This window comes from Rhinolophus sinicus, linkage group LG02 (assembly GCF_036562045.2).
Source record: "Rhinolophus sinicus isolate RSC01 linkage group LG02, ASM3656204v1, whole genome shotgun sequence".
Classification (NCBI taxonomy): Eukaryota; Metazoa; Chordata; class Mammalia; order Chiroptera; family Rhinolophidae; genus Rhinolophus; species Rhinolophus sinicus.
The window spans coordinates 30,820,524-30,892,612 of NC_133752.1; positions in this window are offsets into that span (position 1 = coordinate 30,820,524).

Sequence of the window (72,089 nt, forward strand, 5' to 3'; positions counted from 1 at the left end):
CAGTGAAAGTCTTGACTTACAATTGAAGGTCCCAGTGAGAACTGGTGGTCTTAACTTAACAAGTCTGATAGTTATTTTTCCATTACTCTGTTAGTAACTCCTTTATTTTAACCAAAGTTTGAGTCCATATCCAATGATAATTGACATTCACAGCATAATACTGAGTCACTGCAAAATCCTAATCAGTCATCAAAAATGAATAACTTACATTCAGTAGAGTTTTCTGTTATGTATTTATAATATTGTACATGTTTATATAGAATTGTATTTATAATTTTCTAACTCTTAACAAATATTAGTTCCTTTATGTCTGTATGGTCCCTTTTGATTTCTCATAATAATCAGTTGATCATAAAAGCCCAATCCCTACATTTAGGTTTAACAATAGAGTTTATTAAATAGTTTGTTCTTAAGTAGAATAGGAGTTTTAGTGAGTCATACCCTCATTCTATGCCATTTTACTTTCCTCAAGTAAGCTTTTCTCAATTTTATTTAAAACCTTCTTTATTTATATTGAGGTCTGTCAGAACAGATATGAAACCTGTCAGATGGTCTTAAGGGATTATCAAATTATAACTTAGCTGAAAAATGACAATTTTAGCAGATCAGTGTTCCCCTGGAGGCTGAAAAATATGTATCAACTACACTAAGAAGAAGGATGTTTATTTGAAACATATCCAAACAATCTGAACCCTCTGGGTGGAAATTGTGAAAAAAAGGGATTTCCCATAGATTTCTAACTCTCGTCTTTCTCACTTTTAGGTATTCTAGGAATATAAAATCGAATAGCCCATATTGTTTTACTGCCTGGGGTAGAAGCACAGCAACAAATGATGTAAATGAAGGAAAGGGAAAGAAAGAGATAGCGGAACTCTACTAGAAATAATCTGAATTTGAATGATACTTACATTCAAGAGAGAAAGCAAAGAATTCTGTACCTTAACTGAATTATATTTGGTATCATTTATGATGTATAATAAAATTTAAATAGATAGAATTAAACTTTAAATTAATAGATGATAAAATAAAAGCAGGCATAAAGTACCCAGTATCACCTTCATCCTTTAGCCATTTGCATTGGTCAATAGTAAATATATATTTCATTCAATGAGTTTATCTCTAAGTGTAGCTACACGAGAAATGATTTGCTTTAAAATAGCATATTTTATGTTCAAAATTTCTCTCAAAGTCCAAGTTGAACAAAAGCTTAGCTCTTATAAGATAGGACATAGCTTACGATGGAATAACTAGTGAAGTGAGATTTTGAATAGCAGTTTTCCACTTACTGATTTGGGATTTTAGGAAAGTTGAATCACATTTCTGGATTTATTATTTCCCTCCCTTTAAAATAACAGGCTTGGAATGGATCATTCATCTTTAAGATCACTTCTAATACCTGCCCTTAAACAAATTCAAACCCTAAAATTTACAGTTACCTAATGCATCGTTTTCTCTATCTCATTGTTCTGCTTTCTCTCTCCTTCCCTGTGTTTTTTATTTATAGTTGCTTGCATGTTTGATTCCTCTATTAGAGACAGAAAAAAAGAATTAAACTTATGAGTCCTCTTTTCCCTATTAATTTTCAATGTACTTGAGAGTAGAGATTGTCTTTTGTTTCTTCTGTGAATAATGTCTATTTGTTTTTCTGCATAGGAGGGTCCCCAGCCCTATTTTTAACTGGCTGAGCAACGTCTTTACAATTTTCCCCATGGAAAATTGTAAATAGAATAAACAAATACATATGTAAGATCATTGAATATCCATTGTTTAGTTTGTATGTGTGATGAGCACCTGAGGTCATATATCCAGATTCAAAATCTTGGAGCGTTCAAGGCTATTATCTTTTGCTTCTTAGAGGTTTTCCATAAAACTCTACAAACCACTCCTTTCAGATTTCCATTGTGAGCTGAGAGAAGTGCTCATGGTAAAAACAAAAACAAAAACAAAACAAAACAAATAATGATATAAATATGATCTCACTGGAACCTTGGGGCTGACAGCCTGGATAACTGTTTTCCTTATGCAAGCCCTCGCCTGGCATGGGTGTTTTCCCTGGGGTCACTGAAGGACCGAGCTGTGATTAACGAGGATTGCCACTAGAGGTCAGTGCTGACCATTCACGGAGACCGTGAAGCCAATGTAATGGCGTTCGGAACTTCAAGTTCAGTGTAAGAAGAGTATCTGAAGTTTCCTTGTGCCATTGGTTGAGATTAAATGGATGCTGGATCCATTATGCGTCATGTATTATATGCAGGCCTTATTAAAACTAATTTTTAACTTGGCTGATAATTATATTGAAGAATATTATTCAGGATTCCTTCTCATTCCCAGATAAAAATCAACTATTTTAGAAACTAACAAATTCCTGCTTTTTGGGATGTCTCAGTAGGTTCTCAGTTTTCCTACTCTCTGCTCTTTTGAAATGTCATGATCAGCATCGATGTATAAGGGAACGTAAATATAGATGACAGGGCAGTGGTTCTTGAGGTACATCGATAAGATTCCAATATCCTATTCCTACACAACCTAAAACCCGTCTCCACTTTTCTGATCTGGAGGTCTGTCATTCTATTATTAAGCATTAGTCCTTTGGAACCTGACCACTTTCCTACAGCTCTTCTTTTGACAATTATTTGTTATTTTCATATCACATGACAAGAACTGTGCCTTGATCTTGACCTTCAAGAATTTACTTATTTTCAATATTTTCCAAGACAGGCCATGCTGGGGCATGGTTTCCAGCTTATATTTACTTGACAGAGATCATTTGGCTTTTTTATTTTATCTCAATGACCTATTGTTCATTGACTGTAAAAGTAGAAAGGACTTTTACAGTCCTACGTATATAAAGAGTATCTTGTGTATATTATCTCACTTAATGCTTCTGACAAGCCCTGAGGTAGAGACTGCTTGTTACCTACCTTTTACAGATGAGGAGATTGAGGTTCAGAGTTTGAATAACGTGCTCAAAACTACACAGTTTATAAGAGAAAGGGCCAAGATTTGAATCCAAGTCTACTTTTCTCCAAAGCTCATATTTTTTCTTAAGTATCAAATTGCCTACTGTGGTGTACATAATAAAATTATTATTGCCTACTACCCCTAGCCCTCCCACTCTCTATCCCTCCTGGGCACCTTTGCATTCAATATGTTCAGGAGCTGATTGATGACTTCTAATGTTTACTATTCTAGCTTGCTATCCTAATGAGAAAGTGTCCTGACCCCAATACATTCATTAGCATAGTTTAGTGTCAGTTACAGAAAGTCTGTTATGGAGTCAGGATGTCTGGTGATTGCAGAGATCCTCCTAGTCTCCTTACAGTTAACTGAAACTCTAAAAGCCAAAGGACTGTACTATTAGCCCTACCATAATAAAATCCGATAGACTGGGTGGCTGAAACAATAGGAATTTATTTCTCACAGTTTTGCAGGTTGGGAAGTCCAAGATCCAAGGTGCCAGCGTACTAGTTGGTTTCTAGTGAGGGCTCTCTTCCTGGCTTTCAGATGGCTGCCTTCTTGCTGTGTCCTCAAGGATAGAGAGAGAGAGGAAGGAACCTCCCTGGTGTCTCTTCTTATAAGGGCACAAATACCATCAAGACAGCGTCACCCTCATGACCTCCTTTAAAAAAATCATCTCCCAAAGGCCTCCATCTCCACATAGCATCACTTTGGGGGTTAGGGCTTCAACATATGAATTTTGGGGCAATACAATTCAGTCCATAGTAACCCTGAATATTAAATACCAGCTATTTTTCCTTATGCAAAATACGAGGAGGGAAACTTTGGAAGGGGAAATGTTGGGCAAGCATTTCACTTTTGTTCTCATGCTCCATAATTTGGTGGGAATGGTAGTGATATAGAAATTATAGTTCACTAGTCACTGAGATCCTTAAGAACAGAGACTGGGCCCTTCATTTATACACAACCGCAAACTCTACATTATCTGGCAAGAGCACGTTGAAGGAGGCAGTGATCCTCTGCACAACAGCTCCACCAAACCTGCCTTTCTGCTATGGTTCAGGGCTGTGAGGATTATATCTAGGCGTCCTGCAGTTCTCAATTCTTCAGGTGTCCTTTTTTAAAAAAATTTTTAAGGGACAGCTTTTATTCATTCATTCAGTAAATATGTACTAAACATCTACGTTCTGTTGGCAACGTGCTCAAAGGGGAACAATGGTAAACAAAACAGACATGATCTCTGCCTCAGTTAGTAGAGGAGAAAAAGAAAAAACGAATAATCATAAAATAAAATGATTACCACTGTGACCCATACTATGATCTGAAAAACCCATGTAGATTGAAAGTCAGGGAAGTCTTCCCTAAGGAAATTTTTAAATTTTTAAAAAATTAAGTTTATTGGGGGTAACAATGATCAACAAAAACTACATAGGTTTCTCTACTTAGTTATGATGACCAAAGTCACAATAGTGAAACTGGACAGGACTAACACATGCATCTTCTCTGATTCACTAGAACTGGTGTGTGTTGCTGCATCAAGGAGCAAGGACATAAAAGTGCTGGCTGTAAAGCTCATGTGATATATATTTTTTATTATTAAAATTTATTGGGGTGACAATGGTCAAAACAACATAGATTTCAAGTGTACAATTCTGTAGTAGGTCATCTATCTATCACATTGTATGTTCACCACCCAGAGTCAGTTCTCCTTCCATCATCATGTATTTGACCCCCTTTACCTTCTTCTCCAACCCCCTCTCACCTCCTCTCTGGTAACCACGGTTGTCTGTGTCTATGAGTTTTTGTTTGTTTGTCTTGTTCGTTTGTTGTTTTCAGTTTTATATCTCACATATGAGTGAAGTTATATGGTTCTCAATTTTTTTCTGACTTATTTCACTTAGCATGATAATCTTAAGATCCATCCATGTTGTTGCAAATGGCAGTATTCTATCTTTTCCTATGGCTGAGTAATATTCCATTTCATATATGTGTACCACCTCTTCTTTATCCAATTATCTATTGAAGGCCACTTTGGTTGTTTCATGTCTTGGCCACAGTGAATAATGCTGCAATGAACATAGGAGGACAAATATCTTTACAGATAAATGTTTACAGATTTTTGGGTAGATACTCAGAAGAGAAATTGCTGAGTCACATGGTAATTCTATTCTTAATTTTTTGAGGAGCCACCATACTGTTTTCCATAGTGGCTGTACCAATTTACATTCCCACTAGCAGTGTATGAGGGTTCCGTTTTCTCCACAGCATCTCCACCACTTGTTATTACTTGTCTTATTGTTTATAGCCATTCTAACAGGTGTGAAGTGGTATCTCATTGTGGTTTTGATTTGCATTTTCCTAATAGCTAATGAAGTTGAGCATTTTTTCATATATCTGTTGGCCATTTGTATGTCTTTTTGGGAAAAGTGTCTGTTTAGGTTCTCTGCCCATTTTATAATTGGATTGTTTGTTTTTTTGTTGTTGAGTTTTATGAGTTCTTTATATATTTTGGATGCCCTGTTTCCCCAAAGATGAAACCAAGCCAGATAATCAGCTCTAATGCGTATTTTGGAGCAAAAATTAATGTAAGACCTGGTATTATATCATATTATACCCGGTCTTATAGTAAAATAAGACTGGGTCTTATATTAATTTTTGCTCCAAAAGGGTCATTAGAGCTGATTGTCCTGCTAGGTCTTATTTTCGGGGAAACACATTATTAGCCCTTTATCAGAGGTGTCGTTCACACATATCTCCTCCCATTTGGTTAGTTGCCTTTTTGTTTTGTTGATGGTTTCTTTTACTGTGCAGAAGCTTCTTAGTTTGATATAGTCCTATTTATCTGTTTTTGCCTTTACTTCTCTTGACTTTGAGGTCAAGTTCATAAAATCCTCTCTGAACCCAAGGTCCATAAGTTTAGTACCTATGTTTTCTTCTATGCAGTTTATTGTTTCAGGTCTTATGTTTAGGTCTTTGATCCATCTTGAGTTAATTTTGGTACATAGTGACCGATAGCAGTCTAGTTTCATTCTTTTGCACGTGGCTTTAAACCAAGTATATTGAGTTGTAATTTATATACAGTAAATTCACATTTTTAAGTGTAAAATTCACATTTTAAGTGATAGGTTTTGACAGATGTATACAGTCATGTATACATCTATCAAAACCATAATAAACAGTAGAATATTTCTTTCCCTTGTGCTCTCCTTTTTGTAATCAATCCTTTTCTTCTAAAACTAGGCCGTAACGATCACTAATTTAATTCCTGAATACAGTTTTGCTTTTTCCAGAATGTCATATAAATAAAACCACATAGTATCTTCCCTTTGGATCTGGCTTCTTTGATGAGATTCTTCCGTATTTTTGCATGTATAAGTAATTTATTTCTTTATTTTGCCAAATAATATTCCATTATAGAGATATGCCATAATTTGTTAATTCACCAGTTAATGATATTTCAGTTGTTTCCATTTTTTGACTATTTTAAATAAAGTTATTATATACATTATGTATTGAATGTTTATGTTTCCCCCCTGTATGTTGAAGCACTAACCCCCAAGGTGACCACATTTGGAGGTAGGGTCTGTGTAAAAGGTGATCAAGGTTAAATGAGGTCATACTTTTGGTGCCTTTATAAGGAGAAGAGATATGAGAGCTGTCTGTCTCTTTCCCTGAGCACACACTGAGATTCAGAACACATTGCGTTATGGATGAAAAGGCTTTCTGATAATCAACTGTAAGATGCCAATGAAAATTTTTCATTTGGAGTCCCTTGGATTTAAGTGTTTTCACTAGGAGAATGTGAAAAAATGACTTTCAATAGGATGCATAACAAGTTATTAGAAGTCGTAATACATGGTCAGATTACGTCAATACACACTGTAAAAGTAAACTATTAGATAAAAGACAAAATGACTGAGAAAACTTCTCAGTAGTTACCATGGCATTAGGGAAAATGTTTTTATTGTGAGTTAAGTACTTAGAGACAGGAAACAAAGGGCAAAAATAAATAAGCACTTTTCTAACTGGAGGATGGTAATGGGGAAATCATCTAGAGATTACTTTTTTGTTTTATTATTATTAACATGTTAGTAAATTGTCTGGGTAATAAAATCTCCAACTGAAGCTGCTATCAAGGTATTTGGACTATAAGATGTCAGGCTCATGGAAATAAATTTAAAGATAAATTCACTGTTATGTGAATGTAAAAAACTGACAGATGAGCTTTAATGTGTATATGTAGGTAAGAGATCTTTTTGAAGAAAAAGAAAAAGAAGGAGTGTAGAACTGATGGCTTCAAGGTTTCAATTATAACCCAAGAAAGTGACTTAAGAATAATTGCAGACTGATCCCAAAGGCCCCAACCCAATGGCCGCCATAAAGAAAACTGGAAACAAATCAGAAAACATCATCCTACAATAGTATTAGAACTGGAATACTATGTATTCTCCAGGTCACCACTCCTCAGACTAAATAGAGCTGGAAGAATCCCAGAAAACACTCAGTAAAATCATCAAGGGGTTCCCATATGAACCTCGATTCATGAAATTAAGATGCTTTATGCAAGAAACATGAAAGCTAAGAGGGGATATGATCAAAGCCTAAAAGTTGTCAAGTCTATGGCTAGGTAGAACACAGGCTTGTTTACAAAATCACAGAATATAAGAACTAAAAGCCCTGGTGCTTGACATATTGTATGTAATATAGTTTTTAAAGTATTACTTTGTAGCTAAGGCAGTGCATTTAGTGAGTATGTTTTCTTTAATTGTAAGGCTGCATGAGTATTTTCTGGGACTATGGTTATTGATGATTGGTAGAGCCACAGAGAGGACTAAGACTGTTTAGGTAAACTCTGACCTTTAAGAAATTAAGTATATTACATTTTCCCAGTAAAGCCATAATATATATATATATATATATATATATATATATATATATATATATATGAACATTTAAAAATATAAGTTAAAATATAAATTAAAAAATAAGTAATTACCCATACTCTGATTAAGGAAATACAAAGGAAATGTAACACTTTATTTTTGCTCATTATTTTCTCTATGCATATTTTTGTGTGTATCTGTGTTCATACTATACATACAATTTTTATGGAAATTTAGAAAAATAAAATTCTTTGTTATTACAAAATTTTAATGTATTTTGTGTCCATAAAATTAATTGTGTGGACCTATTATAACTTACATAATCATTCCTCTATTTCTGAGCATCTAGGTTGTTGCCAAACCAAGCTGAACTTTTCCAAAATGACATTTAAACAGTGATGATTCTTCAAAAGTAATCCCTCCAAGACATGTCAAAAGCATTATAGAAGAGTGTCAAATATGGGGACATGAAGTTATTGCAAGGTGCCTTAGAATCTGACCTTAGAATCTATATTTACCTCAATCATTACCTACAGACTAAATAAATAAATAGCATATGCTGCAGAGATTTGTCATACGATTTTTAATTTTATTGGCATGCTGCTGTGATTAATAAAATAGACACTTGTTTATAAGTAACGTGGAATGCAGAGTAGCTTTTTGTTATGCATTGTGTCAAAAGTACAATCACTAGCATGAGAGGAATTCTTAATATTTTTAATCAAAAGGAGATTTTCATGCTTATAAAGATTAGATAAATTGCTCCATAGTCATCTCTTGAGTGTAAATACCAGAGCTAGTGATAGTTTTGCTAAAAGTTTCATTGAAAGCTGTCAGTATAATTTCTTCAGTATAGTTTGGGACAATTTATTTTCTCTCAAAGTACTTTATTTTAAGATCATAAAAGAGGGAAAATAAATAAATCTACCACTTCAATAAATACTTTCTTTTAGAAAAACATAAAGATGAATAACACATACCTTTCTTCAATATAATTGTAATCTAATTAGGGAATAAAAATATGCACAGAAATATAAGTAAGATTTCTATAGTAAGTGTAACAGGAAGAGAAGAGACAAGAACTGAAAAGCTTCATGAAGGAGATAGGCTGCAACTTGGAGGTTGAAAGATGGGTGGAATTCATGCAGCTAAATGAGAAGATTGGAAGTCTAATGGGAGGGCAGGGTAAGCAAACCCTTGATGGTGGTAATACCAAGGCATATCCAGGGATGTGAACTATGACTTTGACTACAGTAGGGAAATCCATTTTGGAGGACAGTAGAAAATGGAGATGGAACTAGAGATGTAAGATGAATGAAAGATTTAAACTTTATCCCCATGTATAATGGGACCCTTGGAAGAGTTATTTAATAGTAAAATGACATAATAAGTTTGATATTCTTACATGATTTAATATAGTAGTAATGTGCATAATGGATTGGAGTGAAGAGAGATTGAAAGCAAGAATACCAGACGCAGTACAGAGATGGGGCAAAAGTGAGGCAAGGTCTTTATCCAGGCAGGTGAATGCAATATTGTAGCTTTTATTTCCTGACAAGAATAGGACCACCCAGAAACCATTCTATTATAAATTAATTATAAAACATTAATTATATAGCATTCTTTGGGCACCAGTAAAGTCACTGGGATTTCTCACAGCACTGTAGTCTCAGGATAGTAAACTGCTTACAGGGGGTCTGTGTTCTTTCACTGTGAGTTTTTCAAGAGACCAGTCAGAGCCTGCAAGCTTCTTATGACCTAGCCTCAAAAGTCACGGAGCATCACTTCTATCCAATTAATCAAAAGTGAGTCACAAGGCTAGCCAAAATTCAAAGGGGGTTGCTGCACAGGGGCATGGGTATAGAAATTCATCCAGAGACTCCACACCTATTCCGTGATTAGGGTCCAGTTGCTGTTCCCTGGGCATGATTCTGTATCAATAAGTGATCTATAAGGGAAGTGGAAGTGGAACAAGGGACTTATCAGAGGAAACAGACATTATGCAATTGTGGCAGCTGGTGAAGAAATTTCTGTAAAGCTGCTGCCCGTCTCTCTGTGTACTGGTGGTCTGAAGTTGTTGTAGGTCAGCTGTTGGAAAGAAAGCCTGAATCCAAAGCAGAGGAAAATGAAGACAAACTAGAACATGAAAGGACATACTGGACCCGTGAGGACAAAATTCTGTCTTTCATTTCCTCCAACCTTGATACTGGTGCAGGTTTTTTGCAGAAGAAGCAATGAGACAGAGCCTCAGAGAAGCAGAAGGAGATCCAGTGGGAGCTGGGATGGGGGCTGTAGGCCCAGCTGCTTCTCCTTCCCAGCAAGGCGAGCCAGCCGGTTAGCAACACTGTTCATGAACTCCAGGGCCACCTTCTGCTCATATCGAGCTTCAGAGAGTCACGTGTGCATCTTCACTTTAGCCTTCCAAATCTCACACAAACTTCTCTTTTGGCCATCTCTAACCAGATACATACAGGGAAGGGGATTCTGGGAAACTTAGTTCTGTTGACGTTAGTACAAACCATCATAAAGTTCTTCTGTTCTCCAATAATACAAAACACGTCCTGCAGCTGCTGTGAACATCTATGCATTGCACTAGTGGAGTGAATTTTAGAGATGTAATTGTTTTTTGGCAACAACAACAAAAAAGCCTTCTTTGGCGATAGTTACCTAAGAGAGGGTCTGTTCATTGCTTAGATATTTACTAAGCAATTGCTTACATTTACTTTGATTACTTTGTTTTTCTCATAGCAGCTGGGATTACACATTTTGCATAAATCACCTCATCAGAGTTAACTGATCTATTTCTACTTTAATGTAGGTTCAGATGAAAAATATTTTCAAAAATATTGCTGTGGTTCGTGCTACACTGAATGTATTTTGGTTGAGAATGTTCTGTTATGAGGAAGCAAGTTGAGTACTGTTTTACTGATCAAAAAGACGTAGCTGCAAGAGTGTTATAATTCCTAGTGTTATTATAATTAATCTCTCTAAGCAAGAAAAAGTAAGTGAATCAATAATTATCAGATCCTTGCTCCTATAAGCAGATCTAAGGAGGAAACAAGTCCAGAAATAAGCTCAGAATTTTGATAGCCTGGGAGGAGATGGAGCAGGGAGGGATAGGCCCTGACAGATGTGGAAGGGGTGGGGGATGGGGTTGTCCCTTGGTTGCAAGGCTGAGTGGCTGCAGTTCATATATAACATCCTTTCCATTTGGATGTTAGTGACCTAGAAATCCAACCTGATCCCTGGATTTTCACAAGAGCAGAGCCTCAGCATCAGGGCTATCAAATTTTGGTCCTTCATGAGCGCTTTTCATGGCAACTGTTGTAGAAGATGACAAATCTTTGTAGAACAAAGATTGGGAAAGTGGGGAGGGGAGGGGAGAGAATAATGTTTGCGTCACTTTTTATTTTGTCCATAGTACCCATTTCACATTTTTTACGTACCTGATGTTGAGTGCTCATTTTGATCTGTTCTTGTATGTGGGTTAGAAAGTCTCAGATACGGTCTTCCCTTTCTCTTTAATTCCTCCACCCAACTCAGAGGTATTTGGAAAAAGACTACACTGAAAGGCCTTCTTATTGAGTGTTGATTTGTTACTCTAGGGGGACATTATAGGTTTCAATTGTTACCATGAGACAATGTTCTGGATTCAATTGTTACTCTGAGAGAACATTCCAGATTTGAGCACTGGAAACTTTCTTCAAGACTGTGTTGACTTTCATAACGATGTCACGGTTCTTTCATTGAGAAAAACATGGAATAATGAGAAAACAGGCATAACAGAAAAAGCACAGGAAATTGGGTCTTGGCTCTGTTAACAGCTGTATGACTTTTACTAATTCTGGGGCTTGGTTTCCTTACTTGAAAAGCCAGTTGCACTAACTACATCTGTGGAAGTAGATTCAGTGAGAAGATGACAATAAACTAAAGGAAATAGGGTGTTGTTGGTTCCTTTGAAGCATACTCATGTTTTACTTCTATCTAATGCATCGTTGGTTGAGGATCAGACTCTTTAGTGAGGGGAGTTCTCTTCTACACTCCCCATGTTCGCATTCTTATTCATCACTTAAGCCTAACACTATTGATACCTCCATCACTGCCCCATATTCTTCCTTCTCGAATTCTACACGCAGGAAAGAAGGAAAACCAAGTGAACAGCAAAATACAATTGTAAAATCATGTAGAGAATTGTAATGATGGTAACATTCTAAGGTTCTAGGGAGGATTATATACTATTTTAATCTCTTTCAAACATTCCAAACTTACTTCCAATGTACACAGTACTCAGAGACTGTACTTCAAATGGATATATAAATGGCTTATAAAGATTACTGTACGTGGAAGTCATCCTTTCTAAATGCAATGTAACCATTCTTTCTAAAGGCAATTAAAGTTGTTTTCTTTTTTGTGATTTCAAGAGAGTATTCAAATTATCCTTTGTCTATCGGTCTTTTTTTTTTTTTGCCTAAAATCTTTAAATGATTAAAACTTAGGAAGATTATTTTAATCAGCATTTGGTGAATGCTATATATTTCATGAAGCATCTTTGCACTGTGAATAAACCCATTCAAGAATATCTTTATGGATTTTGTGGGCAGAGAACATTGTTGGTTGAAGGTTGGTAAGACTTAACATAGGGAAGGAAAATAAGGTTATTCAATTTATTACTATTCCCTGTACCTCCACCTTTATATTTGTAATGATGATAAAGAAAACTTAATATGAAACAGAAAAATATCCATCCTCATGAACATAAAATTTTTAGTGGTTTTTGATATGATATAGTGATACGTGGATAATTATTTAGAAACAGCAAAATAATTTTCAGTTCTTTTAGGTTGGCTTTTCCATAATCAAAACACCCAATGTTTTGCTCACTTAGGAGATCCCTCTTTAACCAAAAAAGTTTCTGTCAGATTCAAAAACAAAATCAAAAGTACCGGGGGATGACTAAATTCATTTCTGTTTGGCAGACACTTAAAACTGACTCTCTTTTAGGCCTGAATCTTATTTTCCATTTCACATTTTAGTCTTTGGCATCTTAATACTCTGTTATCTAAAAACAAGGCACATTCCTCCTTCTCCCAGAGTAAGAGAGTACTTCGCTCCAGAAATAAAAAGCAAGTAAGTGCTTCCAAATGTTTATATCCTCTTTCCTGCACTTGTTAAAACTTTCAACTAGGATGCCAGTCTGACTCCAGGCCACAAGAGTAGCTGGGCCATGCACAGAAAGTATGTCAACACCAATGTGCCCTGTCAGGAGGGACGTGTGTGGCCTGATGCTCCTCTCGCTGACGCAGGTGGGTCCCTACAGAACCTCTTTCTTCATCACTGGAGCTATGTATCAACTGTCCCCACCCAACATGAGCACGCACAGTGATGGCCTTGGGCCAATTCCATATGCCTGTGAAAATGCATTATTTACCTTGAAACTTTGTAGGATCTCTCAGGATCGAAAATTATTTTCTCTAGTGGTTAAGGACTTTTCTTCTTTTAATGTCAAACCTAATTCGTGCATCCAGTTCTCAAATAATCAGAGAACTGTTTTATCAAATGGGGATTTGTTTTGCAAAACTGTAAGCTCAACCATTGCAATAGTTTTGCTCCTTATAGTCTAATTTAACTCTGAGTTGAAGCTCCAGAACTTAAAATATATTTGGATTAGGAGCAGAACATGTAGCATCAGAATTTACTTTCTTTGAGTGATACTGACTGAATTCTGAATATTTGTGTTGAAAAAGCAATTTGATGATCATGAAATATTCATATGGATGTTCTCACAAGGAGTTGTAGTGATTTCTAACCATCTCAAAAAAATTGGGGTGGTATTTATAAAAGATTTTGAGGTCCAGTGGTCAAAATGATATTGTATATTAAGCAGGGAAGAATATCAGCTCTGAAAAAGAGGCCGTACATAAACAGAATGAAATAATGACTCAAGAGAATCAGAGTGAAATAACCTTATTTTTGTGGCTGAAATAAGGGTGGCGAGGCTAACATATGGTGGGAACAGGGACAGGTGTACTGAATATTCACCTGCTGATCTTTGTAGGGTCTCTGATACCAGTGCTGGTGTCACATTTGTGTGTGTGTGTGTGTGTGTGTACACGCACACATGTTGGGTAGTCTAGAGAAGAAAGCCAAAGCAAGAATAGATTTGGCATTAGGTAATGACTAATTCAGGTCAGCAGATAATTTTTCTGTGTGGCAATCTGTTGGCTTTTTGTGTTTTAAAGGCTGCTGTATTTCAGTGAAGGAGTTAGTAACTGGAAATGGATATCAGAGTAGGGGACAGGAGAAGTGATAAAAAGCTTTCAGGAAGAAGTGATTCTTGATTTGAATCTTAAAAGACTATTAAGATTAAATTTGATTAGAATGGGGAGGAAGAATATTTTAGGTTGAGGAAATGGCATTTGTGAACACATAAAACACATAGAGTAGAGGAGAGAGACTGATCATTTGGGCAATGGTAAATTGGTAGCAAAAGGGAATGGGGTATAATAGGAAATACAAAAAGACACAGACAGAGGTCAGATAATGAAACTCCTGAATGGTGTGCTCTAGCAACTTGAGTTTAACCTGAAAAGAATATAGAGCCACTTAAGCAGGAAGAGAGACGTAGTCATACCCTGATATCACTTTGGTGGAAGTGTGGCAGATTGATTAGAGAGGGTCAAGTTGGAAGTAGATAAATTAAATTATAATAATTTAAGTAGGAAGTTATGAGGCAACAATATTCTCCTAAATAAATGCAAAAAATTCTTGTCAAAAATTTTCCCGAGTAAATAGTAGAATAGTTAATTTTTGGTATTTTTTTGTCAGAGACATAGTTTGGTTTCTAATAGTGGTAGTATTTATATATATATGTATAAAATAATGATATAATATAGTATTTTATATATAGTATAAAATAATGATATAACAATAAATTATTAATGATTATATGATTATATATAACTGTATGTACACATGCATATATACATATTGAAAAAATACATATTTTCATATGTGCATTAGAAATGATTAGTAAATATACCAAATAATTATGGAATTAATATTATGAGTGCTTTTCTGACTTTTAGAAGTATAAGTATTTATATTAGTATTTTCTGTTGAAGTTTCAGAGAGTTTTTAATGCCATTCAAATTCATTGAAGATGCTCAAATATTCCAAGAGATATATTTTATTCTAATTCCTCTCAGATTCAAGTCTTTTGTTCAAATTGAAAAAGGTAAAACTTTCCATAATTTTAAAGAACAAAAATTAAATAAAACAAATATAATATAAGTTTATCTTCCTGTTTCCTTCAAATCTAAGAAATAAGGTTGATGGGGATTATTTGAACACAAGACAGTATTCCAATACCACTAATGTTGTTAAATGAAGCTTGACATTGAAATTAAAAAGGACCCCTTACAAAGTGAATATTTTTAGTTCTTGGAAGATGTAATTAAATTAGACTGTCTCATACAGTGTAAAGGATATTGGTTTTCTAACTGCAGTAGACTTTGTTTCTTTGAAATTAATTTACATTTGAGAGGATTCTTTTATTTGTTTTGTGAAAGGATAAATTCTAAAAACAGTTATGATTATTACATACATTTAAGGAAACCTCACATAGAAAGTGAAATTGTAGATTTTTGTCTACATTTAATAGGAGGAATCCTTTCCTAATAAAAAATATGTTTGAACTATCTAAATATTAATGTACTTCTAAATGAAATTGGGGCTTACCTGAACATTTTGACAACCAAGAGAAGAAACAAAGGGCAAAATCATTCAAGTGCCTGGACAGTACATACCACAGTCACTTTATCTGCTCGGCTCACGTATATATTACTTCTCATTTTATGAAACCACCATTACACATAACACCAGCATATGTTTACCATATGCTTTTTTAATCCTGAGTTTGTTTCCTGAAACATATAGTCAGTCCCTAACATACAATGTATTTAAAATATAGCAAATGGGTCATCTCCATACAAATTGTGCTAAAGTGTGACAAAACACATTAAGAGATACAGAAGAAAAGAAATATTTTTCACCCAATGAAAACTCCATTTCCCATAAATTATTCCTCCTATTTGTGTTTTTGGTATTTTACATTGAGGCATTGTTCTTTAAGATAGGAGAATTCAGCTTAGCAGTTTCCTGAAGATCTGCAGGAGATTATAAAAGACACCAAATAAGAAATGTAGTATCTATGCTTTACATTTTTTTTTCTGACATTATAAACACACAGGCATATCAGGAAAAAGTCAAGCTGAGAAGCTCGCAGAGAGATAATATTACAGTATACAATACTGAACCAAATAACGTAAATAAATTTGCAGTATATCTCTGTGGGCCTCACTCTTTTTTTTTTTTTTTCTTGAAACCACACTTCAAGTGGGCTGTATCAAATCACATGGATCCAATCACCATGGAATTATTTTTGTACTTGCTTCCCGGAGGAGCTGCAGAGACATTGGTTTTTGTACATGTTAGTGTCAAGGTTTTCCAAATTTGGCCTCTTTTGGAATGCAACACCAAAGGCTAAATCCAATAGCCACTGATATAGCAGAATGTCTATATGGCAAACGACTTCTAAGAATCAACCAGTGGCTTCCTAGTTTTAAACTCTAGCCAAATACACATGTGTTCAAAATTTAACTTGTATTTAGGCAAACAGTGTTTATAAAAAGATCATAAACAGGTAATCAAAACCTCTCTTATTTTCAGCCTTAGAGACTGAAAGCCTTAGTGGAGGAAAGGAATGAAATAAGACAAGTAAGAGAAAATGGGGAAAATAGGAGGAACAGGAAAGTAAAGAAGAAAGAGGTGAGACTTCTTACTAACAAAGGTCTCAAGAGTTGAACTAGAGTTTATCTAACCCTGGTCAAAGGGTCCAAAAAAAGGGAGACCCCAAATGAGAAGTAACTTACTGGTGGAAGGAGGCCATAAAAATATTCTGTCCAGTACAATTTGATATTTTCAATGAAAGAATGTCCCTTTAGAATCTTCCTCTGTGTCTATTTGGTAACATTTTCTTCACCTGTGTCTATGCATTAAAATATAAATAGCTGAGCCACACAGTAGCGCCTTGACAAAATATTTTATGCATTTATTTGCTCTTATTTTGATTGGTGAACTCATTATTTTATGTTATAGGTTTTGAAAAATGTTAATATGTTCCAGGCTCCCAATTTCTTTTAAAACTGTGTTTTGTGTCATGATATCTCCAAATAGTTTACTTAGTGTGTGAATTCAGTTATTTTAGAAATGGCATGTCCTTAATTTAGCAGGTGATGTATTTTTTTCAGGCATTGTGGGTTAGTTGCCTGAAGACTCACGCTTTCCTTTATAGTTATTATTTTTCTCCCAGGCCTTTTTCTTGGTTTGAAAACTTTATTATGTTTATCCAGTATAGAGAAGTGTACTGGGCCCTATACCCTGCAAAGTTCAATTAAATTCTTTTGTAGTCAACAGAGTGCATTTACTATTGTACAGTAGTGAGGTAACTAAAATTATTTTCTCATGTTGTACATCACTACACTGGTGGCAGTTATTATTCAAATACCTTTTACTATATTTCAAAGAACTTTAAGATTTCTATGTCACTCAGTTTAGTAAGACAAAGAAAGCAATGCTCAGACAATCGCTTGAAGTTTCCTTTTCACTCTGGGTGATTTTTCTATCCAGTAAATTAAATTTGAGATCAATGCATCTTTTCCCTCAGATCACTAAGCAGCCTTTCCTCCCTCCCTCAAGCCCCTTTGAGATACATGGGAACACCTCCACAGCATTTTGGAACCTGAGACAACTCAGACTAATGGAGTGATACCTTAGGTCTTACAGCTCCTAAGTGGTGGGGCTGGGCTTGGAACGGCAGTCAGACAGAATTCCCTTGTTGAAATTGTAAAAAGACCATTTACCTTTCTGTTAGTTTTGCATGTCAATTCTGGTGACCACCGACATTCTAACTGCAAGAGTTTAAAAAGCTACCAGGATTTCTTCTCTATTTGTGTCATTTCGCATGATGTGACTTGCATATTTCTTTACATGCTTTCCACTTCTTTTTTCAGGCCATTCATAAAAGCGAGTATGCAGGAAAATGGTGAGACCTTGGGCATAATTGTGTCTATTTATAGTATATCTATTGTGTGATAGACTGTATTGTTTGTTTAAAATACATGGTGCTTACAGGGGCCCCTCCCTGGTGCTTGCACCTCTGGGAGAAGTGTTCTTCCCATCCAAGTGACATCAGTATTGACTTTGTGACTTAGTTTAGCAAATGGAATGTGAGCAGAATGGACACAACCCATTTCTGAGTAGAAGGTTTTAGAGCTGTTACAGGGCAATGCCATTTTCCTTTTCCTCATTCTGTAGAACGTTTCCCAGATTGAGGCCTCTTTTTCTGCCTGGATTTGGGAATCAAGATAAAACATGGGAAAGGGCCACAGCTAACTCACAGTCAGCATGTCATGTAGGTGAGAAATAAACTTTTGTTGTAAGTTTGGAGATTTGGAGATTGGATGTTATCATAACATAAAATACCAAATACTATATTGCATACAAATGAAGCCATTGATTTCACGCACAATGGATTTTGACATATTTTCCATGGATAATTTTGACATAAATATATTTCTAAATTAATTGGAATTTGTTAGACTAAATATTGTACCAACAGCTTAAGTTTTTTTTATATATTACTATTCATTGACTTAAAAAGAAGAAAGAAATATGAGCTGCTATTTTAATAATAATGTTATATCTTTACTGTCCCATTACAGCTGATAAAATCCTTTCATACATAGTACCTTATATTATATTCACAGCAATTCTGTGTAATTGGTATTTTCATCTCCATTTGATAAAGGGAAAATTGCTGAGATTTAGAGAGATGTAAAAAGTTTTCTCAAAATTCTTCATTAGAATGTGGAAAATGTGGAAAAAAAAGCTGAAAAAAAAAAAGGGTCTCCAATTCAGTGCTTCTGAATTGCTTTAGTGCCCTGACCCACTACTGTGTTTCCCTGAAAATAAGACCTAGCCGTACAATCAGCTCTAATGTGTCTTTTGAAGCAAAAATTAATATAAGACTTGGTCTTATTTTACTATAAGACCGGATATAATATAAAATATACTATACTGTACTGTACTGTACTATACTATACTACCGGGTCTTATATTAATTTTTGCTCCAAAAGATGCATTAGAGCTGATTGGCTGGCTGGGTCTTATTTTCGGGGAAACAGGGTATGTCACAGTTGTCACTATCAGGTATGGCCTTCCTGTATGATTAGTTTTCTCTTTGATAGTTTTTACAATTATTTAAGTTTGCAGATGGAATTTATAAACACTGTAGTTAAAGCCATTTTATAGTGACGTAAATGGGAAATTTCTGGAATTCTTCTTCCTGCATGAAAATCAACCATAATGGGGTCGGAGAGGTTAGAATAAAAAGAGTGATGTGAAATACATTTTTTAGTAGCTGTCCATAATACAATGATAGAGATGCCACGAACATTAAAAATTAGGAAGTATTAATATTTTGCCTTGTTCTGCTTTTATGCTTATCCATCTCTTAGTTATGATGACCAAAGTCACAATAGTGAAACGAGCCAGGGTTAAAACATACATCTTCTCTGATTCACTAGAGCTGGTGTGTGTTGCTGCATCAAGGAGCAAGGACATAAAAGTGCTGGCTGTAAATCTCATGTGATATATATTTTTTATTATTAAAATTTATTGGGGTGACAATGGTCAAAACTACATAGGTTTCAAGTGTATCTTTCTATAACACATCATCTGTATATTTCATGTGTTCACCACCCAGAATCAGTTCTCCTTCTATCACCGTAGATTTGATGTTGTTTACCCTCATCTACCAACCTCCTACCCCCTTACCTTCTGGTAAGCACTGAACTGTTGTCTGTGTCTATGCATTTTTGTTTCTTTATTTGTTTGTCTTGTTCCTTTGTTGCATTCAAGTTTATATCCCACATATGAGTGAAGTCATATGGTTCTCAACTTTTTCTGTCTGACTTATTTCAACAATACAGTCAACAAATTTTAAAGCAATACAGGACCAATTTTAAAAACAACATGCACACACGCATTCGTACACAGGTCTTTATGTAGTAGGAAGCAAGATGCATGTTTTAAAAAGCACACATATTTATTAGGCATATCAACTTGTAGGGCATACAACTTACTTCTAGAAAAGAAAGATTGTATCACCACCACGGCAGGTGACACACCCTCTTTACCCAGCAACAGTCAAATACACACAGAGAAAGGAAAGAATGAAACAGAAAGAGAGAGAACTAAAATCTCATGTGATATTAAGACAGCTACTGGTAGATGAGAGTGAGCCTTACTCTACATTTCTATAGCCAGTTTATTTTTGCCAAATGGTTTCTAATATAACAAAGTTCGCTAAAAATTTTAGTTCTCTTTCTCTGTTTTATTCTTTCCTTTCTCTTTCAGTGTGTGTATGATCGTTACTGGGTAAAGATCGTGTCACTTACCAAGGAGGTGATACGATCTTTCTTTTGTAGAAGTAAGTTGTGTGACCTAGAAGTTGATATACGTAATAAATATGCATGCTTTTTAAAACATGCATCTTGCTTTTTACATGTAAAGATCTGTGTATGAATGTATGTGTGTGTGTTATGTTTTTAAAATTGGCCCTGTATTACTTCAAATTTGTTGACTGTATTGTTGCTGTATATGGTTTTTATACACAAATATTATATAGAATTGTAAAAGTTGAATGATTTCAAACATTATGATGTTACCAAAATTGTTTTAAATGTGATAAAATTTTTTTAGCCAGACTGAAACTTAACTGAAGATATTTTCACCATTTTATTTATTTGTTATCATAGAACTTCCTCAGACTCAATATTCAAAATAGGGCAGAAAGATCACAGTGGTAACATGAGGTAAATAATGGGCAAATTTCATTTGTTAAAGTCATTCAAACCTGTATTTGATTATATGTTATATAGTAAGTTCAATAGACTGAAATTAATATACTGGAAAATGAGAGGCTGCAAACAATTAGCATATATTATCGTACTATATCCAAACATCCTGTTATTAAGCATTTCTTTTGAATGAGTAAATGCTTACCCTAATAAATACTCGTAGTATCAAACTCGCAACTTATAAGGAAGGCACAAGGTAAGTGTTTTGATGTGTTTCTCCTGGAGGTTGGAGGTGGGGAAGGAATGATTTGCTTAGGTAAACCCCACTGTATTTTATCTTGACACAGTAACACCAAATAAGATATGAGCTTTCTGAAAGACTGTTTCTTTTGTGAATGAAAGCTTCAGTAGACTCTAGCCTTAGGCTCCAGAACGTTCGATCGTTGTGGTTCTAGCAACGAACCACATCTAACAGGAAGTGCTTTCATCTTCCACTAAAGGAAATCATCATGTAATCAGTGATGGTGCATCGTGGCCAGTGCAAGGGACTACACGTGACATGCACATGCTTGAGGCTTGTGCAGTGCAGCGATGGGGGGTACATGAAATTGGGAGCATAGATGCAAACAAAATCTAATTTTAAAATTAGTTTTCTATTTGCTAATGCTAAGATTTTTGATTTCGCAGAAATTATGAAATCCGAATCATTATACCTCTCTTAGTTGTACTTTCAGATTCTTAACAACAAATATTTGTATTGTCTTAAACATTGTTTCTTTCAACCTCAAATCATACTGATTGCTTTTCCTTGTACAAAATATTGCAGAGTGCAATTTCAAGTCAACTTGCTTTATTTTGCTGCCTGATTGATTTTAAACATATAATTCATATTTCTTTTTTTTTTTTCCTGGTTTCTTATTTATTCTTTTTTCTGCACTTTTTTTTATTAGTTTCAGGTACACAAGACAAAGTAATACTTGGACGTTTATCATTTATATCCCCCTCACTGTGTGAACCCCCCTCTCCCCATCCACTATCCCTCTGACATCAGACAGAGCCATTACATTTCCACTGTCTCTATTCCTAATGCTGTGCTCCACTTCGTGTATATATATATATATATATATATATATAATTATAGTTGGCATTCATTATTGTTCAGCTCAGGTGTACAGTGCAGTGATCAGGCAACTACATCATCCCTGAGGTGGTCTCCCAAATGGGACAAGTGTCAATCGGATACCCTACAAAATCTTTACAACATTATTGATTACATTCCCCAAATTAATTTTCAAAACCCCGTGGCCATCTTGTGGTTACCGACTGTTTTCTAATCCCCTCACCTTCCCCTTTATCCCCACCCCCCTGCCCATCTAGCAACCCTCAGTTTTTCCTCTATATCTCCAAAACTGTTTCTGATTAGTTCATTTACTTATTCTTTTCTTTAGATTCCACATATAAGTGAGATCATATGGTATTTGTCTTTCTCTGTCTGACTTATTTCACTTAACATAATGTTCTCTAGGTCCATCCATGTTGTTGCAAATGGTAAGATTTCTTTCTTCTTTATGGCTGCATAATACTCCATTGTATAAATGTACCACAGTTTCTTAATCCAGTCATCTACCGATGGGCATTTTGGTTGTTTCCATGTCTTGGCTATTGTGTATAGTGCTGCAATAAACATAGGAGTGCATAAAGATTTTTGAATTAGAGTTTTGGATTTCTCCGGATAGATACCTAGGAGTGGAATTGCTGGATCATAAGGTAGTTCCATTTTCAGATTTTTGAGATACCTCCATACTGTTTTCCATAGTGGCTGCACCAATCTGCAATCCCACCAACAGTGCACAAGTGTTCCCTTTTCTCCACATCCTTGCCAGCACTTGTTGTTTGTTGATTTATTGATGATAGCCATTTTGACTGGGGTGAGGTGGTATCTCATTGTGGTTTTTATTTGCATTTCTCTGATGGTTAGTGAGGTTGAGCATTTTTTCATATGTCAGTTTGCCATCTGTATGTCCTTTTTAGAAAAATGTCTCTTCATGTCCTCTGCCCCTTTTTTAATTGGGTTGTTTGTTTTTTTGGAGTTGAGTTGAGTGTTTTTTTTAGTAAATTTGTGATATTAACCCCTTATCAGATATATCATTGGCAAATATGTTTTCCCATTCAGTAGGATCCCTTTTTATTTTATTGATGGTTTCCTTTGCTGTGAAAAAACTTTTTAGTTTGATGTAATCCCACATGTTTATTTTTTCTCTTACTTCCCTCGCGCGAGGAGATATATCAGTAAAAATCTTACTCCGGGTAATGTCTGTGAAGTTTCTTCCTATATTTTCTTCTATAAATTTTATGGTTTCAGATCTTACATTTAAGTCTTTAAGCCATTTTGAATTTATTTTTGTATATGGTGTAAGGAGGTGGTTCAGCTTCATTTTTTTGCATGTGTCTGTCCAGGTTTCCCAGCACCATTTATTGAATAGACTGTCTTTACCCCACCGTAAATTCTTGCTTCCATTGTCATAGATTAAATGACCATATAGGCATGGATTTATTTCTGGACTCTCTATTCTGTTCCATTGACCTATGTTTCTGTTTTTATGCCAGTACCATGCTGTTTTGATTACTGTAGCCTTGTAGAATAATTTGATGTCAGGTATCGTTGTACCTCCCACTTTGTTCTTATTTCTCAAGATTGCTGAGGCTATCCGGGATCTTTTATGGTTCCATATAAATCTTAGGATTATATGTTCTGTTTCTGTGAAAAACATTGTTGGTATTTTGATAGGAATTGCGTTGAATATGTATATTGCCTTAGGCAGTATGGATATTTTAACTATATTAATTCTTCCTATCCATGAACATGGTGTTTCTGTCTTTTGTATCTTCTTTCATTTCTTTCTTCAGTGTCTTATAATTTTCTGAGTACAGATCTTTTACTTCTTTGGTTAAATTTATTCCCAGGTATTTTATAGTCTTTGGAGCAATTGTAAATGGGATTGTTTTTTTAATTTCTCCTTATGATGTTTTATTATTGGTATATACAAATGCAACTGATTTCTGAATATTAATTTTGTATCCTGCTACTTTACTAAATTCATCTATCAGCTCTAATAGTTTCTTGGTGGAGTCTTTAGGGTTCTCTCTATATAGTATCATGTCATCTGCATATAATGACAATTTTACTTCCTCCTTACCGATTTGGATGCCTTTTATTTCTTTTTCTTGTCTGATTGCTGTGGCTAGAACTTCCAGCACTATGTTGAATAGAAGTGGAGAAAGTGGGCAACCTTGCCTTGTTCCTGATCTTAAGGGGAATGGTTTTAGCTTTTCCCCATTGAGTACGATGTTAGCTGTGGGTTTATCATAGATGGCCTTTATTATGTTGAGATATGATCCCTCTATTCTCACTTTCTTAAGGGTTTTTATCATAAATTGTTGCTGGATTTTATCAAATGCTATTTCTGCATCTATTGATATGATCATGTGATTTTTATTTTTCATTTTGTTAATGTGGTGTATCACATTAATTGATTTGCGGATGTTGAACCACGCTTGCATACCAGGGATGAATCCCACTTGATCATGGTGTATGCTCTTTTTAATGTATTGCTGAATTCTGTTTGCTAATATTTTGTTGAGGATTTTTGCATCATATTCATTAGCGATATCGGCCTGTAGTATTTTTTTGTGTGGTGTCTTTGTCTCATTTTGGTATCAGGGTGATAGTGGTTTCGTAAAAAGTGTTTGGGAGTCTTCACTCCTTCTGGAGTTTTTGGAAGAGCTTGAGGAGAATAGGTGATAATTCTTTTTTGAACGTTTTGTAAAATTTACCTGTAAAGCCATCTGGTCCAGGGCTTTTGTTTGTTGGGAGATTGTTGATTACTGATTCAGTTTCCCTGGTGGTAATCAGTCAATTCAGGTTTTCTGTTTCTTCTTGAGTTAGCCTTAGAAGGTTGTACTTTATTTCCCCTTCACTTTTGTAGGGTAATTACCCTGGATATAGAATTCTAGGTTGACTTTTCCCCCCCTTTCAACACTTTAAATATTTTGCTTCACTCTTGCGATATTGTCATTTATAAGAAATATATTTGGTTATTCACATTACCAAAGTATTTTTTTAATATATATTTGGCCTTCCTCTACAATCTCTTGCTCACAGCCTTCAAAATTCTTGTATTTTTTCAAGTGTTGAGAGTGATCAAGGTATCTTATGTTAATGAGATGATTATTGGAGAGTACCTAATGGTGGAGGCTGATTGCCAGGAGAACCAACCATCTGATTAGAAGGTTAGAATTTTCATTTCCACCCCCTGACCTCCAGGGAGAGGAGAGGCACTGGAGTTCAAGCTTCAGTTGTCAATAGCCAGTGATTTAATCAATTATGACTAAGTAATGAAGCCTCCATAAAAACCCAAAAGAATGGCATTCAGGGAGCTTCTGGGTTTGTGAACACATGGAAAGGCTGGGAGAGTGGTGTGTCTAGAGAGGATACAGAAGCTTTGCACCCTTCCCACATACCTTGCCCTACGCAACTTTTCTATTTGGCTGTTCCTGAGTTACATCCTTTTATAGTAAACCTGTGATCTAGTAAGTAATATGTTATTTTGTGTTCTGTCAGCCATTCTAGCAAATTAATTGAACCCAAGGAGCGGGTTGTGAGAACTTCTGATTTATAGCTTATTGGTCAGAAGTACAGATAACAACCTGGAATTTTGAATAGCATTCTGAGTTGGAGGAGGGCATTGGAACTGCCAATCTGTCATTCAGAAACCCAGGGAACAACCTGGGTTTTTGACTAGTGTCTGAAGTCTTATAGGACTGAACCCTTAACCTGTGGAATCTGATGTTATCTCTGGGTACATAGTGTTAGAATTCAGTTGAATTCTTGGACACACTTTTGGTGTCTAAGAATTTCTTGGTGTTGTGTATGCCCCCCCCCCCCCCCCCCACACACACATACATATGGCAATTGGATCCAGGATCCAAATTTAACTCTCTTCTGGCTTGCATGATTTTTGTTTTTTGTTTTAGAAAAATTCTCTGTAATTCTTATCTTTTCTCCTGCATATGTAAGGTGATTCTTTTTCCCCTCTAGGTCCTTTCAAGAGTTTTGCCATGTCTTTGGTTTTCTGCAGTGTGGATAAGATGTCTTGGTATAACCTATGACTACAGAAGCTTCAATTTCTTCTAGTGTCCTTGTTTTTGTTTTTGTACCCCTTGTTGTTGTTTTCCCTAAGAACTCTTTCTTAAATAGAGTTTGAGCCTTGCAGTTCTTTAAACTGTAATCCGCTATTATTGTATTGGAGCCCGTCGGTGTGTTGATAAGGAGTTGGGAAAGGGAGAGAGGTAGTGTTTTATAAGCTTATAGTGTTTTATAAGATTAAATCTCAGTCATTTAGTAGGGCTGTGTTTCTGCTCTGTGACCTCCACATGTTTTCGTTCCTTTTTCCCGCTTGTGTGAGTCAGAAAACCTAGAGAGAGCTGGAGTTGGGTAATAGTCCTTAAACTTATGTGAGGTAGGCTCTGGTAAAGTCTTTTTCACTTGAGAGTAAGCCTTTATTATGGAGAACACACTGGGCTTATTACAAACTGGTAATTTTACCCTCGCTCTGTCAAAGATAAGAGGTGATTTTTCTTGTCTCTACCACCATGAGAACATGGTAGAGTTCTTGGAATAAAAACCCAAGAAAGTGTATCTCTACCTCCACCAAGACTGCAACCTGTAGGATTTCCTCATACTTAAGGCAATCTACACTCTAATTCAAGCAATTCATGAAATTACCATTTAAGTTTTCCTACCGGTTTATGGGTTCAATGGCTTCTGTTCTAGCTAAGTTGATCTCAGCTATGTTTTTCTATATTTGTCTGTCTCTCTAGATTTTGGGTTAGATCTTTACCCTGTAGTATCAATTCTCTGATGTGTCCAGGAAGTCCTTAATTTTCAGTTTGTTCAGTTTTTTTCTTGTCAGGCTGAGAATGATTACTTCCAAACTGAAGTCATGTCAGAGCTGAAACAACAGATCAATATTTACATTTTTGATATATAAAATTGCTGAGTTTTTCAGTGGAAAATAATCCTCACTCATATAGCTGATACATAAAATTACAAAATCCATGAAGAAATTTTTGCCATGAGAAAAAGCACACTTACAATAAATGGGAATATTTGTATTTGAGGAGCCAGAGTGACTAGAATCCATTCTGAAAGGGACTTTAAAGCAAGTATATTTAAAAGTTTATAGGATAAAAGGAATTCAATAAAATTCATAAGAAAAGTAGACTTGAAATAATAAAAACTCAGTAGGTTAATTAAAGTATTTATTGGGTATAGGTAAAGAGAGAATTAGAAGATAAACCTAAAGAAGCTACTCAGAATGCATCTGAGATTACACACACACACACACACACACACACACACACACACACACAAGAGACAAAATACAATTGCAATTGAAGGAGGATAAAATTAGAAAAGCTCTAATATATGTCTAAAAGTAGTCCCTGAAAGAAAGAATAGAGAGAATGGGAGAGAGGAAAATATCCTAATGTTATGGTTCCAAGTTATTAAGAATTGCAAAAGGATTATGAGTCTCTGATTTTAAAAGCATATCAAGTACTTAGTAAGATAAATAAATGCAAAATCCTTTCTTGAAAACATCATAGAGATACTGCAAAATATTTGGGAATAGAATAAAAGTTTTAAAGGCTACTAGAGTGACAAGACAGATTACCTTCTAAATGAGTAACAATCACAGTGACAGATGTCTTAGAAACAAGGGATTCATATCTTTAATGTACTGAGGGGAATACCTGTGTATTCAGATTTAGGTACATCGCCCATACAACAACCAACAAAATGAAAGGCAACCCATGGAATGGGAGAAAATATTTGCAAATCATGTATCTGTTAAGGGGCTAATATCCAAAATACATAAAGAACTCATACAACTCAATAGAAAAAATTGATTTGAAAATGGGCAGAGGAACTGAGTAGACATTTTCCCAGTGAACACATACAAGTGTCCAACAGGTACATGAAAAAATGCTCAACATTTCTAATCATCAGGGAAATGCAAATCAAAACCACAGTTACATATCAATTCCCACCTGTTAGTATGGCTATTATAAAAAGACAAGAGATAAGTGTTGGTCAGAATGTGGCGTAAAGGTAATTCTTGTGCATTATTGATGGGATTGTAAATTGGTGCAGCCACTATGGAAAACAGTATAGAGGTTTCTCAAAAAATTAAAAATAGAACTACCACATGATCCAGCAATTCCACTTCTGGACATTTATCCAAAGGATACAAAATCACTATCTCAAAACGATATATGCACCCTCATATTCACTGCAGCATTATTTACCATGACCAAGACATGGAAACAAATTAGTGTCCATGAACGGATGAATGGATAAAGAAAATATGAATACTATTAAGCCATAAAAAAGGATATTCTGCCATTTGTGGGACATTAAGGGAATTATACTAAGTGAAGTAAGTCAGACAGCAAAGACAAATGCCGTATGATCTCACTTGTATGAGGAATCTGAAAAACAGGCAAAAAAAAAAAAAAAAATCCAGACTCATAGATACAGAGAACACATTAGTGGCAGCCAGAGGTGGGGAGACAATGGGGGGTGAGAGAATTGGATGCAAGGGGTCAAAAAGTACAAACTTCCAGTTATAAAATAAATGTCATGGGGAGGTAATGTACAACAAGACCACTATAGTTAACAACATTGTATTGCGTATTTGGAAGTTGCTTAGAGAGTAAATATTAAAAGGTCTCATCACAAGAAAAATAATTTGTATTTATGTGTGGTGATGGATATTAACTAAACTTACTGTGGTGATCAATCATATGTAAATCATATCTCAATTAAAAAAGGGTTTCCACATATAAGTGAGATAATACCAAAAAATGATGAAAATTTTTCACATCTTTCACAATTGTTTTTTAATGCTTTTACTATCTAATGGTAAGGAAGATGTGTAATAATTTAAAAGTAACCATACAGTAACACTTAAAACTGAGTTTGTGTTACATTAATACACCTGTACCTACGTACATTTGAAAGATGATGTGAGTCTCTATAACATAATATATCATATGCACTATGTGTAATGTATAACACATAATATGTTTAATGTATACAAAGATACATTTTATAATCAATCAATGGGCAAAGATTAATGCATGTACATACTCATGGACCATTTGCCACAATTATAATATTTTTAAAAAGTGCAACTTGATGGCCTCTCATGGCTTTATTTTGAAGTTTGTTTTGTACAGTTCTAGAAGTATATGTTTTTATATTGTATTTCAGCCATATTGGTCAACATACCTTCAAAGTATATTATTCTCCAGACTTTGCACATTCTAACAGATATGCCTGGATCCCAGCTGTTGCAGTTTGCTCTGATGGAGACTCGGGCTGCTGTAAGAGTTGGTGTAGTACTTCTGGAATGCAGGACACACTTTGGATTTCAGCGCAGCATGCATACAATTGGCTAAGGATCAGAGTTTTGGCTGCAGTGCATAGATCTGGGCCCTCTGAGAGCAATTCTAATTTCAGGTATCTTAGATGTTGGGGGATATTGCCAAAATATTTTTTATTTCTTAAAAACACTCAGATTTCTTCTCCTCCCCCCCTCACTTTTTCAATCTAATAAATCCCAAAGGAACCTTAAAAATAAAATATATTTTCAAAACAAAATATTTTCTCTTGATCATAGGAGAAACAGCTGTTTATTACTGGGTCTGAGTATATATCCATAAAAAATATATATCTCCATATAGATATTTCATGTTTTGAGAGGGTAGAAGTAATTGATGTGTTTTCCTTTCAAACAAGCCTTTGTTTGCTGTGAGATTAGAGAAACTAGTATGATTTCCATGGCCATTTACTAGCTCAGAGCAAACTCTCATGATCACAAATCCTTGCCCAACAATCACCTTCTCATACACTGGGAATAGTTTCCTGAGAAACGACTTTGAAGAAAATGTTCTATTCTTTTAAGTCTTGGTTTCTTAGCTCTGAATCTTCCAAACAGTTTTTAGAAATCCAACATATGTCTACTCTTTTCAGCTCAGTAATTCAAAAACTTTGGGTGATGTCCATGCCGGGCACTGTGCTAGCTGGTGTGGATCCCCTGATGACTCTGAAAGAAACAGCCCACAACCATCCAGCATTAAGTCCGCATGCCCTTGATGCCAGATTCTTGGCTTCAGTGGTAAACTTACTTCTCCTTTAAAAATATTAGAGGTCCCTGTCTCTTATGCATTGAGCAGTGCTCACCTCTCCCATCATCGCTCCGCATGGATCTTCCTCAGGATGTTCTATTGCAATTTGCTCGACTGTATCTCATAGCTAGTGGCGGAATAATAGTTCCAAAGAATGAATCCAAGGGCACGTTTTTCTAAACAGATGAATCAATGATGCCCTTTAGCAGACACACAGCATTGAGAAAAGAAGGCCAGAAGTATCAGTTGTTCTGTTTTGGTTAAAGTGTAGCTAGGCATTGTTGCAGTACTGCTTAGTGGAAAGAGTTTGGACATTAGAGCTTTTTCTAAGTCTGTCATGGGGCTGCTATACACCTCGAACAAGATTCTCTTTTGGGCTCAGTTTCTTCATATGCTAAATGGGAATAATGTAACCTGGTATATGGTTGACTACTTATTTAGAAATGGAAAAGTGCAGCAATAGTAGATAGTAACTATTATATTGTATATAAATATGTTCTTTTTGTATTATAAAATGTCTTATGAAATCAATATGGATTAGTTTGGACACAACTTTGCTTCCCCCGAGTGTCTTCTGTTTCTCTATCAAATAGTAATTTGTCTAGTAATGTCTTTAAACTTGCATGTTTGTGTGCATGTGTGTAAAACACATTGGCATGTAGCTTTCTAAGCAAAAACTGGTAGGAGAAATGAAGAAACCCAGGGTTTTCTGAAACACAGCTTCAGAAAACAGCACTTCAGAGGCTTGAAAGAACTTCCCTAAACATGTTAACTTGTTGCCCAGAAAGGAAAAGGGAAAGAATTTAGGAAAAGAAAAGTCTTTATCATTATGTTTGACTATCTTTCAACCTTTTCTTTCTTTTTACATGAAATCAAGGTTACTTCACACTTTTTAACTCTGATCTCCTACGCCACTAACAAACTTGGTAGTAGTTTTATACTCTGTCATGCAAAGAAGTACAGCAACACCCACAATATTTAGCAGAAACGGGTGCCTAATATTTATTATGAAAATCATTACACTTAGAGTTACCAAAACTTAGCTTTCCTTTTTACTTAAACATGGAAAAAAAATTTTACCCATTGAGGACCTGAGAGACATCTAGGTTTTTATATCTGTCACTGGCTTCTGTCCAAGTGTCATGTAAGGAATTTATTAATATTACTATAATACTTCAGAGGATGGTGGAATGTACATTCTAGGCAGATTTTTTAAGCTCTGTGGGGGGGGGAGGGAAAGAACAGAGATGATGGGGTGATGGAATTCTGTTCTCTGCAGGAGGGAGGAATAGAATTTTCTTTATGCCACTCTTTCATGCTGAGATGCTCTCTGTAGTGCCAGTGGCATCCTAACATAATATTAAATCATTGGTTTCTATGTGGGCTACTCATATCTTTTCAATGACCCAGAAGGAATTTAATAAAAAAATTTAAAATGTACTGTGACAATAAAAAAAAGTAGAGATGAATATAATTTATAAATGTGTATCTTGGACAAGTTAGCAATTTTGGTAAAATGATAAAAAATGTTTTATAATTCATTGTTAATACTTTCATTTGAAATACACATCATTTTTGTTGTTACAGATATTTTTTAATATTATTTATTGTCCCCTATAGATACAATGAAAGTTTTACTTAATATTTTAAAAATTCTTAAAGTAATGGGAAAATTGACATAACAGGTTATGCTGACATTAAAGTAGTCACCGTTTTTTATGAGAACTTGCTGCAACACCCACTTAAGAACCCTTCCCTTAACTTAATTACCAATTCAAAGGTCTTTGCCTAGTTCATTCTCTTCGACCTATTCCCAGCATTTGTTAGAATTCTCCTCCCCTTTCTTACTGAAACCTCATTCTTCATTTGGCTTCTGTAACATGTTCCTCTCTAGATGTGCTACTTATTGTCTCTCATCTCCAAGAAACCTTTTCTACTCGGCTTTAGTGAGTCTGAGCCTGGATGGAACTCTCTAAATAACTTTTCCCAGATTCCCTGACCAGCTGGCTTCCTGTTAGGCTCTGCCAGTAGAGGGCCCTAGAGAGAGGCTGGAAGGTGCGAGCGGAGAAAGGATTTTCTTTCTGTTTATCCAGCCCATAGCAGCATTATTCCGGCAACAGGAGACTGTTGGCTCCAGCCTCCAGCTTCTTTTGCAACTTCCAGCACCTGTTGGTAACCAGAAGTGTTTCCATGAAAGGATGGAGTATGAGATCCCCCTATGTTCCCTTACCCATGGGGACAAGTTCTTGGCATCTGTTGAGACATGTCCCCTCCACTGAGTTCCTGGAAACTGCCAGACAGAGGTCTGAAAATCAGCTTCAGGAGCTTTCTCCAAAGGATTCACCATCAGCTCTATTGGGCCTCTCTTTCAAATTCTAGGTTCCAGTATTACCACCTTTTCTCCTTTGTTTTCCCAGACCTAGGACAGTAGCTGCTTCCTGCAATGATTAATCTCTGTGTAAGCTCAGCATCCCTTTCTTGTTCTTACAGCTGTCTAATACCTATTAACCAATTCCCTGTATTACCTCCCATTCCATTTCAGAAATACTTAGTATGCTTTATTTTTCTGAGTGGATTCACAGTTCTCTCTTTGCTCTGCCTTCTTTACTGGATCCATTTTCTTTTTCTGCCCCAGGTTTCTCTTTGTGGCCTATGTGGTCCTTAATATACACTCACTCTAAAAAAATCTATATATCAAAGATCTGATCAATTTCATGTACATTTTGTATATCAAAGATCCTATCTATTTCCTCAGCATAAAACATCACATCTCTACAAGTTCATATCATCAACTGTGTACTTGGTATTTTTGCTGGAATTTCCTATCAACTGGCATATTTAATGTGCTATATATTGAACTCTCTTCTCTCATGTACCATTTCCATGTTTCACCATGCTCTTTGTCTTCAAACTTGCTTGTTCCCATCAGTGGTACCTCAATAGTCCCAGTCAGGGAGCCTCATACTTTAGAATTTTTAAATGCTTTGCTCTTTATTAGACCTCATATTCAGTCAGTAATAACATCATCTGGATTATTTTATTGCACTATATTTTGCATTTAATCTTTTCTTCCACACCACTACTACCATTACTCTAATTTAGATCCTCACTAGCCTCACTCCCTGATGACTTCATTAAAGTCCATACTGGTTTACTTATTTCCACAATTATTCTCTTCTGTACATTGCTACCAGACTAATTCTGATAGACCCTGAAATCCCCTTCCACAAACCTTCAGTGGTTTCCTCATTCCATAGGATAAAGTCCAAATCTATCTGTTGGAAATCTCACCTCAATAAAATGTTTGGCCTTCTCTCTTACCACGACCCCAAATTAAATCTTCCACTTTAGGAAAATTGGTTTGCTCAATGACCTCCCACTTCTCTCTTCTTATCTCTATAGAATGTACTCCATTCAGCAATGTTCTACTTTGTGAAGATTTCCAACAACATTTCAGATGGAACTGATCTCTCGCCATGAGGGATGCTGTATGGGAACCATTTATCTTTATCTCCTATTTGGCACTTGTCATAAGTTGCATGCAATATTATGAGAAAAGAGGGAAGTGTATACGTAAGAATAGTGCATGTTTGATCACAATGTGTATGTTAAGACCCCCTAGGCTATATCTAGTCAATATTATGTCAATTGACTAAGGCAAACACAAACAAATAAACAAAAAACAAAAAAACAAAACAAAAAAGAACTCTCAACAAACAATTTATTTTGACTTCTTGACACTAATAAAAAAGGTGTGTTTTTTTTTTTTTTAATTTTGAGGTCACTGAACTGATCAGCTATATTGCCTGAATGTTTTTATAGAGGTATAATTTATTACTAACCCTGATATTTCTCACTTTATGGAGGTATGTGCCACATCCTTTATAATTCTAAATGTCTTGTCTTACAACAAGAGATCTGGATGAAATAAGAAAATATAACAAAATTTGATATTACATTCAGTACTTCTTAAAGACATAAAATATTTTTGGGAAGTTTTGTTTTAGAAACATTTCCCTGCCATATATCCTCCCTCCCTCCCTTCCTTCCTTCTTTCCTTCTTTCCTTCTTTCCTTCCTTCCTAATATGTTGTAATGATTCTTGTTCTTGAAATCCAAGATACTGATAGTATCATATTTTATGATTAAAGCTGATAACATCAAATATCATCATTAAATGTGATCCATCAGATAAATGCTAGGTTTTGCAGCATGTGGAGATCCTGAGTGCTTAAAGGCAGAAGGTCTACAGAGAAGAGTATGTAAGGATATATTATAAGAATACCAACAAAGCAATGTGAAACTACTTTGCCTATATTTTCTCGAGTGGCTTTCCATAATCCAATCCTCAGCAGTGTATAGAGAAGTTGAAGAAGTTACATATGGAAGGCCTCCAAAGAACCGGAAAGATACCTTGAGCTCTGTAGATAAGGAGGGAATCTGGAAATACTATCTTAGTCTTATGCTTTCAGAGAACTTTATAACTGCATAATTTTAATAGAGTCCACAGAAACTAACTGAGCTCATATTGTGTTTCAGGACAGTTACTTATGAGCCGAGGCAGCGAGTCCTCATGGATGGTAACTCTACACATCCCCCAGTATCTATTTTTGCAATTAATATTTTGAAAGTCAAGATGAACAGGTCATGTCTAATAACTTAATAATGAAAAGTTTAGTTCATGTAAACATGTCTAATAATTAGATAATTAGTCCAGTGATATAGCAGGGTCCTCAATAAACATAAATAAACAACAACAATCAAAAATCTGTTCTGCTATCATTCTTATTTGGTCTTCCATGAGAAAGGTGAATAAGTGATAAATATTTTTCTCATTAAAATCCTTCATGAAGTCAGCCAGTCTCCTAGTCATGGACTGAGCATGTTCTTTTTGCCTCAGGCAGTCCCAGCTCAGGTCTGTTGTCCTGGCAAAATCTATAAGAGTCATCCCTCCCTTCTGTTCTGTAAAGTTTCCCAGATTTAAAATGTGAGAATTATGTGGTCAGTCTACCCATGAATATGCTTTCATTCCGGCCAAATAATCTACTATTTAAGCCCTTCTTTTTATGAATCATCTGCATTATTTTTCTCTAAATTGTCTCTAGTGATAATGAAGCAGGTTTAAATTTTCTCCCCTTAGCTGTATGGAGACAATTCAATGAGAAAGATACTTGCTTTAAAAAATGATAGCACCAGATTTAGTAACTGAAAGACCATAATTAAGGAGTAATTGCAGGGGTGGGAGTGATTTTCAGAGTGACAGTACTTGGAGGGAGAGAGAAAAGGTGCCACTGAAAAGTTTATGATAAGCAGATGAATTCTAGTTCAAGAAATCAAATACCACCTACTTCAATTCCCATCAGAGGTTCAATTAGAAATAGAATCCTTCTTTGCTTCCTGCCCTACACTGGCGTGTTGTTACGGGCAGTGCACTGTTTAAACAGCTGCAGAGTCTCACCTCAGGGGTGACTGAATTGCACCAGTGATGTTGATCCCTGTATGGAGCTAAAACTAAGAGGAAACTTGATCACTTGCAGAATAACTTAGGAACCGAGGATGCGTTATGCTCTCTGTATGAGGATAATGAGTTAAGGAAGTTTAAAGAACGTGAAGTCTTAGTGCCAGTTTTGTTCAGTACAAACCAAGAATGAAAACAGCACAGATGCTGATGCGCAAATAGTAAATTAAAAAATATATTTAAAATATGAACACTCAAACACACATTTGGGCTTCTAAGGAAATGGAAAGATGTCACTTGCTTAGTGACATCTTTTTGGGCAGTTTTGGCTCCTCCTTTTCTCACTCTGCCATTATTCCTGTTATTATCATCTCACATTTAATACACTTGTGCATGAGCAGACACCTACCTGCTCCTTATAGCTATGTGTTCCTCTAATCTAGCAGTGCTCAAACTTTATCATGTGTTATGAATACCTGTTGTACTGTTGTAACACAGATTGCAAGGGCCCCACTCCCAGATTTTCTGCTTCAGTGTTTCTGTGGTAGAGCTCCAGAATTTCGGTTTGTAACATGTTACCGGATGACCCTATTGCTGCTGATCTGGGGACCACACTTGACAGCCACTGCTCTAGTAATTCAGTATCTCACTAATAGGTTTGGCAAAAGTAAAGTATTGAGAGAGAAAAGGGAGGGCAAATACATTATCTGGGAAGAGCCTATGAGGGAGAAGCACTGGCTCCCTCAATCAGGGTCATGAAAAGCTCATCCCTATCCTCCTCACCATGGTCTCCTCCACCAGCCCTGCCTCATTCTTCTGAATTCTGCTGGGGGTCACTTATAGCATTTCAAGAGGAAAGCTGTGTTCACTGACTTTGAATTTATTGATTAATTAAGTAAATTCATGGATTTGAGAATATTAAGTAAGAGTAACTTTGTAACCAGTGGATTTTAAATGTTTGGTGATGTCTTGAGAACTGTTGTGAATGTAACACACATTAAAATCAACTATGTAAATGATGGCATGAAAGCTCGCGACCTGACCTTTTTTGCGTTCCAACCCCCCCACCCCCGCCCCAAAGGCTGCATTGATGATGCAGAGGAGCCGCGTGAGTGCTTCGTTGGCACCTTGCTTGAATGGTTTTACTGCTGCTGTGTGTGTCAAAGTACTCAATTTATTCTTGCCCTGCCTGCAGACTTCTGCCTTTTGGTGTATACTTCTTTTCATTTACTGCATTCTAGTCTGTATTTCTTTTCACCTTTCCGTCAGTCTTCTTCAATCTTACCATGTATTTTTCTTCATATTCTTCTTCACTTCTGATTTAGCTAATTACTACCTTCATATTACTCACCTTCAGTGCTGTAACAATTTTCCCATCACCACTTTATCTCGCCTATTTTTTCTCCCCCTTTCTTATCCTTTTCAGTATCTTTTGCAATATTAGAAGATATCTGTTCATTTTTCTTTCTCTTTAGATAGGACCCATCTTGTTCAACAAAATATTTTGGAATGTCTTTCAGTGATATACACAAAACCCAGAAATACATGCATAGATTAAAAACTCAAGACCATGAAAAATATAGAAATGAAAAAGCAAATTAATAGAAAATTTAGAATTCAGAAATGCATACTATAAAGGCTTTAATAGTCACATACCTTCAATTAATAAATTTACGTCTTCAACTTCTTGACAGTTGAAACAAAAGGAGCTGTGATCAGTTTACAGGAATCATATTATCACTTAAGGAGAAGACATGCTAATTGTTTGTAAGGTCAAGCGCAAAGGCCTAAGTTTTGAGTGTGTCTTTACATAGGGGATTCTGGGTTATGTAGTGGATGACATTTTAATAGCATTATTAAGTAACTGTAGTAGTCATTTCATAAAACATTTTTTAGGGCATCCATTATTATGAGCCAAGGTTACAATGTCAAAGTACAATGAAGGAAATATCTTGTCAGAGGCTAAGAAAATATGGTCTAAATATACAGCTTTTTGACAGTAGGGCATGATTCAGGGGTTAAAAATGAAGCGGTTAGAGAGACATGCATTTTGTTTTTCAAAACACTCTCCAGAATGAAATTCCTTTCAAAAGGCTTTTGATAGAAGTTAGCTGGTAAACAGTTTGAAAGTATGGTCTCTAGCAATAACAATTCCTTGTTACTGATAAAGACAGATTCTGTATTTTAAAAATCAACTAATTGAACAGGAGGATTGAAAATCTCTTGTGACAACTTGACTTCATAGCCACTCAATTACCATGTTGAGGTGGGCCAGTAGTACAGGCAGGTCTAAGGGTTTACTTAAGAAATAGTTTTTGAGTCTATTTCAGCAAATGAACAAATTAACTATTAGGTCTCCAAAGTTCTTCACCATAAAATGTGACCAAGATGAGTTAGACCCAAACATTTTCAGACACCCACCATGACTATAGAAAAAAAAAATCTCAGCAAATGCACTTCTAATTTTAAGAAACTATTTTTTTTCTTGAATCTGACAGGATTAATTAGTTACAAATGTATGCTGAAGTAACTAAAGTAATTATCTTGTTATATGGTGTTGTTATGATCAGTTATATTTTGAAACATAACTGACCCAAATAATGTTGGTTTTAAAGTAAATGATTTTAAGAACTCTTTTCTATTAATAGTAAGCAGAACCAATATCTCCTTGAGAGTCCTGATATTGTGTGACATAGTCATGTCATAAGCATATAGTATAGAAGGAAAATTATATACTCAATATCAGACATATTCGTGCTGACTAAAAAAGTTAATGAAATATGCAGAGAGAAAATTGGTGGAATTAGAACACAGAAAGCTTTTAGGCTCTTTAAAATTATTTGATTAGTTGGGAGGCCGTTTCTGCCACACCTTATTTTCCCAGAAGAGCTAGGGCTCTCCCAGTAGATCTGTATATGAGGTGTGATCGAACAATACGGTAAATGTTTAAAAAAAAAATTTTATTACAGTAAAAGACACATTGCCATTAATTCCCCTCAAAATACTCCCCCTCTCTTCAAACACATTTATCCCATCATTCTTGCCACTTTCTGAAGCAGTTCTAGAAGACCTCTTTCCTAAGTCTTTAGTTGCACTGTTGTGGCTGCCTCGATGTCCTGAATCATTTTTACTTTGGGGAAGAGCCAGAAGTTGCACTGTGCCACATACGGTGAATAAGGTGGATGAGGACACACCATAATGTTTTTATTTGACAGAAATTACCATACCAGAAGCAATGTGTGACACAGAGCATTGTCATGATGGAGGATGATTTATGGCACACTTTAAAACACACCTTCTCTCAACTGTAGCTCACATCCAACTAACTACACTGAACAAGTTGAAACTTGTCACACACTGTTACTAAGGTTCAATGCGCCGCTTCCCGTATTGAAGATCCCTGTCTTTCCGTTGGATGACACTCAGCAGCAGCATTCACCGTATTTTCTGATCACAACAGAAAAGCTCTGTGTCAACATAGCTTCTGCTACAGCAATTTCTGTCAAATAAAAACATTATGGTGTGTCCTCATCCACCTTGTTCACTGGATCTGGCACCGTGCAACTTCTGGCTCTTCCCCAAAGTAAAGATAACCATGAAAGGAAAATGTTTTGAATAGATTCAGGACATCAAGGCAGCCATGACAGCACAACTAAAGACACTCACGAAAGAGGACTTCCAGAACTGCTTCAGAAAGTGGTAAAAATGATGGGATAAGTTTTTGAAGAGAGGGATTATTGTTTGAAGAGAGGGGGAGTATTTTGAGGGGACTAATGGCAATGTGTCTTTTATTGTAATAATTTTTTTTTAATTTAAACATTCACCATTTTGTTTAACCATACCTTGTAAAGCATCAGAAGCAGTACCAAGAAGTTACTCAGCTAATATTGACCATTAGTTTTCACCCGGAGTATAAGGCTGAATAAAAATCAACAAAAGTATGTCATTATGGATAGACATTGTCACAAATGGGCTTTCACAAGGACAAGATTCAACCAACTTTGTAACATTGGTCCTTAGCAGAATAATCTTGCCCCAAATTTATTGCTTCTTACATAAACTATTGAGCCACAAAATATCTATCTGTAACATATATTTTTATATTTTTTTTCTTCAAGCCTAAGTGTGCTATTGTTCTATTAATGGACCAAAAAATTCTTGGTTCTAAAGAGTTAAAGAGTTCTGTGTGACTGCATAAAAAATGGAATGTTTCTCCTTTCTTATTTTCCATACGCTATAGTCACTTAATGATAACCAAATGGCACTGAAGTTTGGGATGCATGTGAAGTATACCAAAATAATTTTGCATAGAAAGAAATAAATTTTAGCAACTTTTAGGAATATGACAGAAGAAAAATCCTGGAAATAACTGACCAATACTGAGGTAGGAATAGTTATTTTCAAAGCAACCACTAAGATGGAAGAATGGACAAACAATTTCATGTTTGTACTATTCAATAGAAAAATTTTAAAAAATACCAAATGTATTCTGTTCTCTAACTCTGAATGCATCCTCTAGTGTTGCTCATACACATTTTATTTACATCACTTCCTTGGTGTAATAACTTATTCAAAATAGGTTTTTTCTTTCAACCAATTATAAATGTCTCCTTTTGCCCATGAGATTACTTGAGTAGTTAACTTATCTTAAGGATAAGTGATGTGTGCTTAGTAAGAATGAAATTTTTTTCTGCTAATACAAATCTGTCTGTCTCAGATGATCCGAAAGGCGATAATAAAGTTATGTGCATGAGCGGGACTCTAATATATACATATTTTAGTATATTTGTTATATATATATATATATATATATATATGCAATTATATATATATATATACATATACAGGTATATATATATATATATACATATACAGGTATATATATATATATATATATATATATATATATATATATATATATATATATATATATATGCATCAGTGTTTTCTCAAAGGTAATGCAAAATATATATATATATATATATATATATATATATATATATATATATATATATATAGTATTTTCATTCTGTGTTTACTAGATTTACTAGATCTATGTTGTTCTGGAGACCCCAATAGATTTCCAAAGTTAGCAGATTTACTAAGCAGACTGAGAATTCCTCCCCCAAGCTGCTTCATTCCTTCCCCCAGATCTTCTCAGTGAATTTTGTATTTGTAGAAAAAGAATTGTGTGATGCTCTTATGGAAACTTGAGAATATTCAGAAATCACCCCTTTCTCTGAAGCCATCTTTTGAGATGTACTTCTTTACATAACCTGTCTCTGAAATGTAAAATTTCTACACAACCTTACCTGATGTTTTATTCTTCCTTCCTTGAACTGAAATCCAAGCATGTTACAGCAGAGTAAAAAATTAATTTGGCATGTGACCCATATATTGGTGTTCCAAAAGATATTTCTTCCAGAACTTGCTGGCTTCCATAATCAACCATTCATTACGTATCACAACACATCACTCACATTGCATCACATTTATCTAAGGAAATTCTATTGTTTATATTTAAAGGTAAATGGGCCAATCACTGTTATATCCCACTACAGCACATTGTGTGCTTTCTTTCAGAATGACCTGGAATGCTTTGGATTCAAATATGGTGATATCATTGGTATGTTGACAAATAAAACTCAGCATTGAAGCCAGAGATTCTTAGTACCTTATGTCACTCTAGAGTTTAAAAAGTTTAACTAAGTTTATTAATTGTCTCATATGCATCGCAAGAGAAGATCACATTACTCCATTTACTTTAGTTTGGACTGCATACCACATACAATATTGGCGTATGGGCCAACATTACTTTGATGAAATTCCGTAGGACAATCATGGGAAATCAACTAGTTTTACAAATGTATTTGTTCTATTTATCATTGAAAACTGGTTTCAAAGAGTAACTCAGGTATAAAGTCACAACCATTGTCAAGGCATAGGACCATCCATTCCTCTCTAATGGGATGAGGAAAATTTAGTCATCTGGTCATGAAGATTCATTTAGAAATTCAAAATTACTTATTTGTAGATTTGCCCTCTTAAAACATCTCAGTACCTCAGAGCAATTATAATAAAGAAGGTTAATCCTGCTTAACTCTAAATTCATTAGTAAGAGGCATATGTATGTTATGGTGTTCGTGTTGATAATCATGTCCAACATTATTTGAAAAAGAGAACCTCAATATAAGTGCTAAAACTGTACACATATTTCATATGGTACAAATAGAGGATTAATTTAGAAAGAACAATGTTAACCTCAGAAGAAAATAAAATATTTCTTAATGGGCAATATTGAATGATAGTAAGAACAGGGACCTTTATTTGAATCAGGTTTCAACATAACTACTACACTGGATGTAGAATTGCATTATTGATATCTAATTGTCTTTCTTCTCTTTTCTTCTAATTATTAGCAAATACAAATTGAGACCTGTCTCCTTTATTTGCTGTGAAAGTTCACACCTTCTAGTACAGAAATGTAAATGCACTCACTGACTTCAAAAATCTTAATGTCGAAGAAATAGTGAGTTCTGTAAGTATCTATATGTAATTTATTTCAATTTAACAAACGCTCATTAAGTATTCAGCAATCTGGGCACATAAATCACAGACATGAATCAACATACCATGGTCCCTGCCATGCAGTGAAAGAAACAAACATATATTCAACTAATTATAGTACAATGAGTACCCTATTGGTGACATGAATAAATTATTATAGGAGCAGAGAGGAAGAAATGACTAGCGTTCTTAGGCAATTTCTAAGAATTGATTCTCTAAAAACAAAATGTATGAATTTCATGGTATTATGAATTAAAATTTTCTTTTGTCTGATGAACAAGAATAAAAGCATTTCCAGTAGGAGAAACAAAATAAGAAAATATATGAAAATACAGAAGTCTTATTAAATTGTACAAGTAATATTGAACATCTTAGTCTGGTTAGAGTATAGGTATTAGGGTAGGGAGAAATATTTATTGAAAAAATTCATGACTGAATGCATTAATGAATAAATGAATGAAGAATGGTTAAACTGAAAAATGCTACTCAGGGGATCCTTTAGTTAATCCAGCGCAGATCATATAAATCCACTAAAGATTTTAATTGAGATAATGAAAGGACCAGATTGTGTTTTAAATCCTGGTAAGCAGTCTAGAGGCTAGATTAGAGAAGGAAACTATAAGGGAAATGGAAATTCAAGGAAACAAATTTTTTTTTTTGCCAAAATTATCAAAGTAAATAAGAAAACAAGTAGTTTTGCCTCCATTAAGCACACTGTGGTTGGATGCATCCTGTCAGATTATATAGTGCTTTTTTACATAAGGGATGCAAAGCCCTTGGTTTGTAGTCACTTCTCTTTTCATCTTTTCAGATTTTATTCCCATGAAGTAAGGAGAATGGTATCTTTTCCCCTATCTGTCTCCTGTCTATGTAATGGCTCATGACATTATTTATTGGAAGCTTTGAAGTCTTTGAAGGAGAATGTCATAAAGATCATAGGGTGTTATTGTCCCTTTTAACAGAGACTTGCCATGTTTGCCTTACTTATGCTGCGTTTGAATGAGGACCTACAAGATGCCAGCTGTCAGACTCTAATTTAAGTTTTTCTTTATGAATTAATTAGAGGAATATTTCCCAGGACCCAGTCCAGTAGAAAATATTGCCCATCAAAAAAATTTCTTGGATGTCAATAACAACCCCAACTCCTTTCATGACAGACCTACTGGGAAAACTCCTGGTTCTTGGTGGTGTTTTGCCATAAACATGTAGGTTGTTCTCCTGAAATGGAAAAGGTCTTTCTGGAAGATGTGTTTTGACTTTAGCAAATATTTATATTCCTTCCTAGAATGCTTGTTAACCAAACTTTCTTGACTATCTCTATTGTTCATAGCTTTCAGATAGTGTGTTGTCAGAGGTATCTCCTTCTTTCCTGAAGCTGCTGTTAGTGAAGAGGTGTTTCTGGGCTTTTTCTAATATTCTGGCTCTTAAATGAAACATATCTCAGGCAGTGTGATTTCTTCAAGTAAGTAAGACATCTTTGACTTGCTTGAAGGAAAAACTGGAAGAAATCAAGAAGGGTTGGGTCTGTTTTTAATGTGACAACACTTTGGCTTGAGTTTCCTCCTTTCCATTTCCTGACTCTAATAAAAATATCTTTCCCTTCAGTACCTCAAATCTGAAGAAATTGTAAGAATGAAATGTTTAAACCAACCTTTTCTGCTCTGCAGCAGCCCCCCTAGCTGTTTTTTTTTTTAACCTTGTTGAAAGCTATTTAAAGCTGTAGAAATGGAGATATAGAATTTATTTTATTGTGTAGGTATGTGCTGTTCACATGTGCAGTTGTTTCCTCAAACATTACAAATTCAGTGCCATAAATTAGCACATGCTTGTATAGATTAAAAATTTGGGCTTTAAACCATTTGATTCTATGTTGTGTATAAATACATCTCAACACATTTTAACTCAACAACTAAGTAGGCAAAGAAATCTTTTTACTAATGTTCACATGTCTCTGTTAGATATGTATGTACATGTATGCGGGAGTTATGGTAACTTTCAAAGTGTGTGAGCAACAACCCCAAGATATACTTTCCCATACTCTAAGCTCAAGCTAACCTGAAGTAAGGAGTCTATAACATTAGTACTCTGCTTTAGCTATGATTTATTCACTTATTTCTTTATTTAATAAATATTTTTGAGCCCCCATTTTCTTCCAGGTACTATACTGCATTTTACAGCAATTCAATATTACATACCCAATGCAATTTTCATGGCAAGGTAATTATAATATAAAGTTTATTTACAAATAAAAATTACTTTTGTCCAATAGTCTGATATTTTGACTGTATTGATAGTTATTTGTTATAACCAAGTCTTGACTGTTTTTTCAACATTTTATTGTCAAACATAAACAAAAGTAGACAGATCAGTAAAATAAACCCTCTGTAAACATGACCTATGTGGCATTGCTTTAAACGTCATTTTCCCCCTAAGTGTGCTTGTGTGTGCGCGTGTGTGTGTGTGTGTGTGTGTGTGTGTGTAACTGGTGTGGAGGTTTGTGTCTGTACATAGTATAATATTCCACTTGAAACTCTTGGGATGACATCGGAGATTCAGCAGATTCATTGGTTCAAAGCATCTGAAAACAAAGTTTTAAATTTAGGTTGCAAATGCAGCCACCCAAGGGGGATTAATCCCCCTGGTAGATAATGACCATCAGCACTTGTATCACCACCAATACTTGAACAATCAAAGCAAAGCAGGAAGAGGAGTATGCTTAGTCCAGGATTAGTGTGATGAAAGGAAACCTGTTCTGCTTGTTTTATTCATCTGGCTGTTTGTGAATGAGCAAGGATGATAAAAAATAGCTCCCATGATGAAGAACAAAAGTACATGTACCCACCACCCCACCCTCTTCCAGATTTGCACTGAAGGTGTCTTAATTGTTTGCATTATTTGTATATGAAGAGAATACCACGTTTCTACACTGAGCTTTATTGTCAGGATACAGTAGGAGTTTGATTTGCTCACCTGAGCTCCTAGTTGCAAAACTCCTGAACGTAAAGACAGCTGGACATAGTTGAGGGCACAGCCTGTCCATACAGATGACAAACTGCTGGTTTTCTATCAGATTCTGGCTCACTAAGCTAAGACTAAGGTCTGAACAAAGTTTTTATAACATTATAAACCTACAATAAAAAAAAAAAAAGTAGACTGACCTTAAAAATCTGGAATTTCAACTTTTCTTGAAGAATTAGAAAGTATGATACCTGCACTCACAACAGCCAAGTGGCATCTATCCCTCTGAATGGGCACGTTCTCCTACTATACGGCAGTTTCCACCTGGCCAGGGTCATTCATCGATGTTCCTGGCTAGAAGAACTTGAGTTTGCTAACTTGGGTCTATAGCTGTTAACAAGTGCTGCTCCTTCCGTGTAAACTGACTGAACAAAATGAGCAGGCTTCCGGAGACAAAAGCCCTGTTTGTGACTTGGTAATTGGGTATAAAAATTTATATTTTGACCAAATATCAAGCCATGATGTATATGAGTATCTAACATGTTAGACTATGAAGAGGAAATTTCCAAGATGAGCCAGGACCAGTCAGATGGTCTTAAAACCCTTTAGGAATTTAAAAAAAAAAAGAAAAGAAAAGAAAAGAAAGGATGAGAGGGGAAGATATCTCTTTTCAGAGTGCTGTTGTTTATTGTCAGCACCTATTTATCCCAAAGAGGGAGGAGTTGGGGTGCTACCCCCTTTACCTCAAGCCTAATCATGGTGGTTTCCATGAGGTCATCCAAACGTTTGAAATATGTTCCCTGTGGTTAAGAAGCATCATTAGAAGATGCCTAATTCATGTCAGAGAGAGGGACACACATTCCATTTAGATAGTAGTCCACTTCTATTGAGTGTGGTACACATAGTGATTTCAGTGAACCAGACAGATGTGGGCTCCCCGTGCAGGAGAAGACCTGTTTTGCATCCTCTTGAGAGGGGAACATGAGAGACTAACAGCAAGCGTCTGTGAGGAGTAGACAACCTGAGAGGTCAAAGAAGAAGGTCCAAGTGTGTGGGCGAAAAGGGGAAGCAAAGAAAAAGCTGACCACCTGTTTCATAACAGACTTCATAGGTTCTAGCCAGCTGGAAAGGGAGTGTATTTAGTACTACATGAAGTTTAGAATTATGTTACATAAGATTTGGCATTTTACTTACCAAATTGAAACTGCATTTGCAACTTAGCTGACTTTAAGACTGTTATCACCTGAACGTGATCATTAACGTCATGGGATTGCTCAAGGTCTCGTCAGGGTCAGAAGAAGAGTACCACCACTAAATACATTTTAAAGGGACAACTAGACACAAAAACAAAGTTGTGTTTTGATTATGTCAGGACTTGTGCTTGTTCATTGTTCTGGATACAAAACAACACCAGCAGCACAGCAATGAAGCAACCAGGCTCTGAGGGGAGGTTGGCATATAGTCTTCAGGTTCTTAGACCTTCTGGTTTTCATGTGCAGCTCTACAAATGTGCTGATGATTTGATCATCTGCTCTGAGGTCACCAGCATATTACCTAGTACATCTTTCTATTATTTTCCAAGGCTATTGAAACCATGATTGACGTTAATTTTCTTTAACTAGTTTTTACTTCCCTCTAATCTTCCTTAAAACCTAAATTCTATCAACTTATGCTTACTTCCACCAAAATTAACTCTTATTTTTATATTCTCAACATTTTTCCCTTGTAGCACAAGGTAGATATAAAGTAGAACATCATCACGTACAGTTACTTATAGATTATGGAAAGCTTTCAGTGCCTTCTTCCCATTGTCAGTGAGTTTCTGCCTGGGGAATTTATAGCATGCTCTAGTGTCTCATTTTTTGGTTAGAAGGAAATAAGTGTTTGATATTTCCTAGAAATTTATCTAGAGTTAGAGAAAGAGCAGTAAGTGAAAATGAAAAGTGTTGAAATTAATAAGGTGACAGTTGAAGTACAATAATTATAAAGAAGCAAAAGAGAACCAAATTTATTAGCATGTTATTGACTTACAACATGTGATCTCCATCCTAAGCAGATTTCCTGTGAAAGAAAATGTCTAACAGAAAAATGCAAGAATAATGTAGGTTAAGTCGCCTATGTCAGAAGCAATTGATACTTAATAATCATAAAATTAATTATTTGGACATATTTATAGGAAAGAGAGCAAAAGTAAATAATTTTATAATTCCCTGGGTACATTTATTTAGATTTAAAAATATGAAGATGTACATTAAAAAAGAGGATGAGAGGAAAGGGACTCTGGAAGAAAGCACCTTTGGGAATCCATGAAACATTCTCTATGCACATGTAGTTAAGTATTTGTATGTTTCAGAGAGAGATAATGAGAGAATAAAAAAATTAAAAATTAAACTGATATTTTAAAAATTACTAATATACTCATTTCTTCACCAATTTACAATTATATCATGGATATGTTAATTTCTTAAATAATTAAAAACACATGTTATTTAAGCCGTTAGGATTTTTTCTTTTTTAAATTAAAACCTCCATTAGCAGGTAAAAAGTAGAAAAATATTGTTTTAAAAATATATTCTTAGTACCTAGGGCAAAGGGAGACTATAAGAAGAAAAATATGAGAATGCTGATTCATTACATTGTGAATTGTTTGGGAATATTACATATAATAATTTTATAACTCAGAGCCTAAAGAGATGATGCAAAACAAACAAAAACAAAAACAAAAACTGAAGAATAAACAAATGAATGAATGAAAACCTCAATGTCTAACCTCAGAACTTTTCAAAAACATGCATCTGAACCTGGCTTTACTTCCTTCTCCAAGGTTGTAGCTTCATGAATTGATGATTGATTGCTGGGATGTTAAATGTAGATTAAAGGAATCTCAGAAATTTAGTCTAACCCTCTCATTTCACATAGAGACCTGGAGATAAGATAGGTTAAGGCAACACAACAGTCAGGCCTAGAACCTAACTTCACTGTACTCTTTTCACTACAGCATTTGTCTGACAAATTCTTTTTTTTTAAATTAAAGTTTATTGGGGTGACAATTGTTAGCAAAGTCACACAGATTTCAGGTACACAACTCCACATCACATCATCTATACATCACATTGTGTGTTCACCACCCAGAGTCAGTTCTCCTTCTATCACCATATATTTGATCCCCTTTACCCTCATCTACCACCCCCTCCCTCTTTACCCTCTGGTAACCACTAAACTATTATCTGTGTCTATGAGTTTTTGTTTCTCATTTTTGTTTGTCTTGTTCTTTTGTTGTTTTTGGTTTATATACCACATATCAGTGAAATCATGTGGTTCTCTGCTTTTTCAGTCTGACTTATTTCACTTAGCATTATAATCTCAAGATCCATCCATGATGTCACAAATGGTCCTATTTCATCTTTTCTTACCGCCAAATAGTATTCCATTGTGCATATATACAACTTCTTTATCCATTCATCTATCGAAGAACATTTTGGTTGTTTCCATGTCTTGGCCACCGTAAGTGAAGCTGACAAATTCTTTAATGTTAAAGTTATTGACTCAAAATGAAATTTTCAAATTTACATTGTAAGCAGTATTGAGAGACGATTGGAAACTTCTTCCATGATGTGGCAGTTAAAGGCAGTGTATCCAGCAGTGATTTAAGCATAGGCAGTGATCTTGACGTCACTTAAAGTTTCCCTTTTTGGGTAAGAGTATATTGTCAAAGTTGGAAAGGTAGATGGTTTAGGAGAAAATTATCTTGAGGTCTGATGAATTGTTGTGCTTAGGAAATGGGGTAGATTTGCCACTGAGTGTCCTAGAGAAAATTTCTCAAATATAAATACTGTTATTAAAATTTTTACTTTTATTGAGAATTCTAAAACTAAAATAAGGAAAGTTTTAAGTAGAAATGGATTAACTCATAGTTTCTAATAAGAAGCAATGTACTTGTATTCAAAGTATATGCTCTTGGGAGCTGTTTAAAAAATACCCTCATTTATCAACTCAGTGAATATTATTTGGTATTTTGCACAAGACTGACTTTGCGAACTATGACTCCAGCTTGTTCACCAATTAAATAAATCTCATAATGGAAAAACAACACAAGGCTTATATCACCATATTCTCATAAACAATGACTAACAATTGCAGGATATAAATGGAAAAAGTGCCATGATGATAATGCAGTGGCTTTTAAACATTTGTGAGAGAGTCCAATTATAGTATCTCCTGCTATCTTCTGTCTTTCAGTATAACCTGCCCATCCGTGAATGGTAACATGTTATCACTTCCTCCAAAACAATTCCATTCAGTTCAATCATGAAGAAAACCTCTTTTATGCAGATCCGCCACTTCCTTCCCTCTGATGTCCAGATCTTTCAAGCTTACTAAGTCACACAGCATTTCTGTGCATTGTTACCTCCTCCTCAGTGAGGCTGTTGGGAAACACTTCAAACAGTGTTCTCTGAGAGGGGCAAAACTGGTGAGGGGGTAAGGGGAGGAAGGGAAATCAAGTCATTCCTTGGCAAAACAATGGAATAAAATGTGGGAGTTGGTGGTGGTGGTGGTGGATGGGGAATAATCTTTACTGAGTCAAATGACATGGTACCTGAGAGAAGTTTTTAATTCATTCTAAAGAGAAAAATTGATTTGAGTTAGGCAATTACTTTACATTTGTAAAGTGCATAAATAGAAAAGTGGTATTAAGCTAATAATTTAGGGGTATGAAAGGGAGGCCTGAAAGGATGTGGAGATGTCTTTGACATCCCTAAGTTTTTCGAAGGCTCTTAATTTTCGTTTTAACCTCCTGAGACATGAGACAGTTAGCACTAGCACAAGAGACCCAGTATGCACTCTTATGTGGCTATGTTTGTTCTGACAAAAACCTGTGTATAAGATTTCTCTCTGTGACATGTTCTCTGTAATAAAAACATAAGCATACTAGATATGTATAGCATAAAGGCAGATTGTTTTTTAAACAGTGCTTTTCAGGGTTTACTGCAAGGCGTCAGCTACTCTTTAAGTTAAAATGATGTTTGACAGGTCAGTAATGAGACATAAAAGATTTTTTTTTTTTTTAAACCAGACAATTTTGTACAACTAAAGGGGCAGAAACAGAAACATCAAAGCTCAGGAGCTGTATACATTGCACAAAGCATTAAAAGTTTCTGTTCTCTTTAACATTTTGACATATGTTGTGTAGTGTGGTTAGACTATTAAGAGAATGCAAACGTCTTTCCAAGCAGTTCTTTTACTGCTCACATCTTTCCATGGTTACCTGAAGGGCAATTTGAAGTTTACTAGGAAAATGGGCAAGGTCCTGCTATGCTTTGTTGGGTAGCATAAGTGCCAAGAGAAAATGCTGATGAAGGCATGTCACATAATCTATCAATTAAATAGTATTTGTTATTGATTTAAATAACATTTTGATTTTTTAATGCAGGGATTCCAAGAGAAATCTCCTGTCCTCTGTAGTTACCCAGCTTAATTAGGACTGAGGACCTCTCCTACGGTTGAATTAGTATTGGCAGGTTGACCGACTGTCCAATTAAAGACACGTGGAGTATCTCCCAGTTGATAGATGTGAAACTCCATATAGATTTGGGAGGGATTTTTCATAACTATTATATTCTTCTGCTTGATCACTTATTATTTGATTGGATAGTTTTTCATTTAGCTTAAGCAAATTCTCAAAAGCATTTTTTGGGTGGAATAAGATAAGTGTGATCATTTCTGTAATTAAGTTTGAATGCTCGGCAGAAATGCTTCTGTACAGGAATGCTTTTTAGAGCATATTACAGCTTAAGAGACAGAGAGAGACCCTTCAGTTTCCTTATAACTACTTTCCTGATCCTAATTTCTGGAGGCAAGATATTCCTTGAAGAGTCAACACCTTGTAATGGAAGAAGCATGGACTTTAGAAGGAGACAATTGTAGATTTATATGCTGCCTCTATGTCTTACCAGCTGGGAGACCTTGAGAAAGTCCACTAACATCTCTGGGCTCTGGGCTCTGGGTTTCTCATTTGTAAAATTGGGATAATGATACCAATTTATGGGGTTTTATTGTGGGAATTAAAATGTATCTTATGTAAAGATTTAACAGTTAACAAGTACCAGTTCTCCCATTCTACCTTTAACAGAAGAAAACCAATTGGAAAGGCATTCATTTGGGAGCCAGAAAGAAGTATGTTCAAGATTATGAGGAGGAAACGAGTCTTTCTCTTTAAATTAATGTTTTGTTTTTTTATGTAGTTTCAAAGCCTATGATCCCAACAACTTGAATGTTGGAATCAGAACAAATGAATGAGAGGATTATGTGGATTCATTTCTCTCTATTCCTTCTTATTATTTCTGACTCCCCACCCCCAGCGTAGCTTTAAAAGGAAGCCGTTTGGGGGATCAACATGAGCACACATATTCTTCCCACTCAGCTTGTCCAATGCTGACCTTAGGGTCTTCTGCCACCACCAGCCACCTGAACTAAAAGCTAAAGTAGGACTTATCCTAGTCGTCCTCTCTGGTATTCCCTACAATCCACCTCCAAGACCGGCTGCTACTTTTAATTGGACCCAGTTCAGTTCCTTTCTTTGGTTCGCCTTTGACTCTAAATTTTGATACAACTTGATTCTTTCTTGGATTACTTGCCAGGCCCTTTTAACTGGTGTCTCTTTCTCTGATCTCAATCTCTTCCAAACACAAAACTAATTATGTAACTCCTCTGCTTAGAACTACTATATATATAATATATATTATATATGTTACCTATGTATACTATATACTATATATAACATATTATATATTTATAATATAGATAATATATATTTATTATATATTATATATATTTTATATGTGTGTATATATGTGTGTGTGTTTATATATATATATACATATATATGTACACAGCAGGGATGCTAAAAAATGTATACAAGTGAACACTTTGGTCACCGTTGCTCAAGCAGTAGTTCTCTGTAATCAAAAGTGTCTGGACACTGATGGTAACCACTTTGAGCACCTCTTGTGATTGCAGAAGTCAAATGTGACTTGTATTCATCTTTGTTATCAGTATATATTGAGTATTACAATCTTAACGCAGTTCCTTTCTTAAAATATGTATACATTTTTTTGGTACCCTCTGTATATTTAATGTATATATTAAAGTCTGAATGCCTTAGCATAGTGAATCAGATCAGGTCCTTTATGATGTGGCCCAGGCCTGTGTATTTAGCCCTATACCTGCTATGCTTTCCCTTGCTTCCTAAGATCCATCTACATAGATAACTTGAGGTTCCCATGCTGCCACTAATCTCTGCACCTTTGTATCTGAGATTTATATGCTGCCTCTATCTATTTATATTACCTCTACCTGGATCTCCCTTTATCCTATTGTCCACTGGGAAATTTCCCATTTCAAACATTACCTTCTCTGAAACACTCCCTGACTTATGGTTTACCACTACCTAACCTGACCTTCAAATTCAAGGAGAATTAATTATTTTCTTCTCTATAATCCATCAGTTTTGTATAGACCCCTAGGATTGTACTCACTTTATTGAATTAGATGTATTTTCTTCCATTCCCTGGACTATGAACTCTATGAACTGTGAACATAATTTTCATCTTTATGACTCAGGCTGTTCCTCATGAGATATTATAAATTAAGGCTGGTTGAACAACTGAATTGAAGAGATGGTAGCAGTATCAGATTACATGGATGTGGCAGAACAGGAGACAGATAGGTGTGATGAGACGAGGCAACATTTGCAACCTGGAAGGAAAATAAAAGGACAAGCTCTATATTATTTGGGGTAATTTTGGCATAATAATTTTATATAATGAAAGTCTATCAATAGCATAGAAAGAATACTGGAGGAAAATTTAGTGGCAAGTGGTATGTTTGCTTCAAAATGCCAGGGGATCCCTTAAAATTTCAGATTCATTGTATCAGCTAAGGTACGGCCCAAGCTGTTATAAGAAATAGGCTCCAAATTTCAGTGGCTTAAATAAAACAATAGTGCATTTGTCATGATTCCATGATAAAAGTGTTTGTAAAATATGAGGAGATGGAGGAGGGATCACTTTTGACAGTGGGACTGAGGGGGGCTTTGCAAAGAAAGTGATAATTGGGTTGAAAGTTCAAGGATGCTTAGGACTGAAACAGGTCAAGGACAGTTGGGAAAAAGACATTCCTATAGAGAGAATAGCATGAGAAAAGCAGATATATAGGACACGTTCAGTGTCCAGGGGAGTGTAAATAGTCTGGTATGATGAAGTGAGAAAGTAGTGAGAGGTAAGGCTGGTCAGGTATGTGGGAACCACATTGTGAAAAGCCTTAAATGGGAAATTGAGTAGTTGGGTTTATGGGAAATCTGTATGTAATGTCCCACATAAGGCTTTTCATCCAAGGGTGACATGACCCTAGCTATAACATAGAAGGATCCTTCAGATGGCAATGGGTGGGAAGAAATGATTTATTTCTATAAGGTTATATGGCACCCTGGTCATTCCTGTGGTACAAAATCTGGGTAAGAGGTTTACCATAGGTAAAGGTAGATTTTTCTAAATCTGGATAGAGAGGAAATTTATTTTATCTGGTATAACATGAAAGCTGAGATGAATGCCTTAGCATTCTCATCCCATCCACACATCAAAATACCTGGGGGAGGAAAAGGTCAGAAGGTGAGGTGTCTCCTTCTAGGACTGGTGGGAAGAGCAGGATATAATTATCTTTACAAAACAAGACACACCAGGAGTTGAATGGCTCGCTTAAAATACAAGCAAACTTAAAATGTATGACCCTAAACTACATGCCCCCAGTCTATCCACAAAAAAAGATTTGGCTGTGTACTATTTCCTTGGGGGTGGGGAAGAGACTAAAGTATACATTTCTTCACACATCTAAAGATTCCTTTGAACTTATTCTACTTGTATCCCTACACACTTTTATTTGAAGGCTGCAGTGCCCACAAATCCAGGCAGATAATTTACAGTTTGATGTAAGCAATTTTGAATAATTTTTCCTCTCTGTATTTTTGGCTAACATTTTTGGTCAGAAAGGAGTGAGTCATAACCCAAAAGAGACATTTGGGTTATCAGTGATATTACTGCAATGCTGAACCTATAACATTTTTTAGGCTTTACTTTTTTTTTTAATAGTCAAATCCATATTGTGTTGTGCCCAGCCAAAGAAATTTAGTGGAGTTCACTCCTAGCTTTTGTCTTCTATCTACTGGAACATTATTTCCCAAGAAGGAGTGAAGCCCATTAGCCCATTAGTGAAGCCCATTAGTTCCCAAGGAGTGAAGCCCATTAATGTCACATTACAGTGATGTCACCTTCCTGTGAACTTTATAAAACCAAGCCTAATAGAAATTTAGGATTTGTATATATGGAAAAAATGTAAAGACATTGCTGGTGGAATGAATAGAATATGTAAGAAAAAGCACACTTTCATTCTTTCATGAATTCACCAACATTTATTGAGTGCTTATAGGTGTTAAAGAGAGCTGGGTACTAAGAACTCAAAGGACAGTGAAAGATAAACCAGGAAAGATAAGGCCTTACATAGCTAGCTAAGACATTTATAATTTCTCTTGCAAGCAATAATGAATCCCTCAGGTGAGCACCATGCTTTAAAGATTAATCCAGAAGCATTGTGCGATGATTGGGTAAAGGAAGAGAAAGAGGACAGGAGAGCAGTTAAGGGTGGCTCTTGCAATAATCTGAGCATGAGGGGACAAGCCCTAGTTGGTTGATGACTGAGGGATGAAAAAGAATGAGAAATCAAGAGACAATAGTCCAAGAAAGAACAGAAGAAATTGGTAAATGGTGGATATGATGAAGGAAAAAGGAAAACATTTTAGAGGGGAAGTTTTTGCTTAAATACTATTTATTATGTAATATCAACTTGGTACATTCAGAACATAGGAATTTCCATTTTTTTCTCCTATGTATTCATTACTGCTATGTCTAATCAGGACTAGAATATTTAGGAAGACGACTGGCTGGTCATCCAGAGAATCTCATATGAAAATTAAAGTGTAGAAAAATAGTTTCCTTTTATGTCACTCCATAAAAGAAGGATATGAAAATATGTTTAAAAGTAATTATTATAGACAATTTCTTACTATAAATAGAAGACAATGTTTTGTTAATCTACATCCAGGAATCAAATACTGATTTAGAGATTATTTTTTAAAAAACTGCCAGAAGATACATGAATATTTTATTTGTTTGAGATTTGACTACACATTTTTTTAAGGGTAAGATTTTTATGCCAAGTTGGTTTTATAAGGATGAAATTAATGGCAGTAAGCCAGATATAAGGAAAAAGATGTAAGGTCAAGAATTTCATGTCTTTCTGCAGAGTTATCACTATAAATGGCTTCCTTAAAATTGAGTGTTAGCTAGGATTGAAAGTGTGAAAACCAAGGCTTGGTTTTCCAAACCATGAGAGCCATGAGGGATTGGTTACCCCACTCATTTGAGAAACATCAGCTCCTGATCTTGGATAAAGCAAATGGGAAGAGAGTTAAAGAGAAAGGAAATTAGTTAGTTGGTCAGAAAACTCAACAGTGATCAGGAGCATAGCAGGAGTGGATTAGGAAAGAGTAGATACATAAAGCCCCGCTTCTTAATGGTCATCTAGAAGAAAGTGGATGAGTACACTACGGGTCTCAAATAGCTTAGTGTACCCACTGATGCTTGTTCAGCCTTTATTGGAACACGGTTCACATTTTTTCCAATACAGTGCTACCCTCACTCCCCGAAGAATTACGTTCTCTCAGATATTTGTATTCCTTTTTCCTTTATAACATTTATCAAAGTTAGTGTTAAACATGTCTGTGATAATGTGATAAATGTATCTTATCCATCAGGATATAAGCTTAATAATGGAATAATGGAAGGGACCATGGCTATTTTGCTCACCATAGTGTTCCTAGCAATAATTAGAGCGTCTGGCACATATTTTATTCTCAATAAATATCTATTGAGATGATTAATGTCTAATACTCTGATTCCTCCAAATATTTTTTTAAACTTCTGTGTCTAACTGGCAAACTAGTTGGGAATAATCAGAAATAGGTAGTATATATTGATAAGTTTGAAGATTCTCAATGTTCACATGTGAGAGAGCAAAATGAGGAACTAAAGTGACAAATATCAACATTTTAATGGCTTACTGATTATCAATTTAACATCCATCTATGAAAAAAGATCCAGAAGGGATTGTGAAAATGTGCATTAATTGATTTCACATTCATGAAAATTATCAAATTATGAAGGTTGTCAAATTAGTGAAAATTAAAAATAAAAGTGGAATCACTGGACATTTAAACTATGGTGGGAAAAACAGTATTTCCATAAGGGAAAATTATAGCTGACCACATCATATATTCTTTTGAAAGGATATGCACTCCTGACTGTGGATAAACGACAAACTGAAAATGTAATCTATTTTCACTTTCAAAAGCTCTTAACAAAGTTCTGCATCAAAAGCCATTGGAAAAAAAATGTGTAACTATGGATCTGGGGAAAATGTTTTGTCGTGAATAGGAAATTGGCTTTGAAATAGGAAATAAAGTGTAGTCATAAATGGACACTTTTTCATTGGAAAAAGTAAACAGTGAGGTTCTCAGGGATCAGAGCTGATATGACTTTTGTTCAACATTTTAACAAATGGTCTGTAAAGGAAAAAGGCTTCTGGAATGTTCCCATCTGAAGAGTACATAATTTTTTCAGGTAAGGGAATGTGAAATGTCAAATCAACAGGCTAAGCTGCAGAAAGACTTTACATACTGTGTGTGGGCAAAAACTTAAAAACAAAGGGTGTTTTAATTTTTTTTTTAATGAAAATGATCACATAGCATGGGAAATAAGAAAAACAGCACAAAGGGATAAAAAGTAAAGTGAGGCTCTCAACTCAGATCACCCTTTAACTCTCTTACCTTGGTTCTATTCCATAGAGATTGCCACCTAATACAATTTCTGGATTGTGCTTCCTGAAATAGTGCGTGTGTATACATGTACTATATACATATGCCTTTCTATAATATATTTACACATAAATGGGGAACTTACTATATACACTATTCTAAACATCACTTATTGTTTGCTTAAGTATGAGTATTGTAGATATTTTTTCTGTTAGCAGAAACCATTGCATTCTTTTTAATGACTGTATATATGTATACTGTTATATGGGTTTTCTATATCTAATTTACTTGGTTTCCTGATGGTGGATATTTAGGTTGTTTCCTGTTTTTGTTACTATGTATGTACTATTGTGATTTTTGTTATTGTTGATATTACAACCAATGCTTCAAGAACATTCTTGAATTCATATTTCTTAACATATTTGTAAGTATACCTTTAGGATAAATTCCAAGAAATGGGATTGTTAAGTCAAAGAGGAGATGCAGTCGTAGTTTATTTTGCTCACTATTTTTGCCTTCCAATAATATTCTATCAATATATACTTTTAGAAGTAGGAAATGAGTATTTTCCCCATACCATAGCCAATAGTGAATATTATACAAAAAACCTTTTAAATTGTTCACTACTGTCAACTCAATAAATTTAATTAAAATTAAAAAAAATGTTTTAAAATTTTCATTTAAAAAATACTAGCCCCACACATACATACTTAAAATCATCACCATTTTCAGGAGGAAATGGAACAGGCCATAGGCTGAGGGGGTGGGGGGGAATCAGTAAGAGCAAACTGTCCTTTGGAGAGGCTTGAGAAAAGGAAAGCAAAGTAGTAGGCAGGAAGCAGAGTAAAGACTCAAGTCAGGAAAAACATTTTACTTTAGGAATTTGAGTTATTTAGAACTGGAGTGGTCTGTCTCCCTGAGGTAGTGGATTCCTTGCCAGTGGAAATGGATAAGCTGTGGCTGAGATGGCCTCTGGCTAGTAACACTGCAAAACAGCTCATGCACTGGGAAAAAGGCTCTAAAATCACCTTGTCCCATGCTTGTCATATAGGGAAATAACTGACAGCTAACTGGATCCTTTCAACAACATATACACTTTGTGGAACTGCAGAATCTGCTTGAGTATCACTAATTATGGAGAACTCACTGAAGTCAATTGTAAAATACTACACAGTAGCAAGAGATGATCTCTTAATCTCCTTCTAGTTTGAAGATTTTATGATTGATACATTAAAAAAGTTTATATTTAATATCCAAATTAGGGGGAAATAATATGACTGACCAAATCCCTAGGTGATTGTTGATTCTAGGGGCTTAATTTTACAGAAAAAATGAAAATAGTCGATCACAAATTAATATTTCTTGAGAAAATCATGCAAGACCAAGACATATTTTAAAACAAAAAAGTTTCAATTGATAACCTCTGCATTCATAACTTATTATACATATGTGATTTTCATAAATATCTTCCCCATTTGTTTACACACAGTAAGTCTTCCATCTAGCTAAATACTTTCCATATCCACTCAATTTTATTTACAATTTGACCCATCTCACATGTACACACTTGTTTTCTCATCTGGGATTTATACAAATTAGTAAAATGCCTGATATAAGGACCAAGCAAAATGAAAAAAGGAAACACACTTCCCAAATACAGAAGTTAAAGACTTCTTTTCCTTGCAGTTATTTTAGGATTTTGCCAAGAGCTTGGGGTGGTATATCGTAATATTTAGTTTAGAAGATAACTATCAAGGGTGTTTGAAAATATTTTTACCAATTTATATTGAGATGCTTGGTTTCAATATGGGCAATCTTTCAAACGTCTGATTAAATTCATTGGAAGCTTTGTTTGCTAAAGCATTTCACATCCTGGGAAAATAAACCAAACATGTTGTTTCTCTTTGTTCTCCACTGAGCCATGCAAAGTTAAAGAGCTTAAAAAAAAGAAGACAAAAAAATCGGAATAAATGCCCTCTAAATCAAATTGACCTTTTTTTCTAGGCAATTTTTTTGACTTCTTGAATCTCTACCCATCTCTTTTTCCAGGCGCACTTTGTGTGGCCCACTTCCTGTGGCTGTTTCATTCTCTGAAATGACAACATTTGTGGGCTATAGTAGCTTAAAAAGCATTAATTTCCAGTCATTGGAAATAGGCTACATTTCCCACAAGGCAAAGAAATCCTTCCTGCTCCTGACACTTGAGCTTTATTGCTGCTGATTTCAGGCACCCCAAACACTGGGAAGTGAGGATAACTTTCTTCTGGAACCATTTCCTTTGTCCATTGCTAGCTTTGCCACCTGCCTTTCCAGCCTCCCAGTCAGGCTGTCAACACATTCTCTTCTCAAGCTGGTCTGGGGGACAAAAGGCACAAGTCTGGAGAAAGAGTTTACTTTAGGTAAATTTAATAAAGTGGTGAGCTTTTATTTTTACGTTTTATATGTTCAAAAAGATCTCACTTTAGAACAGAATTCTGGACTTAAGTTTTAGAGATTTTCAGTTTTACCGATGATGAAACAAAGTTTCTGCATTTCCCCTGTATTACTTGCTTTCCTTTTTTTGACAAAAGGAAATAGCTTTGGAATATACTTCAAATAAAATCCAATTTCCTTCACAAATCAACCCCCAGGGGCTCTCACTGGTACAAATCTGGTCCCACTGAACTTATCTTGAGTGAATACCTGCCTAATACAAGAGAATCGAGGTTATCTATTTTATATCTTACTTAGCATTGCTGTCTATACACTGAGTCATCAAGATATTGTATTCCATAGTGTTGAGTACTGGAAATTATTCACTGATCACATATTGTATGGTAGATAATCTGCACATTGTCATCTTTTGACCATCTAACAATCCTATGTGGTAGTTATCCCCACTTATCTGATGAAGAAACAGACTCATGGGGTAAATTAATTATCCTTTGCTTTACTGTTAGTAGGTGGTAAAGATTGCAGAGATACATATTAGTATGTATATTAAGTTATATTATGTATGTTATGTATATATTTTTTCTGTTTCATGTAGTTATTGCTCACAACCTTCTAACCATTAGAGAGAGACACTAGATATATTGGTAAAACGTGGACTTTATAGTGAGATTTAAACTCTGTTGCCAGCTCCCCTTGAACAAGTTAGTCAATCCAATATAATTCAATTTAAAAAAACAAAACAACAACAAAATACAGGCATCTCCAGGAATATTCCCTAGAAGCAGAGCCTAAAGCAGGGCTTTGGGTGCATGTATTTTATAAAGGGTGTGCTCTTCTGGAAAAAGCAGTAAGGGGATCAGGGAAACAGGACACAGAAGTGGAAAGAGTAGAGAAAGGATGCGGTCTCAGGGCAAATCTAGCCTTGGCCCAATCCACCACACACTGAAACATATTTTGTGGCAGCATTTTCCCCATTGAGGGAAGGGACAGAGCTTTTATACTCCTTTTCAGTTGGTCATTGGCCTACCCCAGCAAAAGGTTGGCATAACCTCCTCCCAGGTGACTTCTAGCCAGTTGGCTCCTGTCCACCAAAGCCAATTGTCCTGAGAAGATTGCAGGTGTCAGTTATTAGCCCACATCGTCCACAGCAGCTGGGACATGGGTGTCCCAACAGGCTGAGGTGAATAGAGTAGGGTGTTTACAATGTCTACTGTATTAACTTTTAGTAGAGTGCGTACTAGATGCTATTGATATTCCTCACTGTAAAGGAACTCAGAATCCAATGGGAGGAAAAATAAATGTGGCAGAGGTTAAACAAGAAGTATGTTTGTAGTGTGACCATCCGTTTTGAATGCCTGGGGGTGTGGATGGGAAGATGGAGGAGAAGAAGGGAGAAGAAGAAAGGCAAATGGGTTAATGGAGGGCTCAGAAAAATCAAATAATACCTGAAGGAAGTGGCCTTTGAAGAGACTCTTGGAGACCCTTAGAAGTTAGTGGAAGGGGTGGCATATCAGACAGTAGAAACAGCATCAACAGAGGAGACTTGATAAATCACAGCAACTTTTGGGAAGCAATATTGTGTTTCTAAAACTAGGATAACTGAACCTTGTGAGGACATGATGGAAAGGAGACGGGAAAGGTGAGCAAGAGCCACCTCCTGAGGGTCTTTTGCTTTATGCTTCAGGGTGGAAGCTAATGCTGAGGCACTGGGAAGGCTGAAAAAAATGACTGCAGGTGACATAGTCTCAGGTCTGGGTTTGCAACGTCTGTGAGAGTAATTATTTAGATACATTTCACTCTGTAATTTGATTCATGAAAAGTTGCCCGTTTGGTTTCTACTCCTTGTCTTCCACCTCCACTCTCCCGGGAATATCTATAAAGTGTAGAATGGATTGTCTTGCCATACTAATACAGTTGATTAAAATGCATCAAGGGTAATTCTGAGGTTGGTGTCAAAAAGAAGCATATTGCCTGTTCCACATGCTACCAAGTGCATGGGTTTGAGCACACAGACCCAAGATGGCAGAGGCTGCAGGTAGAAATCTTTCTCCAGGCATCTCCAAACCTGTGCTCACCCTGACACTTACTCCCTAATCTCTGAGCTTGTTCCACATCCCATTCAGTCACATGGCTGGTAAACTCCTGCTGGACTTGTTAACTTACTTTGCTTTTTCTCAAACCTACAGCTCACGTCATTGAACACTCATAGACTTCTTCAGGGTGGAGCCCAACTTACTTATTTTTGCTTATGGCCTCCATTGTTTTCTTTCCATTTTGATACTTTTTCCCTTTCCTGTCATGGAGTCATATTGCTTTTCCATATGGCTGCTCTGTGTGCTCTGTGGAACTCCCCTGAATTCCAGCCAAGTTGTCTGCATTAGAAATGCTTTTCAGAAAGTAGTACAGAGCATGGGCTGGGGTGTGGAGTGGTGGGAAATAGAGGTTCAGAGTCCAATGTTCAATAGGGGACATATACACAAAAATGTCTCAGCAGCATTGTTTATAATAGCAAAACCTGGAGGCAACCCAAATGCCCTTTTTTGAGGGGTAGATGGTATAGTCACACAATAGAATATTGTATAGCTGTCAAATGAATAGATTACAGTGCCACTCAGTAATATAGATGAAACATAACATAATAAGTATAAAAAGTGTTTCCAAAATTTACATAAAACATGATACCCTTTTTATAATATGAAAAACAATAAAATAAAAATAAACATTTAAAAAATACAAATATAGATAATAAAACCATATAAAAAAAGGACTATTGAAACAGGATTTGAGATGATGGTTACCTTGCATGGGGGGAAAGCAAAAGAATGGAATGGAGAAGGTAATTAGGTGCATGTCCAGGTCCTAGCTTTTATTTTGAAAGGTGGTAGTTTCTTGTGTGCTTATTATTATATAATTACAATAACCAAAAAATTTATAAACTAATTATATAAAAGATGGCCAGTATGGACCAATGTCAAGAGTGTGTCATGAGCTAAGTCGCGATTAAACTACTTTTGTGTACCTGAGACACAAACCGAAAATCATAGAGAGCTGCTGTAGTCAGTCAGGGGATAAAAGGATAAAAAGCAATAGCAGTGCTTGTGGCATGATTTGTTTTGGGAATTGAGACAAGCTGTGAGTTGTAAATATGAAGTTGTCACTTCAAATTCAGCTGCGAAAAGATATGACTGCCTTTCTTTATTTCCTTTAAATCAATTGAAATTTGACCCTCAATCTGAGAGGACTTCAATTTGAGTTTTCAGTGGGGTTTACCCCTCTGTCTGCATCCAGCTTTCCCACCTAGGTTGAACCCAGGGTCTTCCAGAGTGGAATGCAGCTGGGGGCGTCCTGTGGGTCACAGTGGTCTGAGTGATCCCTGAAGCTTTGACAGTTTCATTGCTCCTTAACTGATTTGGGAATGAGGGTGAATCTTTGGGAAGATTGGGAACCATGAGCCCTAAAGTTTGGCCCAGGTGGGTGTACAGCACAGCCATTTCTTTCTGAGGCCCTACCACCTGGATCAGGTCCTAGTTAAGACCCAGATATCCTAATCCTTTTCCCACTACCTGGGAATTTTATCTCTCTCTCCTGTCTACTCCCCTTGCCTCTGGAACATACCTGGTATGTTCTCTTCAATAAATTTAAATTTTTCGAAATGATATGAAAACATTGACTTTGAACAGCTTCTGCTTTATGGCCTGCAAATATACCTAAGGCAAGAGACTATTCCAGGGAAATGGGACATGAGAAAATGTAGGCAGGAGAAACAAATATTTTAAATGTTCCTGTCCATATGTTAAGCCCTGGTCAAGTGGCCTTAGGTGCTCAGTAAATATTTTTGACCTGCTTCTACCCCCAAGTTAGTAGCAAGGATCTGAGCTTTTGTTTCCCTGTTCGGCTCAGGAAACCTTATACCTGATAATGTGAAGGGAATTTCAAGTGGGCAGGGTGGAGAATCCCATTCCTGTGTTTGCCTCTTCCAATTCTGCTATTCTTTCCACAAGCAAAAATTGGGCTCTGATGCCCCAAATAGCGTGACATACAGGCTGTACTCAATAAAGCATTTTCTGACTGATAACTCCAAAATAGAAAATGTGAAAGTATTTTTTCTTGAAAAGAAGAAACCTTGGGCAAAGGCAGAATCCATGTGTTGTAAAAATGGCTTGCTTCTTTCTATGGTTGGCACATTCCAGCCCATTTTCTCTTTCTATGCAGAAATAAGCTGGATGTTCTCTACTCCAAGGGACAGTGTGCTTCCTTAGAGTATGACTTAGAACTTCCATATATGCCTTTTAAGACAACCCACCCACCTATACCCCCTCCCACCACATATAACATGGTAGGAACTGAGCTCAATATTCTGTTTTCTTTTACTTTCCATTGATTCATGCCAGCAAACAGAATAATGCACCATTCTCCCTTAAAAGAGCAATAGTTGAATCTGAGAAACGTCATTCTAAACAACAAACTGGCCATTTAGGAAAACTGTCCTTTGTGTCCTAGCACTTCCACAGAGGTATCTATCTCCTGAGTAATCGGCAGTCCCCAGCCAATCTGTTCAGATGGCCTCGTCCTATCACTGGGTGTTGCAATGACATAAAAAGAAACTGCTTTGTGTTGGCTGATTTGAAAATGGATCTCTGTTATGGAGATAAATATAGAAAATGGATCAGATTACTAATCTGCCATTGAATGTAGGCCTCAAAGGAAAGTCATAATCATGCCTGTCATAGCTGTCTTCAAAGGCTGTCACAAATAGAGCTAATGAATTACAAAAGCACCTGCCTCCACCTTTATCGGCTTCCCTTTGTTTACTTTTCTTTGTCTTTTGAAAATGATATCAGCTGATTTCATTATAATTAGATGATGATACAGAACAGAATTGGAACTTCTGATCTGCCTGTTATTGACCTTATATTGGTTTTTAAAAAATAACTCACCGAGAAACTTAGTGCTATTATAATTAGATGATGATACAGAACAGAATTGGAACTTCTGATCTGCCTGTTATTGACCTTATATTGGTTTTTAAAAAATAACTCACCGAGAAACTTAGGGCTATTGGAATTTCATTTATTTGATCTATAGTTGATTATAAATGTTTTTGAATGAATAAAAAAGTATATACATTCAATTATTTCAACCTATCTCTCAAAGATGTGTAAAGTTATCTTTTTTCAGTCTTATTTGAAAAGCATCCATTTCATTATTTGAGTACCTTTTTTGTCCCTTGTCTTATTGCATTAGATAGGACTTTCCAGTATGATGTTGAATAGACATGGTGAGAGGGCATTTTTGATTTGTTTCTGATCTTAGGGAAGTAAAGTATAAAGTATGTTGTTAACTTTTGCTTCCTTTGTAAATTATTTATCATAACCATGTCAACCTGTTAGAATACCATAGACTGTGTGGCTTATAAACAACAGAAATTTAATTCTCACAGTTCTGGGAGGTCCAAGACCAAGGCACTGGCAGATCTGGTGTCTGGTGAGAGTCTGTTTCCTGGTTCATAGATAGTCATCTTCTGTCTGCCACTTCACATGGTAGAAGGGGTGAGGGAGCTCTCTTAGGTGTCTTTTTAAAGTGTACTGTTTCCATTCATGACCTTCATGAACTAATCATCTCCCAAAGACCCCATCTATGTGGTGAAGTATAGCATTCACAAATAGTTCTTATTTTCTATGAAGTCAAAGCAAGTTCTATGTCTACAAGTTAAAATATTAATTGTATGCAATGAGGTTTTGTGAAGCTCATTACATCTTGAGGGTTTAGGGCAAAATTATGACTTTTACTTATTACTAATTAGTTGTATGAGCCTACCTGAGCTGCTAGAGCCAGTTAAAATAAAAAAAAATAAAAAAAGAAAGAAAGAAAGAAAAAAAAAAAACTTTTCCCTAAATGACTTATCTCTTAGGAGAGTGGAATGAGCTTTTAAAATTTCTTGTACTATGTAGTTATTTAAAGAGATATTCATAGTATGACAATCTAGGGGTCCTTTTGTCAACCTTATAAGTAGGTTTAGAAAATGTATCAGCCCTCTGAAACATGCACAGTATTAGCCAGCACAGTTTTTTATCAACAGTGTCATAGTGATGAAATATCTGATAGCTATGAATATTAAGCATGGAGTGTATTGGAATACGTTTCAATTTGATGAATATTCTTATACCTATGGTATTTTAAAACTTTCCTTAAAATCTAGTGCTAATCATAAGCCATGGGTAGGAGACTAAAGTCTGGCTGTTTTTGATAGATACTGAATTATGTGAAAGGGGTCTGTTTTGGATCACTTGTGTTGTTAAGTATAACATTTCCTAACCCTATTTTGATAAGCCACAGTAAATGAACAGCCTTTTATTCCATGCATAGATAACTACAATGGATTTTACATACTGTCTCTATCTAGAAATGCAGAAATCCAGAGCTCAAGACAATTTGGGCAAAACTCTACCTTAAAGGAGGCTATTACTTCTATGTTGACCCTCCATCTGACTCTCTTGTTCTGCATTCAAATTGTTAAAAGAACTTCAACCCTTTCAGTTCTTTCTACAAACTCCTACTTCTCACACTAATGGAAAAAGTTGTAAACATTCTCTAGTCTTTTAAAAATACCTTTTTTCCTATGTTACCGTAGGAAAAACTCTATAATTTCTATCCAAGATAACATAAACTTTTTATCCTCTTTGGTGCTATACAATTCACTATTGATTTTATGTTTGTTGGATTTTTCATTTTCCTGGAGTGGGAGAGTAAGGCAAGTAGGTGGGCGAGAGATAAAGTTTGAAGGAATAAAATTTCGGAGTCTTGATTTTCTGGTTACTGACAACTTGTACAGTTGAATTTATAAATTAGGCTAAAAGTCTAACTTTTCTTAATATGCACAATCAATCTCCTCATTCTAATTCTGTATATTTGAATTGTTGTAGTGAACATTAAGTGATTAGAAAATTATTTTCTGGGTTATGATTACTTCTCATTTTCCTACTAAATTTCTGAGACTAGACTGGCCATCCATCTAATCTCAAATTTCTATATGTTGCTCAATATTGAGCTTATCTTTGGACATGTAGACATCTAAAATTTTAATTCTGTCAAGTAAACAAATAAATGAACAAATCGAACTGGAAGAACCAAGTGGTGTTTATTGTGACCTCCAACTTTACAATTACATAAAATATTATAGTTAAGGCACACTTATATGTTTTAAGATGATGGGAAATTAAAATATTTAAAATAAAAATTAAAGATAAAATTAAAATTAACAATGTTAATTCTAATTCTAGTTAGCCTTGGATTTAGAAAACAGTAAGTATCAATCTGAAGTTAGAAATTTGTCCTTAAATCTTTGCTTGATTTCTTTCCTTTTAGCAATGTGCTTGCATTGTTTTCAGTGTCTGACAAAGGTCCTTTTCTTTGTTATAAAAGGCAGTCACATTTCAGGAATTAAGAGATGTTTTTATTGCCAGATTTGAAATAGGTGCTCCACCACACATTTTTTTAACTAGTCACGATTATTATGATATAATCCAAAAGGAATCATCATGGACTCCTCTTACAAATATAATTTGTTTTCTGGTCTTAATTGCTAAAGGGAAGCATATCAAAATCAAGTGACTTCCAGCTCCTGAGCTTAAGGAAATGCTGGAAATCTCTGGAGGATGATACTGCCTAAGCTTACTTGCAGAAAGACAATTAGCCTTTTTGTGAGTAAAGAGTTTAAGAGAGGAAAGAATGAAAATGAACATGTTATCTTGTATACTTTATCTGGTACTGTCTAGGCAAACAATATGTGATAAATAGAATTTGGAGACTATTTTTCCAAGTATAGAACCCACTCAGAACATGTGGGTTCAAAGCGTGGAACCAATTTCAAACTTTTTCCTATTCAATTTCATTTACTGTTGGCTAAGCAGTCATTTCCTGTTCTTCAGTAGACTTTTGAGAAGTTTAACTAAAAGATTGAAAAGCTTCTTTGTCATTAAATGTCCCTGAAAGATAACAGTTATAATTTTTTGGAGGGGTACAATTGGATGAATGAATCAGAAACCGAATAAGTTTCAAATGATAGATTTGACTCAACACTACTCTTTAATATGCTGGTGTAAATGGGCCATGGCCACAAGACAAGACGGTAATGGGTGACTTGATGTGGGGAGACTCTTACAGGAGCAGTTTACTTATAGAGAGATCTGAGAGATAATTTGAACCCCAAAAGGTTTTACCTTAAACATGCCACTGAAAAAAAAAATGAAGTTCATTTTAAGAGTATGCAGGAGAGATGGATTTATGAGTCCCAATAGCAAGGAAAAGTGGACAGAGAATGATAAATTGATTGGAGGTCCGTCATTGGGAAGAAACAGAAAGAAGTAAGATGCAGAACTGGAGCTAAGTGTACAAATAAGGAGTATGAAAAATATTCCTTTTATGCCAAGTCCAGCATGTGATTTTAGGGTAGGTCTTTAAAGGCATTATATCAACTGGGCTGTCTGTGGAAGACCACATGAAAGTCATTGGCATTCTAGGTACGTTTGTGTGCTGGCCGTAAAGCCCTTCATCTGTGCACAAGGTACTTACACTTGTAATCATCAAGAGGATAAAAGTTGGAGTTGAGAGGATTTAGAATCTTCATCTTCAATTCAAAGTCCATGATCTTTAATATCTCCTGCTAAAACAGGACCAGCTGTTTGGAAGGGAATTAAAGTCAAAGAACAGATTGATAAACCACTGATTAGAAGCCTTGCCTTGCTGTTACCAAGCCTCCAAGATAACGAGAAGGATGATTCCAGAGGATAAGACAGCCTTTAATGAGATCCGTTATCTTGAGATGTTCTGTACTTTAAGATTTGTTTTTATTCTTGATTTTGTAAGACTCATTTGGATGGTGGATACTTTTCCCAATCAGAAAAAGCTTTATTTGTTTGTTGTTGTTTCTCCTCATATGTCTTCAAATATAGGAAAATATACTCTAATGTTTTTGGCTTATGTTTTCTGATCTCTCGAGATTATGATTTTTGACTATTCAGCACTATTCTTCTTTTTAGAAATGGATGCTTTCCCATCCAATATGATTCTGTTGGAACTGCCAATCCTAATATCACATTCTTTCAGACCACTCAAATAATATCACAGTCCTGGTTCATAGGAATAGGTGTATGATATAAACAATATTTTTCTACACTCTTGCTAATGTTGAATGATTCAAAGGTAGGGATGTGACCCAAGGTAGGCCAATCAATGTATTTCTCCAAGAGTCCTCATTTTGCAGCTAGGAGAAGGTTCTTGCCCTTTTGAATAATAATGGTTGACGGCTACATTTGTTAGACTAGAATTCAGCTGATGTTACGAAGACTTCAAGTTAGCTTACACAAGATAGAAGTTTATTAATCTATCACTTAAAAGTCTGATCTGTGTGGAAGCTCTCTTCAACCAAGTCATTAGGGGAGGGGCCCAAGCTCATTCTATGTTGTTATCCTGCAATGTGAAATATATAGCATTTGTCTTGTGGTTCAGTATTACTGCTTCTGCTTCTACCTATAGTCTGCATTACAACCAGGGGAGGAGAGAGAACAAAGGGAGGTCACACCTCATTCCTGCAAAGGCCTTAGTAGAAAATATGTACATCCGCACTGATATAACTTACATGGCCACACCTTTCTTCAAGGGAAGCTGGGGATAGTACTCATTACATGGATAACCACATAGCTAGTTAAAAATTCTATTGTTGTGGAACAAGTGGAGAATGGAAATTTAAGGAAAACATCTATTTTTGCCAAATATAAGCATCAAGGTTTTCTGGATGCTGTCTTTTCTAATACATGAAATCTTCTATAGTTGAATAGTTGATATGCGTTGGTTGGAGTAGTTGAGTGCATTTAAATTTTTGAATATAGTTGTGCTATTTTCTGACATTCTAGATAAGTAGACAAATGAATGTGTATGTGTGTGTGTGTGTGTGTGTGGCTAAATAAATTTAAGTCAAGCTGTTTTCTTAGTCATTAAGAATGAATAAAAAGAAGTACACTGCTTCTTGTATGATAGGTGTGTATAAAACTGAAGTCTCCTGAAAACAATGATTATTATATATTGGAAAGAGCTATGGCATATTTGGCTCAAGAAAGATTTAAACTGAGCTAAGAATTTAAATTGCTAGATGATTGAGGCTTGATGCAGGCCGAAGTAATAATAAATAATTAATAAGAATTAATAAGAATAAAGAATTAATAAGCAGGAATTATATAAGAATAAAATCATAACAAACTAGCCATTTCTTAAATAGTTACTATGTGCCTAACGAATTAAGTATTAAAATAATCTCACTTAATATTCACTTCAACTGTATAGTAACCAGTATTACCCCTATTTTATACATAATAAGAATTTCAAATAACTTCTCCAAGATGATACGTGGCTTAATTGGTATGGTATCCTAATCTGACATCCAAACCAGCCTGTCTTTTCTAGTCACCATCATTACCAAAATTGTTTTCATCATCGCCATCATCACCACTGTCCTTTTTCACTAGCACTCCATCCCCACAACCACCATTACTTCCACACCACCACCACCACCATCATTATATCAGAAGCACTCTCAGCACTACTGCACTGACAACCACCATCTAAGGTACTGATGCCAGTCCCACTGCTTCCAATAACAACACCAGAATAATAACTCTTGAGGAGAATATAAGGCTTAAGTATTTGTTTTAGTCCATGTGGAGAATTGCATTAGACACAGAAAGGCCTATACAATTAATGTAACGAACACACACAAAAAGCACTCCATACTTTATATAAGTTATTAACTTTTCTTCTTGTATCGCCGAATATATTATACTCTCTGTTCAATTAATTCCGCAGTATATGGATTTCATAAGGACAAACACCTTCTTTGTTAATTGTTTTACTGAAAAAAAATAAACCTAACATATTCTCAGTCATTCATTTATTACAGAAAATAGTCTTTTTAGTGATAGGCTTGAAACTTGATTTCAGAATGTAATGATGCTTAAGGAAACAGGACAACATACAATTGAGCAAGCAGTTGTGATAATATGTGTTAAGTGCAAAGAGAGAGGAAGTACTTGGGGAAGAGGGAAGACAACGCAGAGGCACCTCACATTTTTAGGGGTGGGATAGAAAGATATCCTGAAGGAAGTTATGTTTAAGCTGAGAACTAACAGATTAGTAGGATATGGCAAGGCAAAGAGACATGTAGAGTGTTCCAGAGCAAACTGCATGGGCAGAGACCCAGAGGACAGAAAGCTGATATCTATTTCCAGAAATTAATATTTATTATAGTAGATCAGGACATGAAGAAGGAAGGGCTGCAAATGTAGGGGAAGTAAGTGTCGAGTCACATAAACCATGTTAAAAATGTGGACTTGATGCTTAGGGCAATGGGAAGGATTTTAAACAATCAGAATTGCACTTTAGAATTTCACTTTAGACTGCTGCTTGCATGGTAGAGAAGAAATTATAGGGGTCAAGGGTCAAGATCATTATCATCCTGTAGTAGTCCAAACAAAATGATCATCCTCAAGAATTATCTTACTTGAGCTGGGAAAATTTGCTTTCATCTTTATAAAGGCAGTGAGAGGGAAAGAGATGCACAAATTCAAAAAATAACGATGAAGTAGAATCACCATGACATGTGGTTGAGTAAAACAGGGACATGAAAGAGAAGGAGGATTTAAAGATAACATCATTATTTCTGTGTGGGCAACCAGTGCTTGGTGATGTAACTCACATAAATGTGGAGAAAAAAAGTTAGGAGGAAAGAGAATTAATTACTTTTTTTTTTTTGCAAATAAAACTTTTTATTCAAAAATAATTTCATGCTTAATGAAAAGTTTCAAAAATGATACAAAGAAGCTTTTAGATGTTTTATTCTCTCTTTTTCTCTCTCTGTACACAGATGTACATAGACAAATAGATGATAGATAGATGATAGATAGATAGATGATAGATAGATAAATAGACAGATAGAGGTATCCCTGCACCATTTAAGGGTATTGTTTACATTATACATTTTTATCTCTAAATACTTCAGTATATATATATACTGAATATATATATTGAAAAATAAGATATATATATATATATATATATTTAAGAACAGGGACATTCCTTTACATAGTTACACTTCAATTTTTCACATTAGTTATTTTACATTGATACAGCACTTTAATGTAGTATCCATATTCCAACTTTGTTGGTTGATCCAATAATGTCTTTTATAACATTTTTTTCCCTCTAGAACTGGATCCATTTCAGGATCATATATTGCATTTAATTATATGTCTCTTTAAGTTCCTTTCATCTGAAATAGTTCCTCAGACTGTCTTCCATTTTTTTTTAAAAAGAATATAACCTCCTCCTTTTCATAAAAGAATATTTTCCATTTGAAATTGTCTGACATTTTGTCCTGATTAGATTCAGGTTATGCATCCCAGGTTATAACATTACATAAGTGATGTGTGTCCTTCTCAGCATATTACATTCAGAGGCATACGATTTCTACCTACCTCTCATGGATTGTTAAAATTGATCACATCATCAAGGTATTGTCTTGTTTTCCCAAAAGATAGTTACTTTTTTCCTTCTGCAACCTATAAGTGCTTTATGAAGAGACATTCCAGACATACAAATAAACATATGTTCTTCTTTAAAATCTCTCTCCTCTTTCCCCACCCCTCAGCCCACAATAATTTATCATTCATTGATGAATCTAACATGTAC